Raw genomic sequence first — 70,257 nt, forward strand, 5'->3', positions numbered from 1 at the left:
ATAGACTAACATATAGTTCCTCTTCTTAATCTTAAGATTTACTTGATTGTCTTCCAATGTTCTTCTCCTGGATTAATCTGATACCTACTCATTACTCCCACTCAACAGCAGGTGTCTGGTCTAAGGCATACAAAAGCATATCTAAGACCTCTCACTGTTGATATAAGAAATTCTTTCATGGCTTTATCTTTTCTAGAATAGTTGAGACTTTTCCTTAGATAAAATCTATGCCTAAGAAGTTGTGAAGCTTCTATAGATTGCCATTAGAAAGAAAATGCTTCAGCATCTTACTAAAGTAAGTTGCTTGCATTAGAGTAAGTAATTACCAGGTATACCACAAGCCATAGGTTTAGATAAACTCAAACCTATAATACTAGGAACATGAAGTTTTGTTAAGTCCATTGAATAGACTTATAAACGAAAATTTCCTTTTATGTCCTTGTAATAGAAAACTTTAGGTTACTTCATGTGAATGGATTAAACCATAGTTCTATTGGCTTTCTTCTTAGTTTCTTATCTTGACAATCCATTACTTGTTTAAACTCACAATGGATTTTAATCACTAGTGTCTCCCAAGTCATAAGAAGGTGAGTTCCTAGAAACTCTCCCACTACGACAAGGCACCGTGAATTATGTCTAAGAAAACTAAATGGTATTGATCTGTTCGGTTGTGACAAGACAACAGAGGCAGTGGGATCATCATATGTCAAATAAGATGATAGAACACTTTTGGAATCAAGAATTAAATATCTCCTTTATTTGCTACTTGTTTTTCAGACTTAGTCATTTTCTTAGAAAAGTAGTATTTGTTTGAACAAACACTTTCTTATCTATTGACAATGGGATGGTCCACCCCTAATCACTTAGAATAGCTAACAAACCATGGTTAACAGTTCTAGCTTTTCTTAAGATTTTTGATTAGGTCATCCATGAATCTAGTAATGATTTACATTAAGTATACAACCATTACATCATTCTGAAATTGTATTACCATAGAAGGAATTAGGCAACGACTAGTAACTAATCATCAACATGCAACTCGAAATTTCTGGGGAGGTAAGTTTGAATATAATTCAAAAATCAATTTAATGATCTTTGAACTGCATATCTACTAACTATTTCTCCACCCCTATCAGTTCTTAAGATCTTTAACCACTTACCTTAATGGTTTTAACCATTGCTAGAAATTTATGAAATTTTTCAAACATTTCAAATTTCTTGCTAAAAGGTATAATCTAGAGTTATCGTTTTAAGAATTACAACGAAAAACTCATATCCACCCCTGAATGTACATCCACCTGCGAATGAGATGAACTACTTTCAGTGGATATAGGCATATTAACTCTTTGCAGAGATTGATCTTGTCAAATCCACTATGAACAAGATACAAATGCCATAGATTAAAAAAAATGTGGTAGTGTCTTTTGATGACTTAGGTGTAGTTACATCAATGAGTTCATAGAATACTGCAAGTGGATCCTGGTCACAGAATACCTAACTCATATTCCATACAGTTTTAATCCATTAATAGAAGATGGATATTAAACACTTGAGAAAGTGTAACTGTATTGTATTCTGGAATTAGAAATATAAGAAAATCTCTGTTTGGATTCTAAAATTAAAGTCAAAGACTAAAATTTATACCAAATATAATGAGTAATTCTTTCTTGGACCAGCACTACTAATACAAACTCTAAGTCAGATTTGCCCATACAAGTAGGAGATTTCTAAGATTGAGGTTTAATATCAATTGGGAATAGAATTTCGGGGTTATAATCATATGCGTCATTTAATTTCTTAAGAGAAAATATAGAATGACATGAAATGATTTATAGACCATTCATCCAATGATATGTTTTGAAGCTAATTCGAAATGAATAAGCTAAGAGGAATTAGGATAATTTCGTTTATAAATAAGAATCCAACGATGCTTCGATTAGCGAAAGACAAAGTAATCTTATTTATGTAATCTTCTTGTTTCATATTGTAAAAATACTAGTCTAAGGTGTCATCAATTGATGAACAGCTAGATGTCGTATATACAATATTTATCTTTCGAGATTTAACATTATTATGTATGTCTAATGGTGAAAATCCATTAGGGATTTATCTCATTAGAAAAACAAACATGTTAGACCAACAATGAAGATTCGAAATTAAACTACAACTGAATAACAGAAAATAACATGGTTCAATATAAATTCATACACAATTCAGAAATTATAAACATATAGCAAGTAGGAATGACTAGTGAAAATACTAAAACATACAATCCTAAATAATTTCCAAGGTTTTCAACAAACTGATATAGTGTCCCGGTAGGCGAGAGTCAAAGCATCATTTATTGAATAGAGTTGTCAGCTCATCTAAAATAGAAACCATTCTAGCAACCTTTTATTCGATCAAAATAAGAATCCAACGTTGTCCCGGTAGGCAAGAGTCAAGGTTATTCTCATTTTATGAGCCTCTACCATTGTTTCATGTTTCATAAGTTTATCTCTAAGTAGTCACCGTAGGAGAGAGTCTAATAGAGACGAAAACTTACAAAACACTTATCAAATGAAATCTTATGGTGTTAAATGCGTTCAACGAATAACCATCCATAGGGGGACGAAGTCTAGCGTCTCGAGGTTATATTGAAAACATTCAACTTTTGTAAGACCAACAATGGAGATCGAATATCTTAATAATAATCAAGCTCATTATTTAAAGTGAGTTGTATTTTCTTTGATTCTCTTTATTTAATTTATTTATTTTAAATATATATTTATTTAAAATTTCCAATTTAGAATGAAAAATTCTAAATATAAATTTTAATTTAATATTTATAAATTTTACTTAGATGGATATAAAAATAACATGTATTTCTTCCATCTTAGTAATAATTTCCAATAAATATTTAGAAAAATATTCAATTTAAGTTGTTACAAAATTAATATAAATTAATTTACAACTCAAATTTAATTTTCTATAAATATATATTGCATTTCGAAAAATTAAAGTATTTAAGAATACAATTTTCGAAAATGCATGTTAAAATAAAAAATTAATCCTGGAAAAATTATTCTAATTTAATGTTGGCCCAAAATTAATTAATAAAATTAATTTACAACAAAAAATATAATTTTCCTATTTAATAAAATATATATAAGAAAAATTTCAAATATTTAAGTATGATGATGAAAATCAACTTAAATATTAATTTTCTATTTAATTAAATACACTAGAAAAATACTTCAAGCAAAAATATCATCTATCTAGATTTTCCTTTGACTAATTAATTCAATTTCTAATAATATACTTTAATTCAATTTATTTTAAATTAATCAATAAATGAAAAAATCATTGATTTAAGTTGATCCAAGAATTAATTAAAATAAATAATTAATTTACAACTTAATCTATTTTTCAAAATAAAATTCGAAATTCTAGCATTTAAGAAATGCAATTTCGGAATTTGATTAATAAAATAAAAAATATATATTTTGAAAATTATTTAAATTTAGTTGAAAAATAAATTTCAACTAAAACTAATTTTCTATTTAATTAAGTGTCATGAAAAAAATATTTAAGTATCATGATGAAAATCAACTTAGATATTTAATTTTTCAAATTAATTAAATGTATTAAATTCAAGAAATAAATAATTAAGTGTAGAGAAGGCTTAATTATTAATCTCTAGTTTAATACTAGGAAAAATATACTTAAAATAAATTGTACCAAAATTAATTATATAAATAATTAATTTCACAATGTATAATATTTTCCTATTTAATATTAGAAATAATAAGTAGTCTAGAAATAACTATCTAGAAAATATCTTATTTGACTAAGTATCTTTTCCACAAAATTTGAAAAAAAATATCTAATTTAAGTTGTATTAGAAAAAATCTAGAACTTAAATATTTTCAAATTTAAATTTAATTAAATATCAAAAATTAAGTTGTAACCACTTAATTTGAAAATATTCCATTTTAAGTTAATATTCGAAAAGATATTAACTTAAAAAAATATCTAAAGAATCTTAATAACCAATGCCTAAAATTCCTCAACTTAATTTTGAAATTTGAAATTCAAAAGATATTCAGATTTAAGTTGGTTAGTTGTAGATAACTAAATATCAACTTAAATAAGAATATTTAATGAAAAATTTAAATTAAGTTCCAGAAAGAATCTAGATGGTTATAATTCTATATTTAATTAAATACAAGAAAATACATATAGTTTAGCTTAGAATAAAAAATTCTTTAAACTATAATTTTCTTAAATTAATTTCAAAATAAATGAAATTAATTATGTTGCTAATCAATTTTTATTAGGTTAAACTAGTGTAATTAACCTAGTACAGTTGTTCAAATCAAGCAAATAGACCTTCACAATTGGGGTGGTTCATGTGAGGGGGTGCTGGGTTCAGTATGTCGTACCCACTTCTATGGCTCCCAACTCTCACACAAGGCCCAAAAGAGAGGAATTTAACCTTAATAAGAACAACTGTTATTAATTGAATAAGCCCAATAACTAAATGGGCCTAAATAAATTCTATCAAGAACTATGATAATTTATTTTAGCAACAACAACCTATATGTATCTATAATCAAATTAAACACATAGGCTCACACAGGCACACTTTGGATGGGTCCTATCATGTTGCTAGGTCATACACAGATGAAAGAAGATTGTAAATATACCTGTTACAAATTATTAACTTGACCAAGGGAGCCATCAGATCATTAGATCTGGCAAAAAGTAACCATGGCTATTTGCAATCAAGTAATAATAGGTTTTGAAAACTTACAAACAAGCTAAAACACATACTCCTGCAACAAGGTTAGTTGGATAGTTGGATGTAGGATTTATTTAATTTTAAATTAAATAATTAATTTCGAAATAATTAAATAATTAAAAAATAATTCATTCAAAATTTAAAAAAAAAATTAAATTTAAAATTAAACCTACAATTTTGAAAAATTAGGTTTCAACCAACCTAAATATCATTTCAAAATTTGCTAACTACTTTTAAATTTTAAATGTTATTTTATAAATAAAAAATTAGAAAAGATAAATAAATATCTTTTTCAAATTTTAAATGTAATTTAAATAAATAAAATAACAAAATTTAAAAAATTAGCAAAATATCTTATATCATTTAAAAATTACATGATTATAAATATCTTATTTTTAAATTTAAAATAAGATAAGATATAATCAAATTTTAAAATAAGATAGATTTTTAAGCAAGAAGATAGATACTAATTCTATTCAAATTCAAATTACACTAATATCTTGAATTAAATTTAAAAAATATTAAATTAATTCAAAATGATAATTAGAATTGAATTAGGAATAGTAATAGTATAAATACAAAACTATACAAAAAATCGGAAGTTAATTCCATGAAAAAGCATGAAAAATCGAAGAAAAACGAAAAAATTTTGAACTGTACGGACAGTTTTCGCGATCGCAGGAAAATTTCAGCAGAGTTCCGATTTTTTCAAATTTTCAAAAATTCATAACTAATTCAAATAAAACCGAAATTGAGTTCTGTAAAAGGCTAACTTGCTTAATTTTTCCCATACTATCCATTAAAAATAATTCCAGAAACAAAATCGCAATTATTTTTCACGAAAATTTACAAACATCAATCAATCATCAAATAACACTCAATACAACATGATACCATCCAAAGAACATACAAACAATCGTTTTAAAGTCCAAATTTCTTGCAAGTAAATCAATTACCATGGCTCTGAGGCCAGTTGTTAGAAATTTATTTTACCAGGATCTTAGATCTACTCACAAGTATGTTTATTAACATCCTAAATAAGAACTTTCTAAAACGATAAATTAAACACATATAAAGTTTAGGAAACCTTACATTGGGTGCAGCGGAATAATATGACTCCTTCCGTTCAGATATCTAGCCCTTGATTCCTTTCTGTAGCAGAGCATTATCAATATCTGAACCTGGATCTCTTTCTCTGAATCTTTGATGCTGAAACTCCTTTGCTGATGATCTTTCTTCACGATCTTCCTCACTATGATTGAGGTATCACTTGATGTGTGTGGGCACTACTCATACACTAAGAAATTTCGAAATTTCAATGAACAAGAGAGAGAAGAAGTGGCAGCTAAATATAGGGAGAGAGAGAGGCTCAGTTTTTCTGAATCAGAAGTGTCAGGAAAAAGTCTTTTTTTTTTTTTTGAAGTCTTCACTATCTATTTATAGCATTCCACTAGGGTTAGATTTGAATTATATGGCATTAAAATAATGAAAAAATCAACTTAAAATACACACAATAGGTGGCCGGCCATGCCTTAGTGGATTGGGCCTTGGGTTTTGTAATTTTGCAATTTTAACACCTTTTGTATCTGATTTTCTCAAAAATGCCAATTTCCTAATTCAACCATTTAAATGCCAATTCTAACTATTTAATAACTATAAATAATTATTAAATAATATTGTCATTTATCATATTTATTAATTGAACCATACAAAGTATCATAATTAACAAATATGCCCCTATTAACTCTTTCTTTACAATTTCGCCCTTACTTAGTGAAAATTTCACAAATAGACATAGTCTAACTTGTGAATTATAATTGATTAATCAAAACCAATTACATGAGTCTTACAAGCAATATTATCTCAACTAGTGGGGGGACCATGGGTCTATATAACCGAGCTTCCAATAAGTAGATCAAGAATTTAGCACTAAAATTCACTAACTTATTAATTCTTCGTTGAATCCACGCATAGAACTTAGAATTGCACTCTCAGTATATAGAATGCTCTATATGTTCCACCATATAGACACATCATTAGTTATCCATTGTTATAATCCTAATTTGATCAATTATCCTCTATATGAATGATCTACACAGTAAAGGGATTAAATTACCGTAACACCCTACTATGTATTTTATCCTTAAAACACTTGACCCCGTATAAATGATATTTCAGCTTATGTGAAATGAGATCTCCACCATTTATTTTCGTTTGGTCAAGCTCGAAGGTGATCATCCTTTGCTTACTATTCGCCAGATAGAAGCTATAGATTCCATGTTTATGATAGCGCTCCCACTCAATTGCACTACCGTGTTCCCAAAAAGTACGTATCACCCTGACCTAAAAGTAGACTTAACTAACAATTCAAGGAACACGAATAGCCTTTCAAGATTGAGCCTAATCATAACAGGATTAAGATCATTTGATCTAGGATCAACTAGGCGATATTGACTTGAATAGATATTACGGTAAGTTTAATAAATCTAAGTCAAAGTTCAATATCGGTCCCTTCCGATGCATACTCCATGCATCCAACCTGAGCTTTACTTTAACCAATGTTCTGGAAAGAACATAGTATTTCTCCAAATACAAGTAAACTCTTGTTGTAGATTATCATATCAGTAAAACCCTGTGTCTGATAAATCTAGGAAACTTTATTCACATAGTCATGTTTACTTTCCAATGTGTTGACGGCACAATAAACAGGATCAAGTATGTGAAAAGGGTTTCAGATGAATTTATACATTATATACATATAATCATGAAGTAAATCATGTGAACCATGCAACATTAAATGTTATTTCTAATCTATTTTAATAAGTAAATCTGATTATATTGAAATGAGTTTTATTTAGGGCATAAAACCCAACAAAAATAGCAAATTTTTCCATGCAACGGCTTCTTCTCGGCGTCGTATGAATGCTATTGATAAACTCCAATGCGAAGATGGAAGTTGGGTTGACTGGGAATCGGGTCTATCAGATGTCATGTGTTCTTACTTCCAGAATCTACTTACTAGTTCCAACTGTACTATGGATGATGTTCTTGATGGGATTTCTGCTACTGTGACTTCAACTCAGAATGACTCTCTCTTGCAACCTTTGACTGATGAGGAGGTGAAAGATGCTCCATTTCAGATGCACCCAGATAAATCCCCTGGACCCGATGGCATGACTCCAGGTTTTTATCAAAAGTGTTGGGCAGTTGTGGGTAATGACGTCATCAAGCAGGTCCGCTCTTTTTTCTTATTTGGACAGTTGCCTACTGGTCTTAATCATACTAATTTAGTGTTGATTCCTAAGAAGAAAAATGCCACTACTATGGGTGACATGCGCCCGATTGCTCTTTGTAATGTCCTCTACAAGGTTTGCTCCAAGGTTCTAGCTAATCGGTTGAAGCATGTTCTTCCTGCAGTCATTTCAGAGAATCAGAGTGCTTTCATTCCCGGGCGTCTTATAACTGATAATATTATGATTTCATTTGAGGTGATGCATTATCTCAAGCAGAAAAGAGTTGGAAAGGAAGGTTATATGGCTCTTAAGCTTGATATGAGTAAAGCGTATGACCGTGTTGAGTGGCTTTTTCTTAAGAATATCATGCTAAAAATGGGCTTTGATGCGCGGGTGGTTGATCTTATTTTGCATTGTGTCTCAACGGTTTCGTACACTATTACTCATGGGGGTCGTGAGATGGGGCCGATTGTTCCTGGAAGGGGTATTAGACAAGGAGATCCGCTCTCTCCTTATTTATTTCTTTTGTGTGCTGAAGGATTTTCTTCTCTCATAAAAAGATTTGAAGCTCGGGGAGCTCTTCATGGTTGTCGTGTGTGTAATGGTGCCCCCATAATTTCTCATATGTTGTTTGCGGATGATTGTTATATCTATTGTAAGGCTATTGAAAGGGAGGCTCGTAGTGTTCTTCTTCTGCTTCAACTATTTGAACAAGCCTCAGGCCAGTGTGTTAATTACTCTAAATCTACTATCTTCTTTAGCCTCAACACAACTTCGGCCTCTAGACAAGATATGTGTAATCTTCTTCGAATGAATGAAGCTCCTGAAAACAGTTTGTATCTTGGCCTTCCTTGTATCATGGGCCGTAATAAGAATGCTATTCTTGGCTTCTTGAAGGATAAGATGCAGAAGAGAATTCAGAGTTGGGAAGGTCGCTTGCTCTCAAAAGCCAGAAAAGAGGTATTGATTAAAACAGTGGCTCAATCTCTTCCTACCTATGCTATGTCTGTTTTCTTGTTGCCGGTGGAAACCTGTAATAAGCTAGAGGGTATGATGAGCAAATATTGGTGGAGTTCGGGATCCAATCAGAACCGTGGGGTAAGTTGGGTGAGTTGGAGGAAGCTGTGCCGCCATAAGCATCATGGGGGGCTTGGTTTTCGAGATTTAAGGGATTTCAACTTAGCCATGTTGGGAAAACAAGCTTGGAGGTTAGTTACAAATGCTCATTCTCTTGTTAGTCGGGTATATAAGGCCCGATATTATCCTCAGGGTTCTTTTTTGAGTGCTTCTCTTGGGCCGAATCCTAGTTTCATATGGAAGAGTATTTTTGAAACGCAAGCTTTGATTAAGGAGGGAGCTCGTCGGGGGGTTGGTCCAGGTACGAATATTAGTGTTCAATTTGACCCGTGGCTTGCGGATGATTCTCAACCGTGGGTTACTTCTAGAGCTAATGGTATGGAGACGTGGACGGTTAATAATCTCATGGTGGTAGGAGAACGGGCTTGGGATTTAGAGGTGGTTTCGGATATATTCAATGACCGAGATAAAGAGATTATCATTCGAACCAACATTGATCAGGAGACTCCTATTGACACTTGGTATTGGCATAAGGATCTTTATGGGTTCTATACTGTGAGGGAGGCATATCGGTTGCTGCACCATTCAGAGATCACTAATACTAGTGAGTTTGAGATTAAGATATGGAAAATTGCATGGAAGCTTCATGTCCCTCCCAAAGTGCACCAACTCATGTGGCGTGCTTTATCTGGTTGTTTGGCTACTAAGGTTCAACTTACTACCAAACATATTCCTCTAGACCAAGTTTGTCCTATGTGTAACCAGGTGCCTGAGACCATTTACCATTTGTTGGTGCAATGTTCTTTTGCACGGTCTTGTTGGCATCTTTCGGTTCTAAATTGGAGTCATACGCCTATGGAGTCTTTTTGGGATTGGTTTAGCCACATTCTGCTACAACACTCATCCACGGCCCAGGAAGAATTGCTCATGGTTCTTTGGGCGATTTGGTATGCCCGAAATGAGGTGGTTTGGCGGGACAAATCAATGTCAGCGGCGGAGGTTATTCTATTGGCAAGAGTAGTCCTTAATCAATGGAGAAATGCTCAACAAAGGAGAATGGGGTCTTTACTTGTTCCTACGGGTTCAAGAGTGGACTTAGAGCATTGGGTGAAACCAGTTATGGGAAAGATTAAGGTTAATGTCGATGGTGCAATCTTTGCAAGTGATGGTCGATTTGGAGCGGCAGGGGTGGCCCGGGATTCTCAGGGTCGATTCATTGAAGGCTTCACAGTTTTACGAGTGGGGTGTGTGGATTCGGCTATGGCTGAATTGGTAGGGGTTAAGGAGGCCTTGAGTTGGATAAAGAGGAAACATTGGGGACCGGTTGAGATTGAAACCGATTCTTTGGTTGTTGTCCAGGCAGTCCAAAGCACGGTGGAGATACCTTCTGGCCGATTTGTCGTTAGTCTCAATTAATTTTGTTAAACGTTCTGTAAACAAAGCTGCACATTGTCTTGCTCGTAGCTCTTGTTTGTATCCAGATCGTATTTTTAGTGAGGACGATGTTCCTGCTGATTTTCTTTCTATTGTAATGGTTGAGTCTTCTTATTAATAAAGTTACCATTTTCCTTCAAAAAAAAATAAAAAAAAATAAAGAAAGGCATGCAAAATGACAAGTGGCAGTATAAAAAATAGTATAAGTGTACAATATTTTTATAATTTTTACCGTATGGCAGTATAAAAGTAATAAAAGACTAACATACAGTATACCATATAAAAATCGCTAATAATATAAAACATAGTCTAGCTAAATTATGTCCACGTTTGACTATGAGAATGGTTTTATTTATTTGTTCCTTTTGAGGAAATTATTTGAAGAAAATAGTTTCTTATGTCCCAATATTACTATTAGGATAATTTCACAAAAAAAATTACAAAAATACAGTTTCATGGAATTTTAAACATTTTTACAATTTTTTTGATTTTATTTACAGGAAATACGGTCTTTTTATATTGTTATCTTATTAATTTGTTGTTGATTTTTTGTTATATGTATGTTATTTTTTGTTATTATTTTGATGTTATTTAATTGTTATTTTCATGTTACTTTTATGTAGTTTTTTTGTTGTATGTTATTTTTATATAAAACCGTAAAAATGTTACAAAAAAAATTAAACGTAAAAATGCAATTTTTTCACAAAAAATGGTATCTTGTGTAATTACCCCATTACTATTGGTATAATTAAATTTAGAGAATATTGTTAACCAATTACAAAGTAACACACTTAGAAGGTGTTAAATACCTAATGCCCAATAGCAATGCTTTCTCATAAAAAAATAAATTGAATTATTTAAGAATGAAAAATACTAAAAGACATTCATAGTGCCTAACACCCTTGTGAAATGAAATATTGTTATTGATATAATTCAATATCTAATTCTACTTATTTTACTTTAATAAAAATTAAGCTAATTAGCAATTTTTCCCACGAATTTTGACATATACCAAATCATGTCCCTGAACTTTTTTGGGCGTTAAAAATTCTATTGAGATTGTTAGATTTAAGGACTTTTGTTTAATTTCATTCAATTTTACTGTTTCAGTAATTGTTTATGTACTAAATCATGCTCCCTAAACTTTGATATCTACCAATTCATGCCCCTCAAACTTTGATATGTATTAAATCATGTCCCCTGAACTTTCATCTATATTAGAATTTTTTTACTAAAATTAGACAAAAGTCTTTAAATTTAACAATCTTAATAGTTCAGGGAGAATTTTTAACGACAAAAAAAGTTCAAGGGACATGATTTAGTACATATCAAAGTTCAGGGAAAAAAATTGCTAATTAGCCTAAAAATTATAAAAACCGCTAACCAATTAACACTCTTATGAACAGAAATATTATTATTAGTGCAATTTAATATCTAATCTCACTTATTTTACTTTAATAAAAATTATAAAAATGGCTAACACATTATAGTCTCACCTCATAGGCTCGTAACAATGCTCTTTAAGAATAAAAGAATGGGAATAAACCTAGCAAAAAAAAAGCAAATGGGAACGACAAGCCACCTTAAACGCGAAAACAAAAACATCGAAAGACTGAAATAACTGAACAATATGTAGAAAATTATGATGTTTCTTCCAGTGTAACTTCTGATGGTCATGTTATATAGAAATCAAATCAAACAGTCCAATGAAAAACACAAATAAGCATTTTCCTTTTAACTATGTTTTCAAGTGAATTCATTCAAGATTGAAAACATTGCCCCTTGAGTGCCTGGCCGATCTTATGAAAAGTGATGTTTCACAAAAAGCATGAGTACCATGAAATAAACACAAGAGCATAATGACTTCAGGCAATGCACTAACTATTCAACAAACCACACCATGAAGGCAGGAGAATTCGTGAGGGTAACATGACCAATTGTGTACTTACGAATTGTGAATACAACTTGTTGTGGTCAACTGTGAAAAAGCTTGAAATATAGAATCAAGAAGATTACAAAAATAAGAGCTCCAATGACTGAGCCTATAATCCATTTGTGTTTGGTCATCCTTCGGGACATTGCAGTTAAAACTTTTTTACTCTTGTCAATGGCATCATCAACTCCATGAAGCTGCAACAAAAACATAAACAAGTTCAGCATCACAAACCAATGCTGTTAATGAGTCAGGATCCTAAAGGAATAATCTCCCAAGTTTCACACAAGACAGTAAACTACAGATCAAGTCCAAGTGACAGTGGATTGTAAGGAAAAAAATCTCGTAGTGTGCATACTTTATTATGAGAATGCAGAAGAGTTTCACGTTGTTGATGCAAATCTTGGAGAATTGAGATGCCAAGCTCTTCAGTCTCCAATATGGTCCTTCTGCTCTCCATAATTCTGTCACTCGACTCATTTAACCTCTCCACTGACATTGCCATTCTCTCCCTATGTTCAGCAGAAGCCTGCACGAGTTGTTGATAAAGACAAAGATCAACTAAACAAAGAAACCGGATTCGTCTAACTCATATCGTTAACATGTCAATGTTGATGTTGTAAACAGAAATAATAGAGGCCTGCTATTTGTACAGAGTTCTAATCAACTTTAGAAGATCAATAGAACAATAAAATGATATACCGAAAACTGTCTAATCTCTCTCATATCCATGAGATACTTTAGACTATGCATGTCTGTGATAGGATGTAATGTAGTAATCAAAGAGGTGTGTGGTTGCGTACCAAGAAGCTATAGAAATAACTAGTAACAAATTCTACTGATAAATACTAGGAACCCTTGTAGGCAGGAAAAGTTCAAGTGCTCAAGTGTGAAGCGCAATTATTTTGAATGGTATGCCAGGCGGAAGAACCAAATGCTGAACAACAAAGCTAAATTTCTCAAAAAGAGATTATAGTGATAATGAAGCAGAGATTAAAGCGGAGAACACATCAAACATACACAAAACTCATTGATCAAGATGGCGTAGAGGAAAGCATCAGAGAACAAATGACAACAGCATATCAAACAACACAACATAAAATCAAGGGAGTAACACTAAACAAGACAATTTGTTGATTCAAAGAAATACCGAATGAACATCTGCATTTCCAGACTCTAACAGCTCTTCCCGGGAAGCCTGATTAGCATTAGGTGATGTTACTCTCTTGAATTCTCTTTTCAACTGATTCAAATCAGATTTATATTCCCTTAATTTAGCAAGAAGTACAGCTTTCACGCTCGGTTGCAAACTTCTTGCTTCCAAGTCCATTTTCCGAATCTAACAAAAAGACAAGGATCAAAAGCTAGATCAAAAACCGCTCAAAGCTGAGAGAATCATTACCAAAATGAAAAAAGGCAGAAGCCAAGATCACCAGAACATCGGCATCATCTATACCAGCTTTAACCTCAACAAACTTCTGCTGCTTCTGCTCTGCAAGTCGTATTTATCAATTAGAAGAACAATAAAAACAAAGTGTGATCATTACTCTACCAAATAAAACCCTAATTGCAAAATTCAACCCTTTGTTGACCCAAAAACTTTACATCGAAATCGAACGAAATTTTCATTAAAATATATATGTATATAATAAAAACTAAAAAATCATTGAAACGCTAAAAGAATATATATTGAATATGCTATTACCATGATCAGAAAGAGCAGCAGCTGAATTACATTTCCTAGAAAGATTAGCGGAGAGCTCACAATACTGACGCTCGTAACCTTCGAAGACCTCGCTCATCTTCAGTGTACCCAATCCAAAAAGGGGACTCTTTGATTATTCAATTGGCGTCAGAAAATCCCAATTTTGATTTGCCGTACGGAGAAGATCGGAAGGAGTAGGATCTGGGACGATATGCGATCTGTGACTCTGTGAGGGTGGGTGGATACTGGACAGTTGGAGAAGGTAAGGGAGAATTGGAACTGACAAAACTGTACGGTTGCCAAATGGATGAAATGAGCGTCCGGTTCGGGTACTTGGATTCTATTTTACCACCAAAACGGTTCGGGTACTTGAAAAAAAAAAGTACAGACTAATTTGCGGTATAATACTTAAGTTTAATACTTACTACAAATAAATATTTAAGTTTAACTTTTAGAGTTTTTTTTTATAAATATGGAATTTCTTAAATGCATTTTGAAAAATATGGACATTTAATAAAAAAACTTAAAATCTGGAAAAAAAAAATAAAAAATGGAAAAAATAGAATACCTATAAAAGGATATTTCCATTTATAAAATTCACACCCAAAATATCCAAATTCACCTATCGTGCGATTCTTTCTTCTTCTCCACCGATTTCTCAACGATTTCTTTCCTTCTCCTCCGATTTCTCTCTGATTTCTTTCCTTCTCCTCTGGTGTGATTATCATTCTTCATCTTATTGTTCATGTTCCTACTAGAAATGAAGAAAATCAATAAAATCTGAAGTCAAAATAAACAAAGGTGAGAAACTATTGAATTTGATTACATTCTTGACGTAGTTAACATATTATTTAGGAAAAATGATAAGGAATTTTAATTTCAGGTTTTTATTTTGGTTCTCATAGTAATGTGTTGTGTTGTGATTGTAATTTTTAACAAAAAACTCTCATATCTTGAAAAAGTTCACCTCCTAGTTCAATCTTAGGGTTTTATATTGCCACTGAATGTAACCTGGAACTTTACATTTGAATATGATTGTGTTTGTTGTGTTGTGGCTGCAATTTATAGTAAAAAAATACCATGTCTTGAAAAAAGTCACCTGCTAGTTCAATCTTAGGGTTTTATATTGCCTCTGAATGTAACCTGGTACTTTACATTTAAATATGGTTGTGCTTGTTTTGTTGTGGCTGCAATTTATAGCAAACAAATACCATGTTTTGAAAAAAGTCACCTGCTAGTTCAATCTTAGGGTTTTATATTGCCTCTGAATGTAACCTGGTACTTTATATTTGAATATGGTTGTGCTTGTTGTGTTGTGGCTGCAATTTATAGCAAAAAAGTACAATGTTTTGAAAAAAGTCACCTGCTAGTTCAATCTTAGGGCTTTATATTGCCTCTGAATGTAATCTGGTACTTTGCATTTGAATATGGTTGTGTTTGTTGTGTTGTGGCTGCAATTTATAGGAAAAAAGTACCATGTCTTGAAAAAAATTACCTGCTAGTTCAATCTTAGGGTTTTATATTGTCTCTGAATGTATCCTGGTACTTTACATTTGAATATGATTGTGTTTGTTTTGTTGTGGCTGCAATTTATAGCAAAAAAATACCATGTTTTGAAAAAAGTCACCTGCTAGTTCAATCTTATGGTTTTATATTGCCTCTGAATGTAACCTGGTACTTTACATTTGAATATGGTTGTGTTTGTTTTGTTGTGGCTGTAATTTATAGCAAAAAAATAAAATGTTTTGAAAAAAGTCACCTACTAGTTCAATCTTAGGGTTTTATATTGCCTCTGAATGTAACCTGGTACTTTGCATTTGAATATGGTTGTGTTTGTTGTGTTGTGGCTGCAATTTATAGGAAAAACATACCATGTCTTGAGAAAAGTTACCTGCTAGTTCAATCTTAGGGTTTTATATTGTCTCTGAATGTATCCTGGTACTTTACATTTGAACATGATTGTGTTTGTTTTGTTGTGGCCGTGATTTATAGGAAAAAAATACCATGTCTTGAAAAAAGTTACCTGCTAGTTCAATCTTAGGGTTTTATATTGCCTCTGAATGTAACCTGGTACTTTACATTTGAATATGGTTGTGTTTGTTTTGTTGTGGCTGTAATTTATAGCAAAAAATACCATGTTTTGAAAAAAGTCACCTGCTAGTTCAATCTTAGGGCTTTATATTGCCTCTGAATGTAATCTGGTACTTTGCATTTGAATATGGTTGTGTTTGTTGTGTTGTGGCTGCAATTTATAGGAAAAAAGTACCATGTCTTGAAAAAAATTACCTGCTAGTTCAATCTTAGGGTTTTATATTGTCTCTGAATGTATCCTGGTACTTTACATTTGAATATGATTGTGTTTGTTTTGTTGTGGCTGCAATTTATAGCAAAAAAATACCATGTTTTGAAAAAAGTCACCTGCTAGTTCAATCTTAGGGTTTTATATTGCCTCTGAATGTAACCTGGTACTTTACATTTAAATATGGTTGTGCTTGTTTTGTTGTGGCTGCAATTTATAGCAAACAAATACCATGTTTTGAAAAAAGTCACCTGCTAGTTCAATCTTAGGGTTTTATATTGCCTCTGAATGTAACCTGGTACTTTATATTTGAATATGGTTGTGCTTGTTGTGTTGTGGCTGCAATTTATAGCAAAAAAGTACAATGTTTTGAAAAAAGTCACCTGCTAGTTCAATCTTAGGGCTTTATATTGCCTCTGAATGTAATCTGGTACTTTGCATTTGAATATGGTTGTGTTTGTTGTGTTGTGGCTGCAATTTATAGGAAAAAAGTACCATGTCTTGAAAAAAATTACCTGCTAGTTCAATCTTAGGGTTTTATATTGTCTCTGAATGTATCCTGGTACTTTACATTTGAATATGATTGTGTTTGTTTTGTTGTGGCTGCAATTTATAGCAAAAAAATACCATGTTTTGAAAAAAGTCACCTGCTAGTTCAATCTTATGGTTTTATATTGCCTCTGAATGTAACCTGGTACTTTACATTTGAATATGGTTGTGTTTGTTTTGTTGTGGCTGTAATTTATAGCAAAAAAATAAAATGTTTTGAAAAAAGTCACCTACTAGTTCAATCTTAGGGTTTTATATTGCCTCTGAATGTAACCTGGTACTTTGCATTTGAATATGGTTGTGTTTGTTGTGTTGTGGCTGCAATTTATAGGAAAAACATACCATGTCTTGAGAAAAGTTACCTGCTAGTTCAATCTTAGGGTTTTATATTGTCTCTGAATGTATCCTGGTACTTTACATTTGAACATGATTGTGTTTGTTTTGTTGTGGCCGTGATTTATAGGAAAAAAATACCATGTCTTGAAAAAAGTTACCTGCTAGTTCAATCTTAGGGTTTTATATTGCCTCTGAATGTAACCTGGTACTTTACATTTGAATATGGTTGTGTTTGTTTTGTTGTGGCTGTAATTTATAGCAAAAAATACCATGTTTTGAAAAAAGTCACCTGCTAGTTCAATCTTAGGGTTATATATTGCCTCTGAAAGTAACCTGGTACTTTACATTTGAATATGGTTGTGTTTATTTTCTTGTGGCTGCAATTTATAGGAAAAAAAATACCATGTCTTGAAAAAAGTTACCTGCTAGTTCAATCTTAGAGTTTTATATTGCCTCTGAATGTAACCTGGTACTTTATATTTGAATATGGTTATGTTTGTTTTGTTGTGGCTGCAATTTATATCAAAAAAATACCATGTCTTGTAAAAAGTAACCTGCTAGTTCAATCTTAGGGTTTTATATTGCCTCTAAATGTAACCTGGTACTTTACATTTGAATATGGTTGTGTTTATTTTCTTGTGGCTGCAATTTACAGGAAAAAATACCATGTCTTGAAAAAAATCACCTGCTAGTTCAATCTTAAAGTTTTATATTGCCTCTGAAAGTAACCTGGTACTTTACATTTGAATATGGTGTGTTTGTTTTCTTGTGGCTGCAATTTGTATGAAAAAAATATCATGTCTTGAAAAAAAATTACCTGCTAATTCAATCTTAGGGTTTTATATTGCCTCTGAATGTAACATAGTACTTTACATTTGAGTAAGACTGTTTTTGTTGTGTTAAAAAGAAACATGTTATCTTAAATTTCTTATAAAGTAACTTGTTAAATGATTTTTATTTTTTATTTTTGCATCAGGAAGTGACCTGGTACTTGTAATTTTCTTGGAGAATAAATTTTATTAAAACCTTAATTCATTATGGAGGAGAGTGGAATGAAAGTAACTGCTACTAAATTACAAAGTGTCTGGTGTACATATTCCAAAAAATTGTTCATTATTTGATCTTGGAAATTTGATCAAAAATGAAATAATAACACTAATTGGGACAATGCTGAGATCTCATACCAAGGTACTACTTGTTGTACCTTTGAACTTGCCAAAAAATTTATTCAACCTTCCTGAATATGAAGCTATTATATTCTGCAAATGGTCAAGAAAAAACAGAATAGAATTCTTCAAGACAAGAAGGTTCTAACATCAAGCCATTTCATAAAGGAAAAGAAAAAACCAATTCAAACATACAGCAAAAGGAACTAAAGGACAAGTTTTTTTCACCTAGCAAAGTAGAAGAGAATAATGCAAATTCAACTATTCAAGGGATAAAGACAAAACATTAATCAACTGTAGAACAAATCGAGGAACCAAAAGAATGAACTTCTTAACAGGGGAACAAAACAAAAAGATGGGATTAAAAGTAGGAATCTACAACAGAACCTGCAAAAGAATGGTGAGAAGTCGTTACATGTAATAAATTGGAGTTAGGGCGAATTCGAAAAATGTTTGCTTAATCACTCATTAAAAAGGAAAAAATAAGTAAATAAAATGATTAAATGGCAATGAAAGCAACCCTTTGATCCCTCTCAAAAGGAATGAATAAAACAAGTAAAGATATAAAACGTTCACACCAAGCATTAAATGAGAAAAGAGAAACCCACCCCAGCACAAAGAGAGATGATATTGGATAAGCAGCTTCACAGCCTCATTGAGCAGCTGGCTTCGAAACAGGCACAAGCAGAAGGCTTGTTAAGTGAAATTCATATAAAAGGGATGGAACTAGCAAATTTGAATGGTGTGTGGAGGCAGCTTGAAAGTAGCAGTGTAGAAGTGAATGCAACAAGAAATCGGTTTGTACGAAGTGCATCAGAGAAGGGGTCTGCTTCTTCTGATTACATTGTTGAACCTAATTACAAGAACCCTTATTCTTCTGGTGGCCGAAATGAAAGTCAGCAAAGGCTTATGTTGCTCAGATCAAGTTTTGTGCTTTACATTTTAGTTTTGCACATCTTAGTCTTTATCAAAATTTCATTTTGGTAATATGATATATGTATTTTTATATAAAAAAATATATATGGAGATGCTAAGACTGATTCAATACGTTGTTTTATTCTTGGTTTTATGCCTCCAATATAGAATGGAGTATACTAGGAAAAAAAGGAGATTACCTTAAGAACTCTTGCGTGTATGAATTATAGTTGTGTATATACAATGTAATGTTTTATCTATACTCTCAAGATCATGTTGTAGCAAATTCGTCATTAATGAGAGAAAAGAAACAAAAGAGAATGCTCTGGTACTCGGTTCAGTTTGTGAAAACAGCGACAGACAACATCTAAGAAAAAGCTATGGTTATCACTCACCATGACCCACATCAATGCTATACAGGTATGAAATTAATGATATTCAGAGAAGGTAAAAACCATAAGACATGAAAAAAGTTATAAAGAAATTATTAGAGCATGTAAAAAAGTATGACACCATAAAAAAGTTACTAAAAAAAATCAATGTTCATTGTTCATTTACTAGCATCACAAATTAGAGCCTGAGAATTGGCACCAACATCCAAACATTCTAATTTTTCAAGAAATATGATAATTAAAATCAGCCCACCTTGATGGAAAGAACTAACAGTCACACTAGGAAGGAGATGCTCAGATTTACCTTCTCCCATTTTTGATTTCCCACCTCTGCCTGAACAACTTGATTCGTCGGAATTGAACCACAAGCTAGCTTCGCCGGAATTGAACCACAAGCTAGCTTCGCCGGAAAAGGGAATAGAACCCTAACTCTGCTTGAGAAGAAACTCACACCTGGTTGTCACCAATCCAAGAAGGAAATGAGTGAAGATGGGAGAAGACGAAGACGATGGAGATGAGTTTTAGAAGAAGCTTCGCCTGAGAATGAAAGAGGTGAAGATGGAGGAGAAGACAGAGAGGTGAAGAGGAACAATGGTGGAGAAGAAGACAAAGAGGTAAGAGAGAAAATAGTTTTCTGGAAAAATATAAAAAAAAGTTAAAAAAATGGAAAAAAAAAACCCACATAATAATTTAAAATAGAAAAATACCATAACTTACTTAAAATTAAAATTTATCCATATATATCTAAACATTTAATAAAAATTCATAGTACAGGTAATTTCCACTAACTTTTAACGGTATTAATATTTAAGTTATATTTTTAAAACTTGCATATGTAGCTAAGCGTTGAGTGTCAAGTCATTATCCATATATCATTTTTTTTATTAGTATATTTAAAATTATAATACATAAAAAATAAAAATTTAATAATTTGGACTAATCAAGTACTATTATATGATCATTGACTTGATATTTAACAGTCAGTTATTTACGAAAGTTTCAAAAATATAATTTAAGTACTATTATTTTTAAAAATTAAAATTACAAATATATCTCTAAATGAGAGTTAAACTTAGGCACCGCAAATTACTTCTATTTATTCAATTTTTTTAACAAATATTTCATTAAATTATAATAACAATAGGCTAATTAGTAAATTTTCCCCTCGAACTTTGACATATACTAAATTATTCCCCTGAACTTTTTTGGCAGTTAAAAATTTCCCTTGAACTATTGAGATTGATAGATTTAAAGACTTTTGTCTAATTTCATTCAATTTTACTGTTTCAGTGATTGTTTATGTACTAAACTATGCTCCCCAGACTTTGATATCTACCAAATCATGCCCCTCAAACTTTGATATGTATAAAATCATGCCCCCTGAACTTTCATCTATGTTAGAATTTTTTTACTAAAATTAGACAAAAGTCCTTAAATTTAACAATTTTAATAGTTCAGGGAGAATTTTTAAGGAAAAAAAAAGTTCAGGGGACATGATTAGTACATGTCAAAGTTCGGGGGGAAAAATTACTAATTAGCCATAACAATATAATGGTTAGTTTGGTACAGGTTTGCCATGAAAAAAAAAAGACAATTGTATTGTGAGATTGGAAAAATTGCATCAAATCTTTGATAAATTATAAAATAATTAGTAACTTTTCTTTACTGAACTTTCGATACTATCTGATTCTGCCCCTAAAATTGTTAGAAATTATTTTACCAGGATCTAGATTTACTAACAAGTATGTTGGATTAACAACCTAATATGAATTCTAAAACAATGAAAATAAACACATATAAAGTTAGAAAACCTTACAGTGGGTGCAGCGGAATAATATGACTCCTTCCGTTCAGATCTCTAGCCCTTGATTCCTTTCTGTAGCAGAGCATCACCAAGATCTGAACCTGGATCTTCTTTTCTCCTTCTTTGATGCAGAAATTCCATAGTCTTCCATACTATGATTGAGATACCACTTGATGTGTGTGGGCACTACTCATCACTCAAGGGAATTCGAAAATACAAAGAAGAAAAGAGAGAGAGAAGGTGGCGTGTGAGGCTTTTTCTGAGAGAAACAAAGTGATCAAAGATGTGTGTCTTAGTTTCCTCAAGCCAACACTTTCTATTTATAGAAAACCCTCTAGGTTTAGGTTAGAATTGCATGGCATTAAAATAATGGAAACTACAAATGGAATTTCCTATGCAAGGGCCGGCCATACAAAGGGTATTGGGCCTCACTTTGCAACTTTCCCATTTTGTCAATTTATCATTCCCATTTTCTCAAAAATGCCAATTTTCCAATTTAACCTTTTAAATGCCAATTCTAATTATTTAATAACTTGGAAATAATTATCAAATAATATTGCCATTTAATATATTTATTAATTTAGACATATAAAATATCTTAATTAATAAATAAACCTAAAATCTCTTTTCTTTACAATTTCGCCCTTGCTTAGTGAAAATTCATAAAGTAGACATAGTCTAACTTTTAGAATTTTAATTGATTAATTAAAATCAATTAACTGAGTCTTACAAGCAGTATGGCCTCAACTAGTATGGGGACCATGGGTCTATATAACCGAGCTTCCAATAAGTCGAACCGAATTTACCAAGTAAATTCCCTAACTTATTAATTCCTCATTGAATCCACACTTAGAACTTGGAATTGCACTCTCAGTCATATAGAAACGTTCTATATGTTCCACGATATAGACACGTCATCAGTTATCCATTGTTATAACCCTAATGTGATCAATGATCCTCTATATAGATGATTTACATTGTACAAGATTAAATTACCGTAACACCCTACAATGTATTTTATCCTTAAAACACTTAACCCTGAATAAAAGATATTTCACCTAAGTGAAATGAGATCTCCACCATTTATCTTCGTTTGGTTAAGCTCGAAGGAAATCATCCTTTACTTCTATTTGCCAAATAGAAGCTATAGATTCCATATTTATGTTAGCGCTCCCCCACTCAATTGTATTACCGTGTTTCCAAAATGTATGTATTACCCTGATACAAAACTGGGCTTAACTAACAAATCAAAGAACACGAATAATACTCTTGAAATTGAGCCTAACCATATCAGGATTTCGATCATGTGATCTAGGATCAACTTATGATATTGAATTGAATAGATGTTTACGGTAAGTTTCAAAATCTAATTCAAAGTTCAATATCAGTCCAGTCCAATGCATACTCCATGCATCCGATACTGGTAAACTTTGCCAATGTCCTGGAAAGGACATAACACTTTTCCAAGGTGTAAGAATACCTATCGCTGATTATACCATGTCAGTCTAAATCCAGTGTTCTGACAAATCAGGGAATCAACTTTTGAACATATAATAAAGATTATATTCCACTGTGCTGACAACACTATAATCTTTAACCAACTCATATGTTCTGGACTTAAAAAGAATTCATACATTATATACACATATAATCATGAAATAAATCATGTGAACCATGCAACATAAAATGTTATTTCTGATCTTTATTAATAAGTAAATCTGATTATATGAAATGAGTTTTATTTAGGGCATAAAACCCAACAAAAATATATAGTTTATTAAAAAAATTCTTGAATTTTTAAATTTACAAAAAATTAATCATTATGTTAGGTTTTATTCCATTATTCATTTTAAATGTTGATGTGTCTTTATAAATTAGCAATTTTGCCCCCTAAACTTTAACAATTATCAAACTGTACCTCCCTCAAAAAAAAAAAAGATTGAATATTTTTTTAATGAATCTTCAGAAATTAATTTAGATCTTAAAAAAGTAAGTGATTATTCTAGTTAATTATTTTTTATTAAAAAATTTATTTTGATAAAAAAAAAGTATATTAAAAATTCAATTTTCGTAAAAATTAAATTTTACAAAAACACGTTTAAGTCTATTTCTATCTCTAAAAATCCAAATTCACTTAAATAAACATACATTTTTTTTTAGTTTAAGTTCTAATTTTTTTAAAAAATAATTTTATATTTTTATTGAATTTCTAAATATTTTCTTTATTTTTTAAGATATAAGAAATATAAATAAGGTTGATTTCTTCTTCACAAAATCTAAGTTTGTTTAAATTATTTATTTAATTTTTAATAATTTTGGTTTAATTTCTTAAGATATGTGTTTGTAAACAAAATAAAGTTTGATTTTTTTTTTTAGAATAATTTAGGTTTCTTAAGTAAACTTAATATTTTTGAGAATAAATGCTAATTTAACGGTAAAAAAATAAAACCTAGCATAAGGAGCATAATTATGTTATTCATGTTTCTAGGTAGGGACACGTGAATTTTCCATAATAAATATAGCTTAAATACATAAGGCCCAACAACGGGCCCAATCAAGAATGAGCAACTTGTCTAGGTGAGATCCCAGTATAGTTTCCTATTTACTGCCAGATCGCATAAGATTAGGGATTGTCTCCCTAGAATCTCAGATTGAAGATCAAATCTTTCTAAATAAGAAAAAATGGTAATTGACAATCAAGTAATGAGTGGCATTAATCCTTATGAAGATAGGACACAGTTTTGACAACCAACATCGTGATGTGGTATCCACGTCAGCATACACAAGGTACCCCATGGATCAGGCTTCACCAAATAAGTCCAAAGTTTATATATTATTTGTAAACTTCTATTTGAGGGGAAAATGGGTAACTAGTATGACCTATGTGGACTATAAATTCTCAACAAACCCTACATGCAAAGGGTTCGAAATTTTTTACTCACATGCCGAGAAGACTCATACCTTCTTGTAATCCCTAAGGCTTTTGTAACCTAACTTAATGGTATTGACTCATGGACTTATACTAGTTAATGCCCTAACCATGTAAAATTCTCGAGTGTTCTTATTTCTTTTATTTTCGAGTTATTATTCTTTGGCTATTAGATTTAAATTATTGGTTTCTGAAAAACTCAATAAAAATTTTAGTGCTTTCATTTAAAGTTGGAGAAAACAGTGATACCTCTAACGAAACATCTTGTAATCATGGACTCACCCGAATTAAATATGGTCGTCACTACTAGGACATGTCGATGGACAAAGTGTTGGAAATTATTTTACCAGGATCTTAGATCTAATCACAAGTATGTTGATTAACACCCTAAATATGAACTTTCTAAAACGATGAAATAAACACATATAAAGTTTAGGAAACCTTACATTGGGTGCAGCGGAATATAATGACTCCTTCCGTTCAGATATCTAGCCCTTGATTCCTTTCTGTAGCAAAGCATTATCAATATCTGAACCTGGATCTCTTTCTCTGAATCTTTGATGCTGAAACTCCTTCTTGCTGAAAGTCTTTCTTCATGATCTTCCTCACTATGATTGAGGTATCACTTGCTGTGTGTGGGCACTACTCATACACTAAGGTAATTTCGAAATTTAAGGAAGAAGAAAGAGAGAGTGGGTTCGGCCAAAGATAGGGAGAGAGAGAGAGGCTCAGTTTTTTCTGAATCAGAAGTGTCAGAAGAGAAGTGTTAAATTTCCTGAAGCCTTCACTATCTATTTATAGCATTCCACTAGGGTTAGGTTTGAATTATTTGGCATTAAAATAATGCAAAAATATCAGAGGGAAAAACCCTACAAAAGTGGCCGGCCCTACATAGTGGATTTGGGCCTCACTTTTTGCAATTTTGCAGTTTTATCTTTTCTGCATCTAATTTTCTCAAAAACGCCAATTTTCTAATTCAACCATTTAAATGTCAATTCTAACTATTTAATACCTATAAATAATTATTAAATAATATTGTCATTTATCATATTTATTAATTGAACCATACAAAGTATCATAATTAACAAATATGCCCCTAAAACTCTTTCTTTACAATTTCGCCCTTACTTAGTGAAAAATTCACAAATAGACATAGTCTAATTTGAGAATTATAATTGATTAATCAAAACCAATTACATGAGTCTTACAAGCAATATTATCTCAACTAGTGCGGGGACCATGGGTCTATATAACCGAGCTTCCAATAAGTAGATCAAGAATTTAGCACTAAAATTCACTAACTTATTAATTCTTCGTTGAATCCACGCATAGAACTTAGAATTGCACTCTCAGTATATAGAATGCTCTATATGTTCCACCATATAGACACATCATTAGTTATCTATTGTTATAATCCTAATTTGATCAATGATCCTCTATATGAATGATCTACACTGTAAAGGGATTAGATTACCGTTTCACCCTACAGTGTATTTTATCCTTAAAACACTTAACCCCGTATAAATGATATTTCAGCTTATGTGAAATGAGTACTCCACCATTTATGTTCGTTTGGTCAAGCTCGAAGGAGATCATCCTTTGCTTACTATTCGCAGATAGAAGCTATAGATTCCATGTTTATGCTAGCGCTCCCACTCAATTGCACTACCGTGTTCCCAATATGTACGTATCACCCTGACCTAAAAGTAGGCTTAACTAACAAATCAAAGAACACGAATAGCCTCTCGAGATTGAGCCTAATCATATCAGGATTAAGATCATTTGATCTAGGATCAACTAGGCGATATTGACTTGAATAGATATTACGGTAAGTTTAATAAATCTAAGTCAAAGTTCAATATCGGTCCCTTCCGATGCATACTCCATGCATCCAACCTGAGCTTTACTTTAACCAATGCTCTGGAAAGAACATAGCACTTCTCCAAATGCAAGTAAACTCTGTTGTAGATTATCATATCAGTAAAACCCTATGTCTGATAAATCTAGGAAACTTTATTCACATAGTCATGTTTACTTTCCAATGTGTTGACGGCACAATAAACAGGATCAAGTATGTGAAAAGGGTTTCAGATGAATTTATACATTATGTACATATAATCATGAAATAAATCATGTGAACCATGCAACATTAAATGTTATTTCTGATCTATATTAATAAGTAAATCTGATTATATTGAAATGAGTTTTATTTAGGGCATAAGACCCAACAAACTCCCACTTGCACTAATATAAAACAAATAGTGTGTTTCAAATAATCTCAACACCTTGATATACAAATCAAGTGTAGTAGTAGTAAACTCCTCGTAATAGGATCTGAAAGGTTGAATTAACCACAACCTTTTCTCCACCATTACTCTTCCTTAATCACAAAATTATTGATAATGTGAAATTCCTCTCTATATGTCTACTCTCTTCGGATACTGGATTCTATATCTTTGGCAACTACTTTTGGTTAATCAGGAAATTAACACTAGTAGTTTAAGGCAATTTGGAATGGTGCCAAAAATGTATAGAACTTTCCTTAGACTGAATAAGTACCTTTCCTGCAGCTTTAACATTCAGTCCCTTTCTGGTAGACCTAGAGACTTCAGATAGGTTTTTACACTTCTCCAAAATCACTATTCCACCCCCAGAGTAACCACCATCTTATCAGAAAGATTTACTAGCACAAAGGCAAATTTCGAAATCTGATATGGTGTAGTCTTAGAGTTTTAAACACACCCTTATAGACTAACATATAGTTCCTCTTCTTAATCTTAAGATTTACTTGATTGTCTTCCAATGTTTTTCTCCTGGATTAATCTGATACCTACTCATTACTCCCACTCAACAGCAGGTGTCTGGTCTAAGGCATACTAAAGCATGTCTACGACCTCTCACTGTTGATTTAAGAAATTCTTTCATGGCTTTATCTTTTCTGGAATAGTTGAGACTTTTCCTTAGATAAATAAAATCTATGCCTAAGAAGTTGTGAAGCTTCTATAGATTGCCATTAGAAAGAAAATGCTTCAGCATCTTACTAAAGTAAGTTGCTTGCATTAGAGTAAGTAATTACCAGGTATACCACAAGCCATAGGTTTAGATAAACTCAAACCTATAATACTAGGAACAGGAAGTTTGTTAAGTCCATTGAATAGACTTATAAACGAAAATTTCCTTTTATGTCCTTGTAATAGAAAACTTTAGGTTATTCCATGTGACTGGATTAAACCATAGTTCTTTTGGCTTTTTTCTTAGTTTCTTATCTTGACAATCCATTACTTGTTTAAACCCACAATGGATTTTAATCACTAGTGTCTCCCAAGTCATAAGAAGGTGAGTTCCTAGAAACTCTCCCGCTACAACAAGGTACCGTGAATTATGTCTAAGAAAACTAAATGGTATTGATCTCTTCGGTTGTGACAAGACAACAGAGGCAGTGGGATCATCATGTGTCAAATAAGATGATAGAACACTTTTGGAATCAAGAATTATATCTCCTTTATTTGCTACTTTATTTTCAGACTTAGTCATTTTCTTAGAAAAGTAGTATTTGTTTGAACAAACACTTTCTTATCTATTGACAATGGGATGGTCCACCCCTAATCACTTAGAATAGCTAACAAACCATGGTTAACAGTTCTAGCTTTTCTTAAGATTTTGATTAGGTCATCCATGAATCTAGTAATGATTTACATTAAGTATACAACCATTACATCATTCTAAAATTGTATTACCATAGAAGGAATTAGGCAACGACTAGTAACTAATCATCAACATGCAACTCGAAATTTCTGGGGAGGTAAGTTTGGATATAATTCAAAAATCAAATTAATGATCTTTGAACTGCATATCTACTAACTATTTCTCCACCCCTATCAGTTCGCAAGATCTTTAACCACTTACCTTAATGGTTTTAACCATTGCTAGAAATTAATGAAATTTTTCAAACATTTCAAATTTCTTGCTAAAAGATATAATCTAGAGTTATCGTTTTAAGAATACAACGAAAACTCATATCCACCCCTGAATGTACATCCATCTGCGAATTAGATGAACTACTTTCAGTGGATATAGGCATATTAACTCTTTGCAGAGATTGATCTTGTCAAATCCACTATGAACAAGATACAAATGCCATAGATTAAAAAAAATGGTAGTGTCTTTTGATGACATAGGTTTAGTTACATCAACGAGTTCTTAGAATACTGCAAGTGGATCCTGGTCACAGAATACCTAACTCATATTCCATACAGTTTTAATCCATTATTATAAGATGGATATTAAACACTTGAGAAAGTATAACTGTATTGTATTCTGGAATTAGAAATATAAGAAAATTTCTATTGGTAATCTAAAATTAAAGTCAAAGACTTAAATTTATACCAAATATAATGAGTAATTCTATCTTGGACCAGCACTACTAATACAAACTCTAAGTCAGATTTGCCCATACAAGTAGGAGATTTCTAAGATTGAGGATTTATATCAATTGGGAATAGAATTTCGGGATTATAATCATATGCGTCATTTAATTTCTTAAGAGAAAATATAGAATGACATGAAATGATTTATAGACCATTCATCCAATGATATGTTATTGAGCTAATTCGAAATGAATAAGCTAAGAGGAATTAGGATAATTTCGTTTAAAATAAGAATCCAACGATACTTCGATTAGCGAAAGTCAAAGTAATCTTATTTATACAATCTTCTTGTTTCATATCGTAAAAATACTAGTCTAAGGTGTCATCAATTGATGAACAGCTAGATGTCGCATATACAATATTTATCTTTCGAGATCTAACACTATTATGTATGTCTAATGGTGAAAATCCACTAGGGATTTATCTCATTAGATAAACAAGCCAAGTTAGACCAACAATGAAGATTCGAAATTAAACTACAACTTAATAACAGAAAATAACATGTTTCAATATAAATTCATACACAATTCAGAAATTATAAGCATATAGCAAGTAGGAATGACAAGTGAAAATACTAAAACATACAATCCTAAATAATTTCCAAGGTTTTCAACAAACTGATATCAGTGTCCCGTTTAGGCGAGAGTCAAAGCTACCATTCATTGAATAGAGTTGTCAGCTCATCTAAAATGTTAAACATTCTAGCAACCTTTTATTCGATCAAGATTGGAATTCAGCGTTGTCCCGTTTAGACGAGAGTCAAGGCAATTCTATCTTATGAGCTTCCACCATTGTTTCATAATTTGCAAGTCAAGTATGGTCGCCACCATTAGGGTGATCCATACCATACAAAACACTTACAAACTACTTATCATTCGAGATTAAACGGTGTGAAATTGCTAATGAACGTTCCTCCATTAGGGAGGATTACTCACTAAAACAAACGCGGTGTAAAACCCACAATGGAGATCGAATATCTTAATAATAAAGCTCATTATTTAAAGAGAGTTGTATTTTCTTTGATTCTCTTTATTTAATCTATTTATTTTAAATATATATTTATTTAAAATTTCCAATTTAGAATGAAAAATTCTAAATATAAATTTAATTAAATATATAAGAAAAATTTCAAATATTCAAGTATGATGATGAAAATCAACTTAAACATTAATTTTCTATTTAATTAAATACACTAGAAAAATACTTTTAGCAAAAATATCACCTATCTAGATTTTCCTTTGACTAATTAATTAAATTTCTAATAAAATATATTTTACTTTATTTATTTTAATTAATCAATTAATGAAAAAATCATTGATTTAAATTGGTCAAAATTAAAATAAATAATTTACAACTTTAATCTATTTTTCAAATAAAATTCGAAATTCCAGCATTTAAGAAATGCAATTTCGAAATTTGATTAATAAAATAAAAAAAATATATTTTGAAAATTATTTAAATTTAGTTGAAAAAATAAATTTCAACTAAAAATAATTTTCTATTTAATTAAGTGTCATGAAAAAGAAATATTTAAGTATCATGATGAAAATCAACTTAGATATTTAATTTTCAAATTAATTAAATGTATTAAATTCAAGAAATAAATAATTAAGTGTAGAGAAGGCTTAATTATTAATCTCTAGTTTAATACTAGGACAAAATATACTTAAAAAATAAATTGTACCAAAATTAATTATTTAAATAATTAATTTCACAATGTATAATATTTTCCTATTTAATATTAGAAATAATAAGTAGTCTAGAAATAACTATCTAGAAAATATCTTATTTGACTAAGTATCTTTTCCACAAAATTTGAAAAAAATATCTAATTTAAGTTGTATTAGAAAAAGTCTAGAACTTAAATATTTTCAAATTTAAATTTAATTAAATATCAAAATTAAGTTGTAACCACTTAATTCAAAAATATTCTATTTTAAGTTAATATTTGAAAAGATATTAACTTAAAAAATATCTAAAGAATCTTAATAACCAATGCCTAAAATTCCTCAACTTAATTTTAAAATTTTAAATCCAAAAGATCTTCAGATTTAAGTTGGTTAGTTGTAGATAACTAAATATCAACTTAAATAGGAATATTTAATGAAAAATTTAAATTAAGCTTCAGAAAGAATCTAGATGGTTATAATTTTATATTTAATTAAATACAAGAAAATACATATAGTTTAGCTTAGAATATAAAATTCTTTAAACTATGGGTTTCTTAAATTAATTTCAAAATAAATGAAATTAATTATGTTGCTAATCAATTTTATTATGTTAAACTAGTTTAATTAACCTAGTACAGTTATTCAAATCAGGCAAATGGGCCTTCACGATTGGGGTGGTTCATGTGAGGGGGTGCTGGGTTCAGTATGTCGTACCCACTACTATGGCTCCCAACTCTCACACAAGGCCCAAAAGAGAGGAATTTAACCTTAAAATGAACAACTGTTATTAATTGACTAAACCCAAAAACTAAATGGGCCTAAATAAAATCTATCAAGAACTATGACATTTTATTTAGCAACAGCAACCTATATGCATCTATAATGAAATTAAACACATAGGCTCACACAGGCACACTTTGGATGGGTCCTATCATGTTGCTAGGTCATACACAGATGAAAGAAGATTGTAAATATACTTGTTACAAATTATTTACTTGACCAAGGGAGCCATCAGATCATTAGATCTGGCAAAAAGTAACCATGACTATTTGCAATCAAGTAATAATAGGTTTTGAAAACTTACACACAAGCTAAAACACATACTCCTGCAACAAGGTTAGCTGGATAGTTGGATGTACGATTTATTTAATTTTAAATTAAATAATTAATTTCGAAATAATTAATTAAATAAAAAAAATAATTTTCGAAAAATTTTAAAAAAAATTTTGAAAAAATTCGAAACTAAAAAAAATTTAAATTTAAAATTAAACCTAAAATTTTGAAAAATTAGGTTTCAACCAACCTAAATATCATTTCAAAATTTGCTAACTACTTTTAAAAATTAAATGTTATTTTATAAATAAAAATTAAATAAAAAATTAAAAAAGATTAATGAATATCTTTTTCAGATTTTAAATGTAATTTAAATAAATAAAATAACAAAATTTAAAAGTTAGCAAAATATCTTACATCTTTTAAAATTACATGATTATAGTTATCTTATTTTATATTTAAATAAGGTCAAATTATTTAAAAAAAAAAATTAATTTAAAATGTTTAAAATCTGACCTTAAATATAAAAATAAGATAAGATATAATCAAATTTAAAAATAAGATAGATTATTAAGCAAAAAAGATAGATACTAAATATTTTCAAATTCAAATTACACTAATATCATGAATTAAATTTAAAAAATATTAAATTAATTCATTATGATAATTAGAGTTGAATTAGGAATAGTAATACTATAAATACAGAACTACACAAAAAATCAGAAGTTAATTCCATGAAAAAGCATGAAAAAACGAAGAAAAACGAAAAAATTGTGAGTTGTACGGACAGTTTTCGCGATCGCAGGAAAATTTCAGCACAACTCCGTTTTTTTTCGAATCTTCAAAAAATCATAACTAATTCAAATTAAATCGAAATTGAATTCTGTAAAAAAGTAACTTGCTTAATTTTTTCCATACTATCCAATAAAAATAATTCCAGAAACAGATTTTCAATTATTTTTAACGAAAATTCACAAATACCAATCAATCATCAAATAACACTCAATACAACATGATACCATCCAAAAACAAACAAACAATCGTTTTAAAGTCCAAATTTCTTGCAAGTAAATCAATTACCATGGCTCTGAGGCCAGCTGTTGGAATTATTTTACCAGGATCTTAGATCTACTCACAAGTATGTTGATTAACACCCTAAATATGAACTTTCTAAAACGATGAAATAAACACATATAAAGTTTAGGAAACCTTACATTGGGTGCAGCGGAATATAATGACTCCTTCCGTTCAGATATCTAGCCCTTGATTCCTTTCTGTAGCAGAGCATTATCAATATCTGAACCTGGATCTCTTTCTCTGAATCTTTGATGCTGAAACTCCTTCTTGTTGAAAGTCTTTCTTCACGATCTTCCTCACTATGATTGAGGTATCACTTGCTGTGTGTGGGCACTACTCATACACTAAGGTAATTTCGAAATTTAAGGAAGAAGAAAGAGAGAGTGGGTTCGGCCAAAGATAGGGAGAGAGAGAGGCTCAGTTTTTTCTGAATCAGAAGTGTCAGAAGAAAAGTGTTAAATTTCCTAAAGCCTTCACTATCTATTTATAGCACTCCACTAGGGTTAGGTTTGAATTATTTGGCATTAAAATAATGAAAATATCAGAGGGAAAAACCCTACAAAAGTGGCCGGCCCTACATAGTGGATTTGGGCCTCACTTTTTGCAATTTTGCAGTTTTATCTTTTCTGCATCTGATTTTCTCAAAAACGCCAATTTTCTAATTCAACCATTTAAATGTCAATTCTAACTATTTAATAGCTATAAATAATTATTAAATAATATTGTCATTTATCATATTTATTAATTGAACCATACAAAGTATCATAATTAACAAATATGCCCCTAAAACTCTTTCTTTACAATTTCGCCCTTACTTAGTGAAAAATTCACAAATAGACATAGTCTAATTTGAGAATTATAATTGATTAATCAAAACCAATTACATGAGTCTTACAAGCAATATTATCTTAACTAGTGCGGGGACCATGGGTCTATATAACCAAGCTTCCAATAAGTAGATCAAGAATTTAGCACTAAAATTCACTAACTTATTAATTCTTCGTTGAATCCACGCATAGAACTTAGAATTGCACTCTCAGTATATAGAATGCTCTATATGTTCCACCATATAGACACATCATTAGTTATCTATTGTTATAATCCTAATTTGATCAATGATCCTCTATATGAATGATCTACACTATAAAGGGATTAGATTACCGTTACACCCTACAATGTATTTTATCCTTAAAACACTTAACCATGTATAAATGATATTTCAGCTTATGTGAAATGAGTACTCCACCATTTATGTTCGTTTGGTCAAGCTCAAAGGAGATCATCCTTTGCTTACTATTCGCAGATAGAAGCTATAGATTCCATGTTTATGCTAGCGCTCCCACTCAATTGCACTACCGTGTTCCCAAAATGTACGTATCACCCTGACCTAAAAGTAGGCTTAACTAACAAATCAAAGAACACGAATAGCCTCTCGAGATTGAGCCTAATCATATCAGGATTAAGATCATTTGATCTAGGATCAACTAGGCGATATTGACTTGAATAGATATTACGTTAAGTTTAATAAATCTAAGTCAAAGTTCAATATCGGTCCCTTCCGATGCATACTCCATGCATCCAACCTGAGCTTTACTTTAACCAATGCTCTGGAAAGAACATAGCACTTCTCCAAATGCAAGTAAACTCTGTTGTAGATTATCATATCAGTAAAACCCTATGTCTGATAAATCTAGGAAACTTTATTCACATAGTCATGTTTACTTTCCAATGTGTTGACGGCACAATAAACAGGATCAAGTATGTGAAAAGGGTTTCAGATGAATTTATACATTATGTACATATAATCATGAAATAAATCATGTGAACCATGCAACATTAAATGTTATTTCTGATCTATATTAATAAGTAAATCTGATTATATTGAAATGAGTTTTATTTAGGGCATAAGACCCAACACAAAGTTGATCCCAATGCTCAAACAACAATAAGGATCAATGGAGATCCTACGGAGGCTACTAGTCGTCATGTGAATAAAGATTAACATGATGTGTAACGTGTTTATGATGATCCTATCGATGAAGTAAATGAAACCGAGGATAGTGATCCTATTGATCCAGAAGACAACAAAACTAGTAAAGAAGGTGAACATGATGAGTTGAATTCTGCAATCTCTAAGATGGCTAAAAAATTAGTTTATAGCTAAATCGAAAATGGCGGCCCAAGAAGATTTCTCTCACAAAATGCAAGAAACTCTGATGCGATTGGAAGGAAGAATCGAATTAGGAATCTTAACTCTTGATGAAGAAAATCCTAGCGATCCTGTAGGAGAATAATACCACCAAAATAACGAATCCTCAAGACCCTGGTACTTCTGATCCAAATAGGGATAAAGGAAAAGGAGTCATGGGAGATTTGTTTGGATTTTATGCCCTAAATAAACCCCATTTCAATATAATCTTATTTGTTATTAATAGAAGATTATTTATGTCAACATGTATTATTCATGTTTAAGGTTTAATATAAAATTTTTGTTAAATCCAGGACATATAGTTATTCACAATTATAGTAGTGTCAACACAGTGGAAGGTAATTGTGATTATGTGCTTCAAAAGTTTATGTCCCATCATTCATCAATGCACTAGATTTAGGATCCGTTTGGTACAACTTTTGAAAAAGCTAAAAGCTGCTTTTTGAAAAAAGCTGTGAAAAAAATGTGTTTGGCAAACAGTCAAACACAGTTTTTTGAAGAATTTTTAGAGAAGCTACAGCTAAAAGCTAAAGCTGCTCCAATCCAACTTTTAGAAAAAGTTGTTTTTATTAAAAGACTATAATAATTTTTTTTTGTACTAAAATCATATTTACTTATTTATTACATATTAAAAAAATTAAAAAAAAAATAAAATAAACTAATTATAATAAAATAAATAATTATTAAATCTCTTATTTTATTAAAAAAAATAAATTATATTTTATTTTAATATTAACAAGCAACATCAACTTAGAATTTTTCTTATATACTTGAGTTTCTAATTTTTTTTTTTTTTTACATTTGAATTAACATAATAAACAAATACTATAAATTATTTTTTTATCAAATTCATACAAATTTATATTTGAAAAAAAAATTAAAATATTTTAAAAAAATAAAATATTATATAAAATAAGTTTTTATATAATAAACTAAATTATAACATTATTATTATCATTATAATAGATCTTAACAACTCAAAATACTTTAAAATTTATAATTTACCAAACACTCAAATTTCACCTTTTTCTACGGTTTGCTATACCGTTTTTTTCTCACAAAGAGTTTTACAATGCTTTTTCCCACAAGCATACCGTGCCAACCGACCCTTATACTAGTGTGATAGTCAGCGATAAAGCTTACTTACACCTTGGATAAGTGTTATGTTCTTTCCAAGACATTGGAAAAGTATGCTAGTATCGGATGTATGAAGTATATATTGGACTGGGACTGATATTGATCTGGGTAAAAATATTATAATCTTATCGTTGTATCTTTCTAAGTCAATATCACTGGTTGATTTTAGATTAAAAGATCGTAATCCTGATATGGTTAAGTTCAATCTCAAGAGTATTGTTTATGTTCTTAGAGTTATTTGTTAAAGTCTACTAATTGGTTCGGATCACACATACATCTTAGATAGTATAATTGAGTGAGACCGCTAATAAAAAACGGAATCAATAGCTTCTATTACGGTGTCGGGCGTCGCAGACGATTGTGACTTATAGTATTTCTCTTCATTTCATCTTCTTCAACTTCAAATTCACGCTCAACTCGACCTTCCTCACCGCCTCACAGCTTTTCTCTCTCTTCCTTGCTTCACCCATTGCCGAGTTCTCTTCTACTGTTTTCCAGGTTCAGCTTCTCTCTCTCTCTATATATATATGTATAAAGTATATGTATGTTTGATGGTGTTTTCGGTTAGGGATTGTTGTGGTTTTTGTTGTTTTTTGGGTTTTGATCATTTCATATTTATCATAGGAGACCTTTCTGGATCAATTCCATTACTACTTGTTGTTTTTAGGTTTAGGGTGTTTTTTTTTCCTGTTTATGTATTATGATCAAGTGTTGTCTCTACATATATGACTGGAATGTCTTATTTGTTACGTGTGAATTGAAGTTGTGACGATCGGAATTGGTTTTATTGTCTTGTGGTGCTAATTGGGTTTTCTTCAAGTTCGTTTAGGGTTCACATTTTGTTTTCATTTTTAAGATTTTGAAGAACTTCATAACAGACCAGTGTTGAACAATGGAAATGCTCATTCGAGTCATTCCTCGTTTTCTTTTTGTTTATTTGTGCTTTTGGGGTTTTTAATCTATGATTTTTTTGTTATTTGGGCTGATGCTCAATGAAATGAGTTCAGGAGAATTTTTATAAAATAAGTAATAGTCTCATGTTTTTGCAGCTTTGCACTTTCTTACAGATCTTGTTGTTTTTTTAAAAGTTCTAGTTCTTGAATTCTGCCTTGTCATTTTGCATTAGATGCTGGTTTGTTCAATATATTTTGGAGTGACCTAGTTTGAAAAATTGTTTTGAAATGGGGCATTTGAAAAGTGATGGCTTTGCTATCTTTATTAGCTGCTTGTCTGGATATTTAGCTGTATACAAGTATAATTGAATGAGGAAACATTGAGATTAAGACAGTCAGTATGAGTAGCATTAAGAGTTACAATGCCTCACAATAATTAAAGAAACTTGAAGGTAGAATTTAGAAAATTCCGAAATTACATTATGCTAGCTTGAACTATATTGAAATTCAAGCTTTGGCTTTGAGAAGGATGCTCACTACCTGAATAAATGTGTATTGATAGAAGAAATTAGATCATCTAGCATTTGTTTTGATTTTTATGGCTACTCTTTTCTTTAGGTTCCTCCTCTTCACTATATTTTTCTTCTTGGTCTGCTACATTTTAGTCTCAATGTTTATAATGAGGTTTTCTTTCAGATTTCTTGTAATGTTGATAATAACTTTTACAATCCCTCTTTTTGAATGGACATAATTATTATATACATATTTTTTCCATTGCAATGTAATGAATGAACCCCGAAGCCTCAAAATTCTTTTCATTTTGTTCTTTTAGGTTACTAATACAATGACGGGCAGCGTTCTGGCACTTACAAATGATGCAATCGTATCTGTCAGTGCTGTTTCTAATGCAATAATGGAGCTTGGGGATGTAGGGGTTGAAACGCGGGATCCTTTAATTATTACTCAAGTGTCTTTGCTAAGTAATTTTCTTCACCTTTCTAATTTTATGATACTGGTTTCTGATTCTGTTTTCTTGATATATATATCGTGTTATAATTCAAATTTAAGATGAAGTGCTAATTTCATATTGCAATTGTGTATCGGGGTAGCTTTGATGATCTAATCTTTTTGTTTTTATTTCAAAATTTAGAGGACATTTTATTCTCATGCTTTGTATCATTTCTTTTTCCACTCTTTAGTTTTTATTTTCTGCACACAGAGAAACTGTTGCCAACAAAGATAAGTCTACAAATGAGATTGTATCTTACTTTTCCGTCCAGTGTTTTACTATTAAAGGCAATAGTTTCCATTACCATTTTAAATTTAATTACTAAAACTGTTCCCAATGTATCAGATTGGATATTATGTGAATGGTTAATTATTTTTTACATATTGTCTTATGAGTTTCTGGTTTCTCAAGTTATCCTTATGCCCTTCCTTTTGGTTTTTTCTCATCTTTTATTTATTTAGTTTTATGCCCTTCTCTGACCACATGTAAAAGGGATTTTGGGATGGTTTTTGAGTCCAAGCTTGTATATATATAAGATCTTTTTTTTTTTTTTTTTTTTTTTTTTTAATTTGGGTCTTCACTGACTGCAGGTCAGTTGCCAGTAGAATCTTCTTCCATCGACATCGTTCTATCTTTTTGTAGATCGCCTGAATCTCCCACTGACCAACTGTTTAAAGAAATTTTAAGAGTGTTGAAGCCTGGTGGAACAATCCTTATTTGCCATTCTGAGTCAGCTATCGAGGATGCAGATATAGTAATTAATATGTGCATCTTATGACTCGCTGGACTGATTCTGATTTTGCTTAGCAGACTAACATGCCATTTTTTTTCCTTCCCTCTTGTAGGTAACTTTTGCTATTGAGCGCAACCTACTATTGTCTGGTTTCTCTGAAGCAAATTCACTTCCACCAAAATCAATTTTGGCATCTGATGTGCCGTCATTTCTGGTGAGTTTTCAGTGTTATAAACAGAGAACTTTCAATTTCTCAGCTTTTCAACCATTATCGATTGTCAACCAGGAGGGGTAGGTTGAGGGTTAATCACAATTGTAGTTGGATTCCGTGGAACCTACCAAAATATATTCTTGAGTTTCTTGCTTTTCAAAGATTGATCCAAATTAAAATTGATCTGACGAAGCAATTTTGGGTAATTATTGGTTATGGACAGAGGAAAGAATGATGAGACATTGTGAATTTGAGCAGCATTGAAATTTGTGTGCTGGCCATTAATTACCTTGATTGAAAACTTCACTCTTTTTGCATTGCCTATTGCTGACCAAAACTTGATTTCATTTCTTTCGTTGATGATAGGTTAAGGCTAAGAAGCCTTCTTGGAACATTGGTTCATCCTTTGCCATTAAGAAGGCTCCAAAAAGCTCACTAGTAGTTCAGATTGACGATGATGATTCAGATTTGATTGATGAGGATAGCCTATTAACTGAAGAGGATTTGAAGAAACCTCAACTTCCACCGGGTACATATGATAGTCCAAAATTTAATATCTTGCGAATTATTCTTATTGAGGGTACTCTTATTTAACTGTACCCTTTGGCTCATGCAGTTGGGGATTGTGAAGTTGGAGCTACAAAGAAAGCTTGTAAAAATTGCACATGTGGGAGAGCAGAAGCCGAGGAGAAAGTGGAGAAGTTAGGATTGACTGATGAGCTACTAAACAATCCTCAATCAGCCTGTGGCAGTGTAATGCATATTTTGACGATTTCAATGATGTTTTCTTTTACCCAATATGGTTATTATTAAAGTGACTAAGCTATTGTTTCAATATCACCTTGGGACAACCAAATTGACTACATTTCTCTAGCAAAAGAGAGTTAACTAGATATAGTAGCAGTGTGTTTGGTTTGTGCTCCTTGTTTTTTAGCATAGTAGAACCTAAGGCTAATCTTTTCCCATGATTGTGGCCTATTTTTCTATCAACACTTTTCTTAATGCTTATGTTGCATTTATTATTCTGATTTTCTCTAAAACAAAGTTGGTACTATTTGCAGTGTGGACTGGGAGATGCTTTTCGGTGCAGTACATGTCCATACAAGGGTCTTCCTCCATTCAAACTGGGCGAGAAGGTACTTGTGAAATCAAAATCTCTATTTTTTACCGAAACTCTTGTAAAATTATATCTGTAATCGGTATTTATCTCTTCGTGTAGGTAGCATTGTCTGGGAACTTTCTTGCAGCAGATATATAGACGTGGTAGCCATGCGGAGAATACGTTTTTTGTCATAGAGACGGAGTTTTCAAATACTCACTCTATAACGGCTATATAGCTTATTATTCCTGCATTCTTTTTGCATGATAATTTTCTACATTTTCATTGTTCACTGTCTCGAAAGAACAAAGTTGTTTAGTTTGTTCCAATTCATAGTCCAAAATGTTAAATACTCCAGTTCAGTAGCTGTTCTTGTTCATGTACAAGTTTCAGTGTGATGCATTCACACACAGACAAGACATGAAATATTATTCTAAAAATATCTCAAGCATTTGAGGGATTGAGAAAAGTTTATGCTAAAAATATTATTTGTTTGTTGGCTGGTAACTTGGATCTTTCTTTATATGTTCTCTGTTGAAAAGGGTTTCAGATTGTGATTTGTTCAACTTGGTTTCATCAAGTCAATTGACCATAGTTTGCAAATATAAATATCTCTTTTATTCATTGGAATTGGGACATAGCATATATCCAAAAAAAACCAGTAAGTTTATTATGGGGCACACAATGTTCAATTTTCATCCAAGTTTCAATATTCAAAGTAGTATTTATTTTTCCAATTCATGCAGAAAAGCCTTTGGGTTTTGATCCAATCCAACCTCATTATGCATATCAAACCAAACCAAACATAAACTTTATATAGGTTCAGATATAATAATACATTATGTATAACAATATGGAACAACAAAAGTTCAATTCTCTACAATAAAAATTTTCTTATCTCACTCATATGAGATCAAATTATATACAAAATGACCTCCAAAGACAATTTTCTTTGCTCCCTGCATCTTGTAAAAAGTATCACTAGCTAACTTGTTGAGACAGAAGGACAAGAAGCCCTTGTGGACCTACTAGAATTTCATTAAGAAAACTAATTACTCCAAACCAGACCACAGGGGTAACATCCACTCCACCAAGGGGTGGAATCAGTTTTCGAGTTACGACAAGAATCGGCTCTGTAGGAGCATAAGCTAGCACATATGGGAACTTCCCCACTGGAACTTTTGGATACCATGACATGACTATTCTCACTATAAACAAGAAAGAAAATGCTGATAAAAAGGGTCCTAAAATGCCAATAGCCAACTTTGCTGTAGCAGCGTCCAAGTCCCCTAACATTACCATTTTCCCAACAAGATTTGAGATACCATGTGATGGTTCTGAGATCCCAATCTTGAAATCTTCTGCAACTGAATGTATGTCATGTAACTTCAGCAAAGGATTCATATCGAGTTTTGTGAGCTCGACGTTAGTAGAGGTTCCAAATTTGATGAAACATAACGTACGCCCTGCAACTTTTCGACTCAGCTTAGTACCTTTAGTTGGGAACATGTACCTTTCCTGTCACAACCATAGTGGAAGAAGCCTTAACTTGTTTGCAAAAACAAAACATTAGAATCAAATATTAAACATATATTGCCATAAAGAATCAAATAGCTATACAAGATAGCTACAAAAATTCATAAGAGTAATACAAGAATTTGCATTCACTAAATTGAAATCTTAAAGTTTAGAGTCTTCATTTATAGTACTTATTGGAGAACATTGTCCGACATAGATTAAATGTAAAAAGTAGTGAGCCATATATAAGAACATGAGCTACTCCACTCATCACCAATTGGTTTTGAGATGGAACCCCAATCAAATTGTAATTGAATGCTTTCCTTCACCATTTTTGGTTCCTAGAAACAATCAATTCGAGTCAAAAGTTTGAAAATCCAAACAGGAAACTCGAAGTTATTGCACTTGACAATGTTAAGAAAAGAGCTTCTTTGTAAACATACTACTTAAAATGCCATTATCAATAATGGTGATCTAAAAAGGAAAAATCTATATGCTAAGGTAGAAAATTAGTGATCTAGCTTCCATATACTTGTTATCCAATTCCATAATTTAATAGCATTGCAGTTCATCCAAAAGAAAATTAGAAGAAATTTCATTGCTAAATCTATCTAATTCCAAAGGAATTTACTTAAAAAAATTGTAGTAAGAAAGTTATCTACAACCTCCTTTTTGTTTTGGTTACTCATACCAATTCAGGCATTAAAAACCAATTAAGGAGACGAAGATTAATATTTAAATATACGAATAGATTCTTTTTTTTTGGAGAGAAATATACAAATAAATTCCTATAAATCATAAATAGAATAATTTTGAGCATTACAGAACAACCCAGTTCCAATAATCCTTACAGTGACATTTGAAGTTCCTGGCTTTGCTATCGAAAGTGGCCATCCTAGTAGGGAAAAAAGAAAGAAAAACAGAGGACAAATAAGATAAGAAAAATGGAAAGGATGAATTCTGTGAGTGAATTTGTACTAACCTTTGAGATGAAGATAAGAAGATGTTGCTGCCATGGCTAGAAGGGCAGCCAAGCCAAGTTCAGACTCACCACACAGAATAAACCAGAAGAGAGAGAAGACTATAAATAGTTTGTCTTTTTATCTTTTTTTATTTATTTATTTATATATTATTATTGTTATTATTATTATAATGATGTCTTTAATAAAAAAATTCACATTATTTTTACACTTTAAAATAATTTATTTTACATTTTTACTGAATTTCACATAAAATTTTTTACAAAAACTAAAAAAGCAACTTAAATCGCAATTATAGCAATCTACGTAAAAATTACTAAAACAGCCTAAACCGTAAATTTAAAAAAAAAAATTAAAAAAATATTTTATGATATAATTCTTCAAAAATATAATACTTACATTTAATTAATAAAATATTTACTTATTATTTTCATGTTTGTTAGTTAGGGAATAATAATCTTTAATATTTTTATGAGGTGTTTTATAATTTTTTTTTTTATTTTAAGTTCTAAAAAGTAATAAAAAAGAGATTATTCTAACTGAGTAATCTTTAGTCAAAATTTGTGTTTAGTTTATGTCTGCACCTTTTTTTGAGTTAAAAATATAGTTGAACCGGTTGCCGGTTATAACCACACACAGGAATATCTGAGAAAGAAAGAAGTGGATAACGTTCTTCTCCCACTTCCTCAAACAACTGCAACAATGGCCATCCGTTCTAGCTTTCTCAAATTTAATCGTCTTCATATCAATGGTACTCAATCTTATTATACCATCTTTTTTTTTTCTTTCTTTCTTTTAATATAAATAAATAAATAAATTTAGTTTCTATTTTTGTTAATTGCTTTTGTTTGTCATGTAGGATTTGAACCAAGGATATTCAAACAAAGAAATCTCAATGTCATTGTGAGTGTCTATTATCATTTCTCTTTTGCCCTTTTCTTGATTTCATTAGAGCAATTTTCTCTATTCAGTTATATGATACATTTCATCAAAGGCTCAACACACAAGTATTCTCATCATTATGATCCAAAGCCAGCCTTGAAATTAAATGAATTTTAGGAAAATAAAAATTATTAAAATCTATATTTATAAATCATGTAATATTTTTAAAAATTACTAAAAAATATATATATTTAAAAAATAAAAAAATAAATTGGCCCGTAAGTTGGGTGGACTCTAGGCGCGGGCCTAGTCTGCCTTAGCCCAGCTCGGCCATATGATCTTTTTACTTTCATTTCTCCTCTTTTTGATTTTTTGACAACATTGTATGTTATGTTACATCTTTAACTTAATGCTAAATTTCATTATAGTAGTGATTTTTTTTCTTAATTTTAGTTCAGTTATGATGTATTTGCTCATCATATATTTTGGTATTTGATGCTTGAGGCTGCAACAACAGATTAGTAAAAGAAAGAGCAGAAGTAGTAATCATGGCATGGCTCCAATTCCAATTCCAATTCCACCGCGGCGTCTCATAACGATATCCACAGGAGATGGGAGATGGCAAGGGAAATGGGATTCTGAATTTCTTGTGTCTCTCCAAGATCTAAGGTTGACAGACTTGGTTGAGACAGAAGATGACAATGATCATCATCGTCGTCCTCGTCATCATAAAGATGCTCTAGTTTCTGTCAAACTCAAAGTTGAAAAGGTTACTTCATTTTCTTTTATAAGCTCATGTAACATGCATATATGCTCACTTAAATAACCTTTAAACATAACATAATGTTACCATAAAAAACATGCTGAATTTCTTAGTTTTAGTAAGTTTGTTTCCTCTGCTTTTCCTTGTCACCAGTATAGAATTCCCATCTGCAATTGGATTTTGCTGAATTTCTTTGCATGTCTACAAAAGAGGGAATTAAATCTCATTGTTGTGTCTAATTTAAGAGTTTATTACATAGATGGATATAAGGTAGTTCATTATGTGTGTTTTACATAAGAAATGTTTAAGTTAGAACACCATTTTTTATTGTCAAGAATTTTATGGCTGATTAATTTTTTATTGTCTATTTGCCGAGATAGATTCTTTAGTTTCTTTTTATCTGACCCAAGTAGTTACACCAAATAAAGCTATAAAGAGGGTTCGATTTGCATCATTGGCTTAGAAGACTAGAGATTACAGCCGATGTTGATTCATCAGTTTTGTTGCAACCTTACACTTACTTTTTCATGAAGTTAGAGAAACTTAAAAAAAAAAATTAAAAAGAATAGGAAGCCATTAATTTCATGTTAATATTGTCCACTTGACATGATTCTTTTTAACTACATTCATTCTAAAGATGTTCTTCTTAGAATGAGCATTATTTGCTTGATTGTATTTTTTAGTTTATTTAGTATTTTCGGTGTTGTGGACCTTTTGTTCTTAGTAACGTTGGCTTTAAGCCTTTTTTTATGGGGTTCGTCTCTTTAGATGCTCCTACGTGAGCTATGAGCTTATTGATCCTTTACTTCTCAGTGTGATTGGCTGACATTTGAGTTATTTTTTTGTGAAATTTGTGCGACTTTGTTTCTGCTTTACTTGTAGTACATTGTCCCTCTTTTAACCATGAATGAATTTCATTTCTCAAAAGAAAAAAGAAAAATTGTTGTTCTTAGATAGAGCCTTATCATTAGAATCTTGTTGCATAGTTAATAAGATATGATGTTTAATAATGAGAAAGAGGTGCATTGAGTATATTAATATAGTGAACAAGAAGATCCTCAATTTATTATTAGTATTTTATTAATAATGTATTTTTGGTTATAATGAAAAATAGCATGCTAGCTTTGGGTTCTCTGTTGATGGAAGAATCATCACATCATTCCCCAGAAAATGTAGCAGCTGCAGTTCTCCCTACTGCAGACAGGTATCTATATAATATACAATACAGTTTAATTTAAAGAGTAATTTGCGGCATAACTCTTTAAATTTAATTCTTAATTACAGATAAATACTTAAGTTTAATTTTTGACAGTAATAATATTTAAGTTATATTTTTAAAATTTCTATAAATATCTAGTTGTTAAATGTCAAGTCAATGACCACATGTCAGTTTCTGATGGGTCTATGTCATTAATTTTTTACTTTTTATTTAAAAATTAATTTTAATATACTAATAAGAAAATGACACGTGGATAATGACTTGACACTTAATAGTCAGATACTTATGGAAGTTTCAAAAATATAACTTATGTATTTTTACCGTCAAAAAATAAACTTAAGTATTTATCTGCAACTGAGAATTAAACTAAATATTTACGTCGCAAATTACTCAAATTTAAACTTATATTTGAAATTTGCATCTAGTGAAAATTTAGTGTATTTTTATCAAATTTATAAGTTTAACAAGTGTACACTCAAAGTTTATAAAAAATAACATTTGCTATAGAATGTTGAGAAAAAAAAATATTTGTTGACATATTTTATATATGCTACAATAATCCCAAACACCATAATTTTAATATATTCGATTTGTGTGTAATACAGATTGATACAGAATTTAATTTATGGGTTCTATTATCAAGACGAGATAATCGTGAACTTTCTTTACCAGAACTTGGAGGAGATGATCCATCTGTAAGTTTTTTTTTATGGGATCGAATCAGATCATTGAATTGATCAGACAGTTACTAATCATTTAAAGCAAAAAGACAAATCTTTTATTTTAATTTAATGAATGAATTGAAATAGAGATAGTGTATAGTAGAGTAATTAACATAGAAAATATTGGTGGGTCGACTTAACTGTGAACAGGTAATTTATGTGAAACCTGGATGTGAAGCAGAGCTTGATGCCTTCATACAAGACACCATACGGATTACCACCTCTACAAAAGTATGTTTATTATCTCTTTCTTAAGGGAAATTTGATTTTATATGCTTACAAAATTAAAAAATTTTATTATTAAACCAAAAATCTAAACCCTTAAAAAACTATGTTTTTTTTTTTTTCAAAACCCCAAAAATACCCTCCTCACAATTCTCTCTCTCTCTCTCTCTCTCTCTCTCTCTCTCTCTCTCTCTCTCTCTCTCTCTCTCTCACATCCCAACCGCCCACCCTCACCACCACCTCCGACCTCCATCCTCCGACCTCCGACCACCCGCACCAACACCCCGACCCAGCCCCACTCTCTCGGACCGCCCAAAAGTCACACCCCGAAATCTCTTCCTATCTCTGAAATCGCAGAAAAAAAAAAAATTGCCCCCAGGTCCGATGGTCGGACCATGGGGTCCGACCATCGGACTTGGGAGCAATTTTTCTCTCTGAAAACGCAAAAAAAAAAAAAATTGCTCCGGGTCCGATGGTCGGACCATGGGTCCGATTGGTCGGACCCCATGGTCCAACCATCGGACCTGGGGGCAATTTTTTTTTTCTGCGATTTCAGAGAGAGGAAGAGATTTCAGGGTGCGACTTTTGGGCGGTCCGAGAGAGTGGGCCGTGGCCTGGGTATTGGTGCGGGTGGCCTGAGGTCGCAAGGAGGGTCCTGGAGGTCGGAGGATGGAGGTCGGAGGTGGTGGTGAGGGTGGGCGGTTGGGATGTGAGATAGAGAGAGAGAGAGAGAGATGATGCAGAGAGAGAGAATTGTGAGAAGGGTATTTTTGAGATTTTGAAAAAAAAGGCATAGTTTTTTAAGGGTTTAAATTTTTGGTTTAATAATAAAATTTTTTAATTTTGTAAGCATATAAAATCAAATTTCCCTTTCTTAATTATAATTTCTTACAACTTCAATAACTATATAACTAATTAGTATCCAAAAAATCAAACAAACAAAACAATATTTATTTTATTAATGTTATTTTCTTAGATAATCTTGTGTGAAATATCATTGCTATAATGTGTCCTGTTATAAAGAATTTAGCGATTTTTAATTATTTATCTAATCAAAATATGTGAGATTTAATAATGAATATTACTAATAGCAGCGTTACTTTTTTTTTGTATGTTAGCTTTAAACTTTAGTGAGTTATAAAAAATGTGTATATTTTAAAGGGAATTTTTTAGACCTCTAGGCTAGGCGAGCCTTAGGTACAAGTCTAACCCATTTATACCTAGGGTCGGCTCTCAGCATCTTAAGGTGTCTTTTAACATTTCTTTATATGCGAACACGTGTTCAAAGTAATTAGGATTTGTTTGGTTAATCATAAAATAGAATTGAAATGAAATGAATTAGTTTTTATTTTATTTTGTTTAACTTGAAATGAAATGAAAGCACTGAAATGTCATTTTATATATATTTTTGACAAACACCCTCTTGAGTATAATATTGCATAAATTTACATTTGCAGGATACTTGTTCAGAATTGTGTGAGAAATCTTCATTTACATTGCATAGTAAGTTCTTCTGTTTCCTTTGCCTCTATTTTAATTTTTATTATTGCATAGTAATTTTTATAAGAAATCTTCATTTACAATAGTTTGTAAAAATCAATTATTTTCTTTCTTCCGAATAAGTGCATTGCTAATAATGTAAATGAAATTTTCCCCAAAAAATAAATAATATAAATGAAATTTAATCTTGTGTTGCAGATAATAGTGACTCGAAATCGGGTACTATTGATCGAAGGTGGTCTAGACTCTTGGAGCTAAAGAATTCATCAAATTATTCATAACATATAATCTAAATAGCATTTCTAGAAAATATGAAAATGTAATTATATATATATATATAGACATCTGTGTATAGCTTATAAATATATACAACATCTTAGATGGTCTAAAAATTTTATTGTGTAAGATAATATATATATATATTTTCCATTATTATGAATTATATTATGATCTCTCAATCGAATCTCTATAGAATATTAATTCAAATTTAAATGGTGTTGGGCACCATGTATCAAATTGTAATTAAAAATTGTGTTTATTATACCAAATTTAATAAAGTAATATTTAGTGTCCAATATAATACATCTTTTAGCATAACCATTGCTTCAGTTCTGTTATTTCGGGCTCTAAGGTACCTTGCACCTTTCGCTATAAGTTGGCTGGTTTTTAGGTGGGTTCTGCTCAATGGTGTTATTTCAAGTGTTTCTATTGTCACTCAGATCCAATTCCAAACCTTCACTATTAAATCGGATTAAAATTACCATTTTGGTTGAAAATACTAGACCCTTGGAACCAAAACAAATACTACCATTGCTCATAATGTTTATGAAAAATGAAGAGGTGATTTTGCAGTTGAAAGAACTTTCAATAACTTCTTATTATGAATTTTAGAACAGAAGACGCAATTAATTATTAAGTAGTCATATAGAAAATCCTCTTTAAAATATCCATTTTTCAAAAATTAACAAAATTTACTTCTGTTAGTTCTGACAAAAAAAATACATAAAAGTTCCTGCTGGCTTCCCACATGAGACTCCAACCACATCACTGTTCAAAAGAAAAGAAAAAAAGAAAAGGGCAAAGATTTAAATGACTACCATTGGAGTTACAAATAAGTATTAAGGATCAACACATTTTTATTTTCATTTTTTTTTTTTGTGTGTAGAGGACTATCCTACCTGTGTGAGAAAATTAGAGAAAGACACAAACCCAAAGTTTCAACACAGGTCTCTCTGTGAGACCATTCCAAGAGTAGTAGTAGCTTTCTGTAGTTGCAAAACAACATATAATCAGGCAACACCAAACTCTAGTAGAGACCAGAAACAAAAGAAAACTAGCTGAAGGTTAACTTAGGCTTTTCAGATATAAGATTTAAGCACTGGCCGAAACACACACACCGACTGTTTCGACGCTCAAAATGAACCAAACTGTGACCCACCAGTCCACCCAGTCCAGAATGAGCAAGCTTTCCTACAAAAATAAAATTAAAAATCTGGCAAAACGTTCCTTTAAATAAGTAAACAGGAACAAAGTGTCAACAAGAAACATAAACAGTAAATGAATAGAAACTTTAAAGGTTTTCATAACACCAAGAACTGAAGAATGCTTTCAAAATTATCACAGCCGTTATACAAATATAGGGAACATAAAAATTGGCCAAGAAAACTGCACAAGGGAAAGTACTAAAGGTAGACGAATTAGCTCTGTCAAGAACCGAAGATACTTGTGTGTACTTCCCATTGCCCTGTAAGAGACACCCTGCTTGATCTGTATTAGATAGCACTCTATCATCAGTTAAAGATGAGAATAAAATTCAAAAAACTTCCTCATGGTACATCTCTAACATATACTAATCTTCCATCAAAGAAAGTCAATAAGGGATTCAACAATCAATGTATAGCATATTTTTCAAGGTATCAAGAAAATTCCAGCAAAAACCTCAAATGGCATGTTCAAAGAATCTGATCATCTCTTTCTACCACCACGCTCTCTAAGAGAAAGAGCAAGTGTTTCGCCTGCTCCAACATTGTAATGGGCAAGGGACAGATTGTCCTTGAGAAAACCAGGCTTTCCACTCAGTTTCTGTTTGTTTGCAGGAAGCTGGATCTCCCCCGCGATTTTCTCCTTCAGACTCCCCACAGTTTCAGATAGAGACTGTACTGTGATCTCCACAAGTTGACCCTTAAGATTTCCTTCATCGACATTAGGAACAGAAATAGAAATGCGAACAGGTCCCTGCCACACATACAAATCTCAGTCAGAAAACAAATAAAAAATAGAAATCATGTATTTAATTAGACATCAGATGCCAGAAAAATTTAGCTGTCGAAGGTATTAACACAAGAAACAATACCGGATGTTGAGCCAAAAACTGATCTTCTGGAACAAGCAAAGAGTCGTCATGCTTTTGCCTCTTCGGCTCTGGTTCTTCTGGAAGTGGTGGAGGAGCTTCCTCGGGTGGTGGTGGAGGCATTCCGTGAGGCAAAGGTGGCGGAGGCATTCCATGAGGCATTGAAGGTGGCGGTCCAGGAACTGGAGCATAACCTCGGGGAACTGATAGGGGGTTGTACTGAGAACCAGGAGGAGGTGGTATAGACATATTTGGTCCACCTAAAGACATTGGTGGAGGCATTGAGTGTGGTCGGTTCATCATATAGGTCTGTTGTCCAGAATTCATGGTCATTTGTGGCATTTGTGGCATTGGTGGCCGTTGCATCATTTGCATACCTGGGGGTCTTTGTTGAGGTACGGGTAGTCCACTATTTTGAGGTGGATATTGAATTGTGTTTGAAGGCATCCGAGGCATATTCAAAGCTAATCCAGGTGGTGGTGGAAGAGGACGAAGTAAAGGTTGACCAAATTTAGGAGGAGGAGCAGCAGGACCAGGTAGGGTCCTGTAGTCATTGTTAGCAGCATCATTTTGATCCTCTCCATTAAGATTTTGTGACATAGCTTGGTTTGCAGTTCGTCCAATGCTTCCAGTGTGACCATCCCATATGACCTGCTTTGGTTGTTCATCTTTTTTCTTTTCAATCTCAGCCTTCACGGCATTGGAGACTTCTTCCTCTGTGGTACCGAATATATCAGGACGAGTACGTGCAAGCCCAACAATGTTTTTGGATATCTCATCATCCTGAGCCAAAGTAGTCTCCCTAATCTTAGCAAACATCCTCTCCTTTTGCTCTTTGAACTTGGGATCAATGAGAGAAATCCTCATGTGTTCAGACATCTCATTAATAGGAATTAATTCACCAGTGATTGGAGAAACAACAAACTTTGTTGGGTCTCTTTCAGCAGGAATCCTATCCTCAGGCCTCTTCCAATTCTTAACAATTCTCATTGGTGGTTCTGGTTCCTCAGACACCTTCATCTCATTCCTCTTCTCTTCATCATTCTCATCAAGTCTAGTCAGTTTCATGCCCTCCTCAACAAGTTGCATCTCCTCCTCATCCATTTCCATTTCCACCTCTTTGTTGGGCTCAACAATATCCTCTTCCATAGATGTAACCTTACTTCTCCTTATGACCTCCTCCAAGGTCATAGGAGGAGGTAAATCCTCATCCTCATCATCAGCAAAGTCAATTGACTCAACAACAACAAAGTCATGCCAATCTATCATAGCCATTTGTATTCTTTCCTGCTCAATTTCATCCTCAGCTTTTTGTCTAGCCTGCTCTTGCGACCGTTCCCACTCTAGCCTATGCACACATCGTTCCAGCACAGTGGTCATATCAACAACACTCTTCTTAAGCTTCTCTGTCAAGCCCTTTTGAGGCATCAAAACTTTTGAATATGCATCTGCTAGTGAAGTAAAAAACATGAACATACTATGAGTAGGCTTTAAAAAATGGAATTGAGGGTTATTAATCTCCCTACTAGTCAATCCTGTCAAAAACGATTTCCCATTACGAGCAACAAACTGGGCTGTGAGCTTAATAATATCCAATTCCTCCCCAGTAATTCCTTCAGGAAGTCGAACAGTATACTGCTCCGCTTCTGGTGGCTCAAGAACCTTACGAACAGGTCTAAACTGAGCCGACGGATCAGGCTTCTGCGCTGCTGTTTCATCGCCATCAGCAGCCGTAGTTGGCGGGGCAGACTCTGGTCCTGTAGAGTCTGCAGGCTGCGAAGAAGGTTGCAGTGACGACGATTGATTCTGTGCTCGGAATTCAGACAACCTATGCTGGTAATAAGCATGGTATGGATCTGAAGGAATCAAAAAATTGAACTTGGCATTCCCAGTATTGTTTGCTATAATCCTTTTCTCAAATTCAGGTCCATTCTTAGCAACGAATTGCGATGTTTTATCAACAATGTTTCGAATATCTGGAGGAGGGTGTATGATTCCAATAGTTCTTGTATGGGTTGCAACTGAAGCAGGAACCGAGTTGGATTTGTTCAGCTCCTCCTGCTCTTGCTCCTCCCTCTCTCTCTCCTTCTGCTGCTCTTCAGTCAACTGAGATGGTGGAAGTGGTCCAAGATTTCCATCTGAGGGAGGAGCCGGAAGGGGTAAGATTGGCCCCGTTCCTCCTAACATTTTTCCTTTTCAAAAATCACAATCTCCTTTATCTACAAATTTATAAACTAAATTAGAAACAGTTTCCAAAAACCTATTAGTTCTATAAGCTCAAACCAAATCAAAAATGAAAATTAAACTACTATTTAAAAAAAATGAAAATATCAGTGTTACACAAAACGCACAAAGCTTCAATTCCACTACTACTAATTCTCTATATCACACTATAGTTTTTCTCATTCTTTTACTGAATGTAAGAAAAGAGAGGAAGAAAAAATTGCATGGAGTACAAAAGTAACGATGAGAGAAAGAGAGTTTGCGATTGAATATTATTTATAGCAACATCTAGTGTTTACAATGAAACTCACGGAAGAAGATGAGATTGAATATTACGTGGAGCAGGAGCAGCCGGTGCTGGATCAGAGGAGGAGACGGGATCGGCCGGCGAGAGAACACGACGGCGGAGTTTTGAATCTAGAGAGCGAAAATGGGAAGGAAAGGATCGAGAAATGGGCAGAAGAGATTTTTTCAGTTATTTTTTTAGATTTTTAGGGTTTGAGGTTTGAACAAGGAATGTTTGGCCCAACTTAAAAAAATGGGCAAAGGTGCATTTTAAGCCCAACTTTCAAATAAATCTAAAGTTTTTTTTAAAAAAATAATTAGATAAAACAAAATAACAAGAAAATAACAATAAAAAATAACATTCAGATAATAAAAAATTAATATTAAATTAACAAGAATATATTTCAAAAAAAAAAATAATAAGAGTACATTATAAAAATACATAAAAATACCATATTTTTTGTAAATAAAATTATAAAATCGTAAAAATATTTAAAATTCTGTACAACCATATTTTTATAAAGTTTTGGTTGTTTTTATATATTTGTGAAATAATCTCTTTTTTTCTTATGAAATTTACACAAAAAATTAACATTTTTACTGTTAAATAACTTTTTTACATTTCTGCAAAAAAAAATTATTTTTACAATTTTATTATTTTTATATTTTAATTATAATTTTACAGTGTTAACAACATAAAAATAACAATAAAACAATGTAAAAATATTAGAAAACAAAATCAAAACACCATACAAATAACAAGAAACAAAAAAAAAAACTCAAAAACATCATTAGTATATTTTTTTTTTTTACAAATTAAAACTTATAAACCGTAAAAATATTTTTTCACTACCATATTTTTTGTAATTTATTTTTTTACTTTTTATGAAAATATTCTTTTTCTATATATATTTTCGTAAAATGTTAGATGCAAAGTTTATGAGGAATTATATGGTGTACTCCCAAAATGGACGTATTTTTTTATGTTTAGATTGTTTTGATTTTAATTTTTTATATATACAAATGTAGGTCATAGTTATTTCGGACATTTTATAAATTTTAAAGATATTTATAATAATTTATGTGTCAAAAATAATATTCAAACAAACACGTTTATTTCTTTTATGTTATATACATGTAAAATAGATTATTTGAACACTAATTTTTATATTCCATTTTAAATTTCTTAAAATTTTATAAAATATAAAATAACTGCAATCTATACTATCATAAAAAAAAATTAAGATAATAACTACTCTAATATCCAAGATACATCAATACACTATATATGTAGATGCACCATAGAAGACCCAAAGTTATAAAATTGAAAATATAATCATAGGAACATCTATGTTAGTTCTCCTAAGCAAAAATAATCCCAATGCTTCACAAAATAATAATAATAAAAAAAAAATAAACACTATCAAGTGCATATAATTTTTATCCCAAATTATTTTAAAATAATTAATATTTTTATCTTTTATTCTTTATATTACCAAACCATTCTTTTAAAATATATTTCTTGTTAAATATTTCTTCTGAAATATAAAAACTATATAATTATGTTCTTTTTATTAGGTTCCGTTTCTCTTATCAATAAAATAATAAAATTAATTATTTTTGTATATTAAATTTATTAATAGTTTTTTATTATTATTTCTAATTATTTAAAATATTTATTTTCAAGTCCCTTTAAGATTATATTTAAATCTTGGGGTGGTCTTACACTTATCTTTGGTGGCTTCACTCTTCTTTTAGTTTGTTTTGCCATAATGAACACTATACCCATGCTAGTGTAATGTGACTCTTTCATAACTTGAGTGACTAGTTTTGATATTTTAATTCCATAAATTGAGAAATGTTGTTTACCTCAATTTACTATGTTATGTTTTCTCTTATTTGTGTTCTTCATATTTAATGAAGCAAATGCTTCCATTAATGAAGTTTGATAATTTTTTCAAAATAAAATAAAATAAAGCAAATGCTACAAAAAGAAAAAAAGTCAAGGGTAATACTAAAAAAGACCTCCAACTCCACACAAAAAATTGTTCTATCTTTTTTTCTTTTCCATTCTCATTTATTTGTTCAGTAGAACTAAATCAAATGCTACAGTTAAATGATACCATAATTATGAGTTAAATACATTATACATATGGCTTTCACCTCTTCTTGAGTATCTTCTTCCGAAAACTAGGTAAGATTCTTGAAAATGAATGAGGGCAACCGAAGAAACGCCAAATGTTTTGGCAACCTTTCTCTTCAATATCATTGTTTCTATGTGAACTTAAACTATTCAAGTAGGTCTTACCCTCGTAAATATAACAGAGCTGTTGCCATAAAAGAATGCTCAACCCGATCTCCACTGAAACACTCGAAACAAAAAGATATACAAGAATGAGCCCTCTAGCAGAGAGCAACGCTGCAGATCTTAACAAAGCAAGCATAACTTCTTTGAGAGCAGTAGAAGCCATATTGCTGCTGTAGCCATGAATGCGTCCGAAGGCTCTGTATGATAATGGTGGCCAGACATAAAGACCTGCATACGTAGACATGAAAGTGACGTAGATCATACTGATGACGGCTGAAATGAGGAAGGCAATGAAGTATCGGTGATTCGCTGCACCAACACAATTCCCTATCTGCATAATGGTCATCAAGCACAAGTTACATGAGTTTACAATTGGAAAACAAATTTTGTAAGAGTTTCAACTTTGTAATTTCACAAAGTTAACAGTGACTGAAATTACAAAGGTAGTAGCAATACAGCACATTATGACTTTTCGCCGTTTAGAAAAATTCTGAAACTAGAAGGTTGTACAAAAGAAAATGGAAAAGTAAATCTCAACTGGGATTTTAAATCTTAAGGTAAACTGCACTTGGTCTAATCTATCTGACGGATTTATATTATCCCTGTTGGAACTGAGATTTTAAGTTTTTAACCCTTTTTTATTCTTGACTCTGGCAGTTAGACCAGGAGACCTCCCTGTAGCCCCAAGGTTTTTCAGTCTGTGGAGATTCAAGCCTTGGAACAAATGCCTACTAGCACTTTCCAACCTTGGGGCTGAGATTTTAACTTCAAATTATGGTATTGGTGCAGAATGCAAAATAGACAATACCAATTGATACCATTATTAGAGTGTTAACATTGTTTTAACCATGCGTTACCTGAACTAATATCATTATGGCCAACTTGATATCAATCACAAGTAAACTGTCGAAATTAACACCACCTTGGCCACAATTACAATCCAACATAACTAAGATTGTCCTATGACATAAAACATAACTTCAAAAATGTAAGGAGTTTCATGACGAAAAGTTCAAAACAATTTGATCTAGACTGAATGACAACAATTTGATCTATGTTACATCTACAATAGCTCACAACTGTAGTTGGTCGACTAAATTGTCCTTAATGGTGGATCTGAACCTTTGGTCGCCGCTAGTCATGCACCTTGCATAGACCCTCTCATGGCAAAATTGCATGTCCTGTGACTATTGGACTAGTTATCAAAGTGAAAAAATAATTTATTCAATAAAATCATAATGATGTTTTGAAGTGTCTATGTTCCCAAATATTTCTTCTTTACACTAGATAATGTTGAACAAGTGTGTCAACTCAAGTTGCATTCTGCGACCTATTCACCGAACACCAAAGTACCCTATTGAAGATGCCCCACTGCTTATGAATGGTTCTTTAAAATTTCAACTTTCAACTCAACAGAGTCAAATTTTTCGAACATGAGAGAGTGAATGATGCAGAATACATATTACACAATTAGGATTTATACGTATTTAAATATAAGTAACTAAAATTAGTTTGTTTTAAATTCCTAGAGTTAGTTTTCTAGTTGATTTTAGGATTTTTCGTTTGCCTAGATAAGAAGGTGTTTCCAAATTAAGGAGCGAATACTTACAAATGGACAGTGATGATCCATGTCTAGTATGCACTTTCCACAAGAACGGCAGTGATGTGCTCTAGGTGACTTTGGCTTTGAGCAGTAGAGACAGAATGTATAATTCTCAAGGTGATCTTTCCCAACAGTAGGGTAGCTTCCCCATAGTACCATTGGAGGTGTGCCAGCACAGCCAAATGCCGCGAAACATAATGTATAAATAGTAGTTACAGACAGGATAAATGTAATGATGGAATGGAATATACCACTGGAATAGCTGATGGAGAAAACTACAGGGTATACTGCCCACACCCCACCACCTGCATTTCAAGAACATATATCAGAGGACATAAGAGAACCAAAGAGGAAAGGAAGACAATGCCTTCAGTACAAAGCTTTGAAATAAATAAAAAGATGGTATCAGAATCAACAAAGAACAATAAATTTCAATCACCATGGAAGAGTGAATGTGAGAAAGCTTTGAGGCTAATTCTTTTAAACTAATCAATAGGAAAGATACAACTACAATAGACATATATGAAACTAAGTGCAAATATAGCAGGAAAATGATTGAAGTCAAAAATTACAGCACATAAGGGAAAGCGCTAAGCAATATTTTTAGGCAAAATGATTACATCTTTACACTATTTTCGATCTGGAAAATTTTACCTTCCTAAAGGCACTGATAGCCTAGTAAAGTCAAAATTAAAGTTTTGTAATCACCAATAAAGTTTCATAGGAGCTCAGTGATCATTTATGGAAACTACACATGTTTCTATTGCTGCTTTTAAGTTTTGTTTTGGAGGGATTCTTTATACTATCCTTTTTAGTGTTATTTTCCAATAATAGTTTGTTTCTTAATGGTGAAAGAAAAATAACAATAATAATGGTGGCAAGACAAAACTACACAAACACAACACTGGACATACCAAAGAGGTGTGTGTGTGTGTGTGTGTGTGTGGGGGGGTGGGGGGGGTGAAGAGAAAGGGAAGTTTCATGTAATAATGATGATAAATTTACAACTACCTACATATAATAAAGGTCATAAACAAGAGGAGAACACAAACAAAGCAACGATCTCGCCATCGTCTCAACAGAAGGTACTCGTCGTCACGTTTTCGTGCATTCTGATTTGTTACAGCTCCACACCATCCACACTTGAAAACAGGTGAGTGAGACGGAATTAAAAGCCGCAACCCACAGCCCCAACAAATTACCTCAGAATTTTCATTGATTGGGGTTATGCAATGCTCCTACATTATTTAACCCTTACAAAACATGAGCATCATGAAAACAAGTAAAGAAACAACTACATATGCACATAAAAAAGATAACTGAAATCCACACTCATTGAAATTACTTATTTTCGAGTCAACCAAAAAATTCAATAAACTAAAATTGTCCTAATTGATTACCCAATATCCATCCAAATTAGTGATTTTTAAGCTCAGCGGACAAAAAATTAAAGCAAGCAAATAACAATCCTTTTGATTAATATGAACTATGCCACAGACTAAGTTTCCATTGTCCCAACAAAATTGGGTCCCCTTCTGAAATTTTATAACACATAATGAATTTAAGTCTCAGTAATACTACCCAAACCTCTCAGATAATTAATCATCATTCAGATAGAGTAAAAGCTTAAAATTAAAGATAACAAGAGCATAGAGTGTTAAATTAAAAGTAAAGGTTATCTTTTTACACACGAAGAAAGGAACCCATCAGATTAAATAAACAGAAAGAAAGAGAACCTGGACCAAGTCCGCCATGAATGATGAATGGGTAGAATTGTATATTGAAGCGGAGCTAGTAGGGGATCATATCTGAGAAGACGAGGAGGGAAGCAGAGCAGGACAAGTAGTGCTTGTAGAACAAGATTGTTTCAATTTCAATTTTTTGATTCGAAGCCGGAAAGGACAAAGACCCAAAACTCTAATAAAGTCAAACTTATATATTAACACTAATAATTTTACATATTTTTGTTTAATAAATAAATAATGATTTTACATATTTTTTGAAAGTTGAAAATCTTTTACTTATTTAATGAAATAATATCAATATTACTCACCCTGAGTGCATGAAGGACAAAAATAAATTAAGAATATCTCAAGAAAATTAAAAAATAAACTTGTTAACTCAAAAGGATAAAATGTTTTAAAAAACAAAAACCAAAACTAAATAAATAGTCTATAGAACAATTAGGAAGATTAAACATGTGAGACCAATCTAATGCTCTCATTAACACTAATAAGTTAATAGTTTCTCCGTAAGAGCTCAATCTAGTGCTACCATCAATTTTACTTATCAACTTGAAGACTTTGATACTCCCTAATCTTTATAGTTTATCCGAGTCCAGAGTTTGGGTCGGGATCTAAGTTCGGGTCTCGAGTTTGAGTTCGGGTTCGGGTCCAAGTTCAGGTCAGAGATTGGTGTTGACTCCGAATCATTTGTAAATATTATAATACAAGCTAATACGGAGAATACTTATCTATATGGACTCTTTTGGTGCGTCGTATTGTATTGTATTGTATTAGTATTATTTAATACAATACTATGTTTGGTATTGACTTGTATTAATAGATTGTGTAAAGTTATAATATATTTTCAACACACTCGACCCCACACACAAACTGCGGGTCAGGTTTGGGTCTGGGTTCCGGGTCCCGAATCTCAGGTCTCGAGTCTCGAGTCCGAGTTCGACTTCGGATTCGAGTCCTAGTTCAGGCCCTGGTCTGGGTCTCGAGTCTCGTGTCTGGGGCTGAATCCAGGTTCGAATTTGGGTCTGGAGTTCGGGTCCAAGTCTCAATCTAGGTCTGAGTGTCCCAAGTCTGGGTTCGGGTCCGGGTTTGGCTCTCGGGTCCGGGTCTGAGTCTGGCTCCTGGGTCCGAGTCTGGGTCTGGTCCCTCTCCGAGTTCGGGTGCAGGTCTAGGTCCGAGTTTAAGTCTAGGTCCAGGTCCAGATTTGAGTCCCAGGACTAGATTGGATAAAAAAAAAATATTAGATTGGATAGAATGACCAACTCTAGTATATAAGTATATAAAAATAAAAGGGTTATTTGCGGCAAAACCCCCTAAAGTAGGAAGGTTTTTGCAACTAACCCCCAATTCTAAAATTTTTGCGGTAAAACTCCTTAAACTCAAGTTCTGTTAGCACTTAGCCCTTTCCGTCCATTTTTGGCTGTTAACTGCCATGGTGGAATGTCCACGTGTACACATTGTACATGTGGTACAATTTTATTGGTCCACGTAAATAAATATTTAAAAAAATAAAAAAAATTAATTATTTTAAAAATAAAAAATAAAAAAATAAAAAAATAATTTTTCTTTAAAAATAAAAAATTAAAAATTAAAAATACAATTTTTTTAAAAAAAAAAATTAAAAAAAAACCCAACTCCCTTCTTCTTCTTCTTCTTCTTCTTCTTCTTCTTCTTCTTCTCTGCTAAAAAAATGACCCTAACTCCCTTCACCCTTCTTCTTCTTCTTCTCTGCCAAAAAAATGACCCTAACTCCCTTCTTTTTCTTCTTCTTCTTCCTTCTTCTTCTTCTTCTCTGCTAAAAACCGTAACTCTAATCCATAATAACCCTAGAATCTCCAAATCCCCCAAACCCAGATCGCCAAAAACCTCTTGATCTCGATCAAAATGACGACGAAGTCGACGACCCAGAACCGACTTCATCTCCTCGAACCAGCGAGAGCAATCTCCCAAATCTTCCCGCTCACCAATGCCTCTCTCTGTGCCAACCCACATAACAGAGAAACAACCCCAAACCAAAATCCCAACACCGGTGGACGCCATACCCATCTCTGCCAAGCTTTTTTTTTTAAAAAAAAAAATAAAAAATCTGCCCCATGGTCAACAGTGGAGTGTTTGTGTTGTTGTTGTTTGTTGCAGAGAGCAACAATGGAGGTTGACAGATGATTTTTTCTTTGATTTGGAGAGAGAGGTTGGATTGGGTTGGGGCGTAGAGTGGGTGTTTGTGGAGAAGGCTTTTGTTGGGTTTTGGTGGGATTAAGGGCATGTTCGGTAGACAAAATGAAGAAGAAGAAGAAGAAGAAGAAGATTGTGGTGGGAGATTGTGGTGTTTGTGTTGTTGTTGTTGTTTGTTGCAGAGAGCAACAATGGAGGTTGGAGTTTCCAAAAGAAAGAAAAAAAGAAAGAGGAAGGAAGGAAAAAAAAAAAAAAATATATATATTTTTTTAGTAAATTAATCTATTTATTAGGAAATTAGGATTTATTTTAATTTTTATTTTTTTAAAATTATTTTTTTAATTTTTAAGTTTTTAATTTGTAAAGAAAAATATTTTTTTTATTTTTTATTTTTAAAATAATTATTTTTTTATTTTTTTAAATATTTATTTACATGGACCAATAAAATTGTGCCACGTGTACACTGTGTACACGTGGACATTCCACCATGGCAGTTAACAGCCAAAAATGGACGGAAAGGGCTAACTGCTAACAGAACTTGAGTTTAGGGAGTTTTACCGCAAAAATTTTAGAATTGGGGGTTAGTTGCAAAAACCTTCCTACTTTAGGGGGTTTTGCCGCAAATAACCCAAAATAAAATGATAAAATATTTAGGCTGCAAATATCCAAAAATAAAAAATAAAAACTAAAAAATTGGAGCAAATAAAAGAAGACAGTAAGGTGCGTGAGGGGGCGACACTGATGAACGACGATGACTATGACGACGGCGATGAAGAAAAAGCTCGAATTGGTGGTGCTCCTTGCTTCCATATCTATATCTATATCTGTATGCTTGGCCGCTTCCTCACCAATCCTCGATTCCAAATCCGACGCCCGAGGAGAATGGCAACTCCTCACCAAGCTCAATTTCTCTTCTCAGATCAGACTCCATCCCCATATCCTCCTCATCGTCACTCTCCCCTGTACCTAATCACTCTCTCTCTCTCTCTCTTCCTAATTATCAATTTTCTCCAACTTGTAGAAAAGCAATCAATCTTAACTGTTTGTTACTCAAATACATGAATTTTGTCTTTGAATTTCATTTTTTTCTTTAGTTTTTATTTATCGATAATTTTGAACGAAAGGGAACAGATTGAATCAATGCTGATCTCTTGTCTTATCTGATTTTCGTGGTTGCATTTTCAGTCGTTTCATATATTAGTAGTTCACTAAATGACTTTATAAGTTCAATGTTCAATCACACTGTGTTTATATGATGATATGAATTTGTATTTATTCGTTTAGATTTAAGCCATTACAGCCATTGTGTTCGTGATAATTGGCTAAGAAAACTAGTGTGTTTCAGAGTTCTTTTAGGTGGCATTGCCGAGCTTAACATGTCTAAAAAATTATTTTGATTACCGTGCTTGTTATTGCTTCCAAAGATTTTTAAGCTTTCAGTGTTCTATCTATGTCATTAAAGCTTTCAGCTTGTTAAAAAACTAGGGTTGCGATTGGTTGGAGGTAATGGAATGGAAATGACATTCCTTTGTTTGGTTCTATTTTGAAATGGAAGACCATCCCAATGCAAGAGTACCAATTTTTGCATTTTAAATTTTATTCTATTTCATATGTTTTTATTCCTATTTCCGAGTTTTCATTCCTCCCGACCAAATGTACCCTAAGGTGTTATTATATCTCTTTTTTTTTTTGTCTTGGTGGGTTCTTTGACTCTTGTTTTGTTGCTGGTTTTGATTTGCAGGGTCTGGTGAGTTTCGATCACTTAAGAGAGAAGTATCAAGTATGGTTACTGACAGACAAGAAGGGTTTAACTCCCTAAAGTTGATGTTTATGTACAGAAATACAGAAAAGATGCTAGCAGAGGCTATTGGTGCCATGGCGGATGAAATAACAGTTTTATACTATCACAATTCAGTATCCTACAAGTATCGAGGAAGGCTTCGAGCACAGAACATATTATTTTCAATTAACCAATTTGTCTCAGTTTTTCCTGAAGAGATTCCTCTCAAATCCCTGAGTACTCCAGTGGAATTGAAGACATTCCTTGATTCAACTGACAAAGCATTGCTTCTCCTTGAATTTTGTGGATGGACTCCTAAGTTGCTTGCCAAGGGGAGGAAGAATGTTACTGAAAATGGTTTTGGCAGACAAGGTTGGTAGAAATTTATATGGAAAACGAGACAAGAGTTATTAATCATTCTTTCTGTCAACTCGGCCACGCATGTTTTGCTTAATATTAGCCATTTCCACGTACTTGGAAATTTTCCCATAATTTTGATCTTCATTAAAATATATGTTAGATTTACAATTGGTTAGGACACTCTAGAGTGAATGTATAAATTTAGTATTATAGATTCACATTGGCGTAAGTCATTTTGCAACCACAGCATGGCTATGTGCAGCTTATGAGACCCTGGAATTTAGTTGGCTTATCATGAATTTATTGTCAGTATAAACATAGACATAATTAGTCTTTCTAGTAATAACATTGTATAAATTTTGCTATATGTAGTTTAAGGTTTTGTGGTGTTTATTTTCAATCTATGCCAGAGGTTAGCATTGATTTTTCATTTGTTATCTATTTTTCAGTAACACTTTTCAACCACATAATTTTTCACTGGGTTGTATTTGTTTATTTACAGTTAGTAGAAAGAATAGTTTTCCATAAGAAACATTGGGGTTTAGATTAGGCTTGAAGATGGTGACTTTATCACTTTAATAAACAACTAAATTGACTTTTCAGTACATATTTTCGAAACAGAGTTCAGAGGAGAGACAAACAGAAGGCGGACACCTATGGGACAGAATATACAGAAGGTTGCGGGTAGTTTATAGCTGCTCATCATTGTGAGACACATTTCTCAGTTACAATAGCATAAATTTCATGGTTATAATTTTGTTATGCATTGTTCCTTTTACAAATTGAAACAGGAGATGGAAAATGCAAACATGATGTGCAATGTAGATGATGAGATTAACAGATTTCCTTGGCTTGTGGACTTAAGTTCAGTGAATGAAAGTGCTCCTTTCAAGGAGACAAATAATACTGTGCCTGGTGTCTTATCATCCTGTACACCTGAAGGATATCAGCTATTTGAAACTTTTTTCATGAAGTTCTTGACAAAGGCAAAAGACTTCTTTTTACCTTCAGAAAGGTATAGATATGGCCTGGTCTCAGAAAGATCTATGCTTTCAACTCTCGGCATTGAAGAATCTGGTTCATGGTTGGCAGTGCTTCACCATGCTGGCTGTCCAAGTTGTATGAAGATCATTGAGAAAGAGGATGACCTTACTGATGTTTTTCATATGGATGGTGCTATTGTTTCAGAGGTGAGTTTATATTACCGAATTTGTTATGTGATCTTGTGTCCCCGATCCTATATTGTTAAATTCTTGACATGTATGCATAGCTGCTCTAATGGTTTTGGCCTATAATGGCTCCTTTGACGTGTTTAACAGGACTTTGCTTCTATTAAAGAAAAGTAACAATGATTTTGGCGTAGAATAGTTCTGTTAGTTTGTGCGTTGTAATAATCAAACAGTTTGCATTTTTATTTGTTGGACTAGATGTGACATTGGTTTTAAATTGTGTACTTTTGTCATAAAGGGGAAACTATATGCAATAATATGGTTCTCTACCCAATACGAGTTTATGATTGTTTCCCGTCTGCTGGTCCTACTTTAGAGTTTCGGGTCAGGACTCAAGGACCTTCTCTAAGTCAAGTTTAAGCAGGGGAGAACCTTGACACAACTTTTATTTATTAAGTTATTAACCCGTAAAATCTTTTTTGTTACTTTAGGCATAATCGCATACACATTTTCTTGAAATAGTTTCCATGATTTTCCACTCTTGCCAAACAGTAAATTATTCAACAGCTGTGAAAAAATTTCTATCATGGGTGATGCTACCGTCTTAATGTTAATAGGTCTATTTTTCTCCTCCATTTCACATTATCTTGGTATTATCTTGGTGTTAGTTTAAGTAATTTTTAACCCATTTATATTTGTCTTCTTGTTATATAGCTGGAAGGTGATGGCCGCGCATTGGAGCCTGTTTTGCCTGCTAATGGACCATCTATACTCTTATTTGTAGATCGTTCATGTAAATCATTGGAAACTAGGAGCAAAAGTAAGGATGCTCTTGAGGCTTTTCGAGATCTGGCTTTTCAAATTCATGAATCATACCAGTTAAGTGGACAAAACGGTGAAAATATTGAGACTTTAGCCCAAGATTATCAGGCATCTCGGAGTACATTTGGACCTCCTAGATTAAAATTATCCCGAACAGCTCAGCTGATGAAGTTCAGGGAGAAAATGTCCACTATTATGGTTGTAAATGAAGGAAAACCTGTCGCTTTGGATAATGTGAATTCAGATCCCCAGGGAAGTTCCTTGCGGGAGATCTTGACACACATTCTTCAGCAAAAAAAGGAAGGTAAGTTAAGTTCACTTGCAAAAGAGTTGGGTTTCCAACTTTTATCAGATGATATTGACATAAAGCTGGTAAATACAAAGCCATCAATAACAGAAACTGAGGATGACCCAGCTTCACCAGAAAAGGAAACTGAAGATCTTGTATCAGGTGGTGTTGATTCAGACAAAGATCGATCAGCCCATACCACAAGTATTGCTAACGAGGAGCTTTCGGTAACTTCCAAAGTCACTGATGCTCACAACTCTCAGTATGACAAAGAGAAAAAAGCATATTTGGAACCTAATGAACAGCTCCCTGTAGAGTCTGAGAAACTCATCCCAGATCATAAACTTGATGTTGATGAAGGTGTAAACAATGCAGATGCCAGTTCCTTACAAGTAGACATGTCAGAGCACCAACAGCCTCAATTTTCAGGCTTCAAAGGATCTTTTCTCTTTTCTGATGGTAATTATAGGCTACTTCAAACTTTGACTGGTGAATCTAAGATTCCAGGCCTGGTAATTGTTGATCCTTCTAAAGAACAGCATTATGTCTTTCCAGAGGAGAACGATTTAAACTATTCTTCAATGGCTGATTTTCTCACTAGGTTTCTCAATGGAAGTCTTCTTCCATATAGTCAATCTGAATCTGTTCTTCATAGCCCAAGGGAAGCCATGCAACCACCATTTGTCAATACAGATTTCCATGAGGTGGATTCTATACCTCGAGTAACAAGCAATACTTTTTCTGAGCTGGTTCGTGGATGTAATCAATCTGACTCTGATGCTTGGAATAAGGATGTGTTGGTCCTTTTTAGCAATAAATGGTGTGGTTTTTGCCAGAGAATGGAATTGATTGTTCGTGAAGTATATCGAGCTATGAGCGGTTATGTTAATACAATCAAGAATGGATCTAGGACTGGGAAGACAATGCTCCATGGTGGTACGTACCTATTTCCAGTAGTCAATGTTTGCGTTAAAGTGTTAAAACCTTTGCATTACTAGTTCTATTTTACCTCGTAAAAAACAATCTTAGGGTTGAAAACCACTCATGATTGCCTAAGCTGCTATTTAGGCCAAAGACATGTTGGAGCTTTCCGAAATGATTTTACGTTTTGTACATGGAAGATAAAATGAAATGATGTACAAAAAAGACACTTTTTAACCCATTATATTATCTTTTGCTTGAACTTCTATGAATACAAGTATCAAATATTCATGTTAAAAGAAAAATGAAAAAATTAAAGTTTACTTTACATCACCTTTATCTAGCATTTCAGGGTAGATAATTGCAGAAATTAATAATATCTCCAACTTTATCCTGTTTCTGATGTAAGCATATGAGGTATTGCTCCTTGTAATTTTATTTCTTTGAGAAATGCAGGCTTTGGTTGTGTATTAGTTTGTATTTTTCCTAATTAATTTTATTTCTTTGATGCTTGTTGCTGTCTTACTGTTATGCCATTAATTTAGATAAAATTTGTTTTCCATTGATATGTATGACTATCACATATCTAAGATATGGTTGTGATATATGAGCTTGCTTGTCAAATGGTTATTTATTCTGTAGGAATGAGCAGTGTGATAATTAATGTTGTTATTGGCATTTATTAGATTTATTAACCTTTTGTTTTTAAGAACTTTACATTCTTGTCATTGATTATTAATGTTTGATTTGTTTACTTCACTTTAGAGTTTTGCAACCAAGAGGTAGTTTCAATTGAATGTTTCAAATTTGACAACATCAAACATCCCAAAATATTTCCTCTATTAATTGAAAGTACAAAAAGGGACTTTCTGCTGCAATGATGCATTAACTATCAAAACTTCCTCTCCTTGTTGATCATGTTTTTACTACGATGCACATGTGGCAGACAGCTTGAAGGATGTAGAGCTGAAGTTTCCCTTAATCTACTTGGTGGATTGCACACAAAATGATTGTAGTTTGATACTAAGATCATTAAATCAGGTGAGTCTTTTGGAATGCTTGAATATTTATTGCCTTACTATGTTCATGAAGTTTCATTCATATAGCTTTTCTACTATTTTAGTCCATTAATTTGCTGATTGAAAGAGATGGGAATTGGGTCTCGCTATATGTTCTATTCTTTGGCCTTTAGTCCACCTGTATGAATAAAATCACTTTCATATAATGCCTAGTAAACTGAAATTGGTCCACTTTGTAGATTATGGTATATTTACCGTTGTGGGCATTTAAAAGATAATAAAAATATGCCACTGGGGTGCAGGTAGTTTCACCTCTTCTGTAAATGGGCAAGCGGGGATCAGTTATACACGACTCTAGTCATCTTAAAGCAAGGTGTTGAAGTTTTGATTCATCTTTTGTAAAATATTGTTGAAATAGGCACAAGAAAGGCTGTTAATTTTGGTAGGACACGCTAATTTTTTTTTTAAACAAAAAGTATTAATTTATGCTTTTTTTAGTGTCTTAAATATTCGGATGTGATAAGTCCGAAAGCTGCAATTATAAATGAAGATGCATTCCTGCCATTCAACCGAATGTGATTTTAGTTTTTCCCCTGTGTTTGGTGTCCTTGGAATTTGCAGATGGAAGCTTATCCTGCTCTGATGCTATTTCCAGCTGAAAAGAAGAATGCTATTCCTTATGAAGGGCAGATGGGAGTTGCTGATGTTATCAAATTTATTGCTGATCATGGAAGTAACTCTCATCATCTTATCCTTGAGAAAGGTAATTGTTTATGCATACGGTACTTCATAAACAATTCAAATAGGGTGAAAGGTTTCGCAAATAAAGACTTAAACTCAAATTTGACAAATTGAAATCAGAGTAGACAAACATCCTCATAATAATATGTGTCAAGTACAAAAATTTCATGTTTTCTGATTCTATTAGGATGAACTTTTGAGTCTTATTTGTTTTCAATTCTATTTTCATAGGGATCTTATGGTCTGTACCTAAAACAGAGGCAAGAAATCAAAATTCTGCTGGCAAAGTATCATCAACCGACATCAATCTTGAAACTGCTGCTTCAAATGACGGACTCTATGAAGTTCTATTGGTAAACAAGGAACGAGAAGGTGTGACTGAACACAGTAAGCTCGAGTCTCACACACCAAAAGGTTTGCATGGATTAGCTTCGCAAGTGGTGGTTGGTTCCATCCTAATTGCTACTGAAAAACTTGACGACACAGAACCATTTGGTAAATCGAGAATCCTGATTGTCAAGGCCGATCAAAGTAAAGGATTCCAAGGTCTGATTATCAACAAGCATATACGATGGGATGCTTTAAGTGATCTGGAAGATGGGCTGCAGATGTTAACAGATGCACCTCTGAGCTTTGGGGGACCACTCATAGTGCGAGGCATGCCTCTGGTTGCTTTAACTCGTGCAGCTATGGAAGAGAAACATCCTCAAGTGTTACCGGGTGTGTACTATCTCGATCAACTAGCGACGTATAACAACATTGAAGATATTAAGTCAGGGAATCAGTCAATCACCGACTACTGGTTTTTCTTGGGGTACTCGAGCTGGGATTGGGATCAGCTCTTTAATGAGATCGGTGAAGGATCGTGGGACACAAGTGATGATGGGATTCGATGGCCTTGAAGAGTCTCTTTGTTTTCAAGTAAGTAGATTTAGTCTCAAAAGGAAACAAGATTTTGCAAGATGAAGAAAGTATCCCAAGGATTGATAGAGATAATAGGTCTGACTCGGTATGTATGTATAACCATTTTGTACGTATGTAATGTGTACAATGCTACAAAGCTCCAAGTGACAATTGTGAAGATTTTTCTTATAAAAGATTACCATCATGGAGGTTGGAGGATATCCTTTCAATTTTGAAGTTTACGACACAATTCGAAAACGATACAAATTAAATGGATTTGGATGGCACATTTAACTTCCGTATCAAATCTTGATCAACACGCTTAATTTAAAAATTATACGATATTTTTATATTTTTAGACAATCTTTAATGCAAGTTGTATAATTTAAGTTAAATTTAGCTCAAAATATATCAAAGCTATATTTAGTTTATTTTTTGTAATTGTACTCTAATGTACAATGAGAAAAATAGCTAAAAATAAGTTTATAAATAATTAATGTTTATTAAAAATATACAATGTGTTATAAATATTAATAATTATGTGGATGTCCAAATCTTTTATTTATTACCATTAATTGTAATTAACATTCCTCTTTTTCTTAGTTTCCCTTTTTCTTAGTTTCTTAATATCTCACTCTTGTATTTGTATAAATAGGGGTTCACCCCATTGGAATAAACAACTCAGAAATTCTCATATTCACTTTCTCTTTCTCTCTTCATCTTTTTCTTCTTTCTTCTCATCTACTTTATATTATTTTATATTATTTTATAACACGTTATCAGCACGAGTCTCTGCCCAAGCTTCAAGCATAAGTCTCTGCCCAAGTCTCAATGTAAGTATCTTGTTAAAGTTCTTGAATTGTTTCAAAGTCAAAATACACTAAATATATATTTATATATATACTCCTCTGACTGAAACAATTTCAAGAATCATTTGGTTTCTTTTTTCTTTTTATCTATATATCTATATATTATATATGTATGTATATGTTTTTATATATTTATTATTGATTTCATATATATATATATATATATTATCTTCTTATCATTCATAATATTTACAATATATGTGTGCCTATAATATGAGAGAGAAAATCTATATAAATTATACATATATCCAGAAGATTATGTATCATCGATAAAATATTGCATATATCCTAAAGATTATGCATCATCGATAAAACATTGCATATATCCTGAAGATTATGCATCATCGATAAAATATTGCATATATTCTGATGATTATGCGTCCTCAATAAAATCTTGCATATATCCTGAAGATTATGCAAACGTAATATTCATTATATAGTTGATGGATATATAATGAAAGAGATGAGTACATATTTATATATATGTTTTTGTATTCTTTGAGGACAATGAAAAGTAATCTAATATCGATATAGATTTTTACAAACATTTCCTGAAGTAAATGTTTTATATTTGTCAAAAAAAAAAATGATTGTATTTATGTGAATACAACTAAAGAATCATTAAAAATGATTATTATTGATGCAATTTTATAGTGGGTTCTGAATACCTAAAAAGAATATTAAGAAAATTGCATTGAAACATCAAAGTATAAGAATAACAGTGAGCATGACTAATGTTATTTAAATACACGAGACATGTATTTATTGTTCATCATTCCTTGCAGAGAATGATACGAATTGAATTCAACTACTTTTAAA

At 32.1% G+C, this 70,257-nt stretch overlaps 7 protein-coding genes and 1 long non-coding RNA gene across 21 annotated transcripts; 3 read left to right on the forward strand and 5 right to left on the reverse strand.

Moving 5' to 3' along the window:
- Positions 1-12,175: 12,175 nt before the first annotated feature.
- LOC115700842 (vesicle transport v-SNARE 12) lies at positions 12,176-14,487 on the reverse strand. Of its 2 annotated transcripts, none has more exons than XM_030628507.2 (5): positions 14,166-14,487; positions 13,894-13,952; positions 13,611-13,799; positions 12,819-12,989; positions 12,176-12,657 (listed from the first exon to the last, which is right to left on the reverse strand). In XM_030628507.2, exons 1-5 carry the CDS (start codon positions 14,260-14,262, stop codon positions 12,502-12,504), a joined length of 672 nt encoding a protein of 223 aa, XP_030484367.1. In that variant the 5' UTR covers positions 14,263-14,487; the 3' UTR covers positions 12,176-12,501. The 2 variants fall into 2 exon arrangements, with proteins under 2 accessions (XP_030484367.1, XP_030484368.1); XM_030628508.2 differs by having other exon boundaries at positions 13,894-13,947; positions 14,166-14,472.
- Positions 14,488-18,404: 3,917 nt separating this feature from the next.
- On the reverse strand, positions 18,405-20,601 carry LOC133030157 (uncharacterized). The gene is made up of 2 exons (XR_009684007.1): positions 20,127-20,601; positions 18,405-18,608 (listed from the first exon to the last, which is right to left on the reverse strand). It is a non-coding gene; the product is annotated as an uncharacterized LOC133030157 (long non-coding RNA).
- Positions 20,602-36,413: 15,812 nt separating this feature from the next.
- Positions 36,414-40,580, forward strand: LOC115700879 (anamorsin homolog). Its single transcript, XM_030628543.2, has 8 exons — positions 36,414-36,626; positions 37,854-38,001; positions 38,621-38,784; positions 38,876-38,977; positions 39,341-39,503; positions 39,591-39,727; positions 40,036-40,110; positions 40,194-40,580. Exons 2-8 carry the CDS (start codon positions 37,866-37,868, stop codon positions 40,230-40,232), a joined length of 816 nt encoding a protein of 271 aa, XP_030484403.2. The 5' UTR covers positions 36,414-36,626; positions 37,854-37,865; the 3' UTR covers positions 40,233-40,580.
- Positions 40,581-40,890: 310 nt separating this feature from the next.
- On the reverse strand, positions 40,891-42,689 carry LOC115698669 (protein COFACTOR ASSEMBLY OF COMPLEX C SUBUNIT B CCB3, chloroplastic). The gene is made up of 3 exons (XM_030625801.2): positions 42,574-42,689; positions 42,443-42,486; positions 40,891-41,591 (listed from the first exon to the last, which is right to left on the reverse strand). The coding sequence occupies exons 1-3, from the start codon at positions 42,605-42,607 to the stop codon at positions 41,055-41,057; spliced, it is 615 nt and encodes a 204-aa protein (XP_030481661.2). The 5' UTR covers positions 42,608-42,689; the 3' UTR covers positions 40,891-41,054.
- A 479-nt stretch (positions 42,690-43,168) lies between these two features.
- On the forward strand, positions 43,169-48,340 carry LOC115699726 (large ribosomal RNA subunit accumulation protein YCED homolog 2, chloroplastic). Of its 2 annotated transcripts, none has more exons than XM_030627262.2 (8): positions 43,169-43,322; positions 43,431-43,474; positions 43,958-44,222; positions 45,331-45,420; positions 46,041-46,130; positions 46,308-46,388; positions 47,840-47,885; positions 48,081-48,340. In XM_030627262.2, the coding sequence occupies exons 1-8, from the start codon at positions 43,320-43,322 to the stop codon at positions 48,161-48,163; spliced, it is 702 nt and encodes a 233-aa protein (XP_030483122.2). In that variant the 5' UTR covers positions 43,169-43,319; the 3' UTR covers positions 48,164-48,340. The 2 variants fall into 2 exon arrangements, with proteins under 2 accessions (XP_030483122.2, XP_030483120.2); XM_030627260.2 differs by having other exon boundaries at positions 43,170-43,322; positions 43,971-44,222.
- Positions 48,341-48,807: 467 nt separating this feature from the next.
- LOC115699725 (probable splicing factor 3A subunit 1) lies at positions 48,808-52,997 on the reverse strand. 8 transcript variants are annotated; one of them, XR_004008401.2, is made up of 6 exons: positions 52,792-52,977; positions 50,236-52,451; positions 49,821-50,117; positions 49,280-49,352; positions 49,061-49,147; positions 48,808-48,929 (listed from the first exon to the last, which is right to left on the reverse strand). XR_004008401.2 is itself a non-coding variant. In XM_030627258.2 (4 exons), exons 2-3 carry the CDS (start codon positions 52,417-52,419, stop codon positions 49,848-49,850), a joined length of 2,454 nt encoding a protein of 817 aa, XP_030483118.2. In that variant the 5' UTR covers positions 52,420-52,451; positions 52,792-52,977; the 3' UTR covers positions 48,808-49,352; positions 49,821-49,847. The 8 variants fall into 8 exon arrangements, 5 of the variants coding, with proteins under 5 accessions (XP_030483118.2, XP_060958391.1, XP_030483119.2 ...); XR_004008402.2 differs by having other exon boundaries at positions 49,232-49,352; XR_009684008.1 differs by having other exon boundaries at positions 52,767-52,977.
- Positions 52,998-54,772: 1,775 nt separating this feature from the next.
- On the reverse strand, positions 54,773-58,586 carry LOC115701348 (protein S-acyltransferase 11). Its single transcript, XM_030629118.2, has 4 exons — positions 58,388-58,586; positions 57,667-57,889; positions 56,658-56,956; positions 54,773-55,379 (listed from the first exon to the last, which is right to left on the reverse strand). Exons 1-4 carry the CDS (start codon positions 58,403-58,405, stop codon positions 54,900-54,902), a joined length of 1,020 nt encoding a protein of 339 aa, XP_030484978.2. The 5' UTR covers positions 58,406-58,586; the 3' UTR covers positions 54,773-54,899.
- A 2,628-nt stretch (positions 58,587-61,214) lies between these two features.
- On the forward strand, positions 61,215-68,790 carry LOC115699075 (uncharacterized). Of its 5 annotated transcripts, none has more exons than XM_061102411.1 (8): positions 61,215-61,527; positions 62,307-62,717; positions 63,309-63,382; positions 63,497-63,895; positions 64,589-65,921; positions 66,853-66,947; positions 67,547-67,688; positions 67,925-68,790. In XM_061102411.1, exons 1-8 carry the CDS (start codon positions 61,317-61,319, stop codon positions 68,566-68,568), a joined length of 3,309 nt encoding a protein of 1,102 aa, XP_060958394.1. In that variant the 5' UTR covers positions 61,215-61,316; the 3' UTR covers positions 68,569-68,790. The 5 variants fall into 5 exon arrangements, with proteins under 5 accessions (XP_060958394.1, XP_060958395.1, XP_030482147.2 ...); XM_061102412.1 differs by having other exon boundaries at positions 61,216-61,527; positions 63,327-63,382; XM_030626287.2 differs by having other exon boundaries at positions 61,217-61,527; positions 67,898-68,790.
- The last annotated feature ends 1,467 nt before the right edge of the window (positions 68,791-70,257 follow it).

The sequence above is a fragment of the Cannabis sativa genome, chromosome 8 (assembly GCF_029168945.1).
Source record: "Cannabis sativa cultivar Pink pepper isolate KNU-18-1 chromosome 8, ASM2916894v1, whole genome shotgun sequence".
Classification (NCBI taxonomy): domain Eukaryota; kingdom Viridiplantae; phylum Streptophyta; class Magnoliopsida; order Rosales; family Cannabaceae; genus Cannabis; species Cannabis sativa.

Bases quoted from the DNA above. Each gene is read 5' to 3' on its own strand.
- LOC115699075 (XM_030626287.2), top strand. From the start codon at position 61,317: ATGACTATGACGACGGCGATGAAGAAAAAGCTCGAATTGGTGGTGCTC. The intron at 62,718-63,308 runs GTTGGTAGAAAT...TTGACTTTTCAG, and splicing joins AAATGGTTTTGGCAGACAAG to TACATATTTTCGAAACAGAG. The intron at 66,948-67,546 runs GTGAGTCTTTTG...TGGAATTTGCAG, and splicing joins TACTAAGATCATTAAATCAG to ATGGAAGCTTATCCTGCTCT.
- LOC115699725 (XM_030627258.2), bottom strand. From the start codon at position 52,419: ATGTTAGGAGGAACGGGGCCAATCTTACCCCTTCCGGCTCCTCCCTCA. The intron at 50,118-50,235 runs GTATTGTTTCTT...TATGTGTGGCAG, and splicing joins AGTTTTTGGCTCAACATCCG to GGACCTGTTCGCATTTCTAT.
- LOC115700842 (XM_030628507.2), bottom strand. From the start codon at position 14,262: ATGAGCGAGGTCTTCGAAGGTTACGAGCGTCAGTATTGTGAGCTCTCC. The intron at 12,990-13,610 runs GTATTTCTTTGA...CAACTCGTGCAG, and splicing joins GAAATGCAGATGTTCATTCG to GCTTCTGCTGAACATAGGGA. The intron at 12,658-12,818 runs GTATGCACACTA...TTTTTGTTGCAG, and splicing joins TTCTGCATTCTCATAATAAA to CTTCATGGAGTTGATGATGC.
- LOC115701348 (XM_030629118.2), bottom strand. The intron at 56,957-57,666 runs GTAGGTAGTTGT...CTTGAAATGCAG, and splicing joins GTTTATGACCTTTATTATAT to GTGGTGGGGTGTGGGCAGTA. The intron at 55,380-56,657 runs GTAAGTATTCGC...ACCATTATGCAG, and splicing joins TGGATCATCACTGTCCATTT to ATAGGGAATTGTGTTGGTGC.
- LOC115699726 (XM_030627260.2), top strand. From the start codon at position 43,274: ATGGCCATCCGTTCTAGCTTTCTCAAATTTAATCGTCTTCATATCAAT. The intron at 46,131-46,307 runs GTAAGTTTTTTT...AACTGTGAACAG, and splicing joins TTGGAGGAGATGATCCATCT to GTAATTTATGTGAAACCTGG. The intron at 46,389-47,839 runs GTATGTTTATTA...TTACATTTGCAG, and splicing joins GGATTACCACCTCTACAAAA to GATACTTGTTCAGAATTGTG.
- LOC115698669 (XM_030625801.2), bottom strand. From the start codon at position 42,607: ATGGCAGCAACATCTTCTTATCTTCATCTCAAAG. The intron at 42,487-42,573 runs GTTAGTACAAAT...TTTCCCTACTAG, and splicing joins TTCTTATCTTCATCTCAAAG to GATGGCCACTTTCGATAGCA. The intron at 41,592-42,442 runs GTAAGGATTATT...TGGTTGTGACAG, and splicing joins CAGGAACTTCAAATGTCACT to GAAAGGTACATGTTCCCAAC.
- LOC115700879 (XM_030628543.2), top strand. From the start codon at position 37,866: ATGACGGGCAGCGTTCTGGCACTTACAAATGATGCAATCGTATCTGTC. The intron at 38,785-38,875 runs GTAATTAATATG...TCCCTCTTGTAG, and splicing joins CTATCGAGGATGCAGATATA to GTAACTTTTGCTATTGAGCG. The intron at 39,728-40,035 runs GTAATGCATATT...TACTATTTGCAG, and splicing joins CTCAATCAGCCTGTGGCAGT to TGTGGACTGGGAGATGCTTT.